Source organism: Taurulus bubalis (assembly GCF_910589615.1).
Source record: "Taurulus bubalis genome assembly, chromosome: 6".
NCBI lineage: Eukaryota > Metazoa > Chordata > Actinopteri > Perciformes > Cottidae > Taurulus > Taurulus bubalis.
The window spans coordinates 1,901,319-1,973,407 of NC_136594.1; the positions used below are offsets into that span (position 1 = coordinate 1,901,319).

General features: G+C 42.6%; 1 protein-coding gene across 1 annotated transcript; it reads left to right on the plus strand.

The window, feature by feature from the left end:
- Positions 1-9,655: 9,655 nt before the first annotated feature.
- On the plus strand, positions 9,656-59,174 carry LOC306738059 (uncharacterized protein; the record flags this gene model as incomplete). Its single annotated transcript, XM_079219888.1, has 17 exons — positions 9,656-11,357; positions 11,705-11,878; positions 12,485-12,658; positions 30,011-30,184; positions 30,801-30,974; positions 32,122-32,168; positions 32,259-32,802; positions 33,508-33,517; positions 40,517-40,712; positions 41,414-41,473; positions 42,078-43,935; positions 44,344-44,517; positions 45,297-45,470; positions 46,577-46,623; positions 46,714-47,247; positions 54,694-55,233; positions 58,855-59,174. The coding sequence occupies exons 1-17, from the start codon at positions 9,703-9,705 to the stop codon at positions 59,172-59,174; spliced, it is 6,855 nt and encodes a 2,284-aa protein (XP_079076014.1). The 5' UTR covers positions 9,656-9,702.
- Positions 59,175-72,089: the final 12,915 nt, after the last annotated feature.

The following is a 72,089-nucleotide window of genomic DNA, read 5'->3' on the forward strand; positions in this document are numbered from 1 at the left end:
CTCAGATAAGAGCCCAAAACAATCAATGGCTAAAGAAGCTAACAAAGCTAAAGGAGCTAACAAAGCAAAAGAAGCTAACAAAGCCAGCTTTGGCTCGGGGAAAGTTATTGTTGTCGTTACTGAGCTGAAACTAACCGCTGAGGCCTCGAGGAGACGAGGAGACGAGGAGACGAGGAGACGAGCTGGACGCTGCCACGCCTCCTCAGCTGAGGACAGATCTGTATCCTAATCTGTGTACATCAACAATAACTGCATCATAATCTGTGTACATCAACAATAACTGTATCATAATCTGTGTACATCAACAATAACTGCATCATAATCTGTTTACATCAACAATAACTGCATCATAATCTGTTTACATCAACAATAACTGCATCATAATCTATGTACATCAACAATAACTGCATCATAATCTGTGTACATCAACAATAACTGCATCATAATCTGTGTACATCAACAATAACTGTATCATAATCTGTGTACATCAACAATAACTGCATCATAATCTGTGTACATCAACAATAACTGTATCATAATCTATGTACATCAACAATAACTGCATCATAATCTGTTTACATCAACAATAACTGCATCATAATCTGTTTACATCAACAATAACTGCATCATAATCTGTGTACATCAACAATAACTGCATCATAATCTGTGTACATCAACAATAACTGTATCCTAATACGTTTGAGTTGCTCTGACGGCTTCGGTTCCCTCCCAGTTCCCCTAGGTGTGGTCGCTCCACCAGACCAGTGTGGACTGGGATCGATGGGGCTGGACCGAGGCATCGACTGGGGAAACGTCGCCGCGGAGATCAGTTACTCCGGCTGGTTAAAGCTTTGTCACCTGAGTGGAGGCCGAGCCGAGGCCGCGACAGAGGGAAGCAGGGGGTTAAAAGCAAGATGGATGGAAGTCAGGTGATCAAACAGCTCTGTTGAACCTGCTGGTTAGCTTCCTCTCAAGAGGAGCCTTCATCAGCATATGGTGTATATTCTCATATGCTGTATATTCTCATATGATGTATATTATCATATGATGCTGTGGTTTAGAGGAGAGGGTTAAAGCTGCATCTTTCTTTTTTGTTTTACTTGAAACTTTTAAATTTGTGCTGTGTGTCATCTTCATTTACTCTTAACCAGTAACCAGTGTTCCCTCTAAGCTGCGCGCGTGCGCGGCCGCGCAGGCCAGTCGAAGTGGCCGCGCAAACGTTTTTTTTTCAGGGGTTACAAATCTTTTTTGCGCCAGTGTTTCTGAGATAGGAGTGAGCCATCTTCACAATAATAAGATCTTTGATGTGACGTGTCGAGTCTTCTTGGCCAATCAGCGTCCCGTTTCTCGACATGCGCTCTCTGTACCTCTGCTAGCGCTCTGCCTCCGTTAGCACCCCCACCCCCGCTGTCCTCCTCCGGGCGCCAGGAGTGAAGCTCGCCCAGAGCGCCACATGAGCTCGGGCCGCCGCTGTTCAGGCTCCTCCTGGCGGGCCCTGCTCCAGCAGCTATAGGCCTCCATGGAGAAAAGAAAGGCAGAGCAGGCGCCCCAGAAAAAGGTCTGCCTAACGTTCAACATGAGTGGCTAGATGAAATAGTCCAAACTGACACAGGTAGGATGAAACTTTCAGACATATTTAAATATGAAGAATATGAAGTTATTAAATTGTTTGTATAGGCTACCTTTAGGAAAAATGACACCATGTCAATTTAATAGGCCTATAATTATTGTTAAGCACTGCATTAGCATTTTTATTTTTATTTTTTTATTTTTTATATATATATATATCATTATCAGTCATAACCAGTGAAGCAGTCATAACCTCCCCTTATTGAAGTTCAACAAAGATCCTTTAAGTTCAACTAAACTGACTGGTAAAACACCATCATTAAAATGTTCCCAAAGTCCAGCCATAAAGGATATTGAATAAATATCAACCTTGTATACATATTGATGCATTTGCTGTCATCTCTTTGAATCCCCTATGGCTAACGCAGGCTTGTGGTCATTTTCGGCAGGTCGCGTGGTTGAGAATTGCTCACAGTGCTGAAATGTGCACTCAGAAAAACAAAAATTTGCTCAGTGCTGAAAAAAGTTAGAGGGAACATTGCCAGTAACATATAAACTGATATTTACACATCTGGACACATCTCACAGGAATATCCTCCGATATGTATTTCCCCGTATGATGGTGGTGATGTGTCCCTGCTCTGAATGTTCACCACGTACCTGCACACGGTAAACTGTTGATACTCGCTGGGGAGCGGGCTCCAGATGGAGGATGCGTCTGGCGGCTCCCCGGCATCAAACCCCCGGCCTCCTGCCTTTGATTAATCCTCTGGAGCTGATCAAGTGACTTCCCCACGCGGGCGTGACATGAAACCACGCCACCCGCAGGACCAACGGCTGCAGGAGCCGCTACACGCCTGTGTTCACAGTGGGCGAGAAAATCATCACTTTCCAGTTTACGTTCCGCTTTTCTGTCTTTTTTTATTTTTAGAAGTTCATTTTCTCTTTACGTTTTTTAGTATTTGATATTTGCAATTTTTTTAAACCCGTGATTTTATTTAAAATATTTTGTAGTTAAAATATTTTGTAAATTTAAATATTGTTTTTTTATTAAAATATCTTTATTAAAACTATGTTTTAATAAAAATATTTTTAACTACAATATTTTTTATTAAAATATTTTTTTATTAAAATACATATTTATTAAAATAACGCCACAAGGTAGCGTACCATAACCTCTCTTTCTCTATGGTTATTATGTCACACATAGCCCGCACCAAAACACCTCTTTCACATAGAAACGTTGTTCCTCTCTCCTGATTGGCTGATCGACTGTCTCATTCATTATCAGTAAAACAGAGATAAAATAATATCATTCTTCCTTTATCAAATGTGCGATATCGCTGACAACACTTTTGATGCGAGGAGATGCCGTCTGCGTAGAAACACAGAAAACAGACTCGCATGGTGGAGGCAGCAGAGAATGAAGCGTGTATGAGACATTAAACTCATATTTAATACGGTATTCGCTTCTCGAACAAGTCGTGGTCCCTGAGGAAAACATGGCAGGAATGATGGATGACTCTCTCTCTCTCTCTCTCTCTCTCTCTCTCTCTCTCACTTCAAACAACATCATTATTTCTTCATAAACTGTGACACAGCTGGCAATAAGTTATGCTCTGAGATATAGTGTATTATATCATATAGTTATTTCATGAAGCTCTTGAAAGCTTTTTTTTAGCATGACGATTAGATATTAAAGCTCTAAATCAACGTTTATTAATGTTTTTGTTGTTGTTGTCTTTGTTTGCATGTGGCCCCATAATATACATGTCTGTTTGAACAGATATATTTCAAAAGGATATTAATTATTGCACGAGTAAAAACCTGAGGATAAACATAATTCCCTCCTCCCCCCCGTTATCATCTCTCAACCCCAGTTCATGACTCACAGTTTGGTAACCACACGGATCTAAACATAGATCAAGATAATTACACATATGTGCTTTTCTGTGTGCATATTCTTCTTCTTCTACACATCTGGCCTCCCGGTCTCAGATGGACCGTTTGATTGTGAGGAGGAACCTCCGAGGTGCTAATTAAAAAGCCCCGTGATGAAGACGAGTGCAGCGGCTCCTCTGGGAGATCTTCCTCATGAAGTTTAAGTCCTGGCACTTTTTAATCATCGGGAACGTTCTTTGCACTTTTCAAATAAAGTTGATTTATTAATTATTTTGTTTTCCTAATGACTGGCAGGCCTATTTTTGGAGTGGGGATGTATTCCCTCATAAAAAAAAAAGATTTAAATCTCCTCAATAATCACGTGAGGGAGCTTTATTTAATGAGTCTGAGTTGTTCCACTGTATCTAAACCGGCACTTTTAAAATAAACTCCCCCCCAAATATGAACTCTGAGCGGCGATAATCCCCCCGCCTTTTTGGCTCCAATCATCCAGATTCATAAAAAACAGCGAGACTAAGCAGTGCTCTGTTTATGTTTTGTGCTGCTTTAATTAATGCCATACGCGAAGCAGAACTCAACTTTACCTCAGAGAAAACCCGTTTAAATGCACCTGCAGCGGATGATGTGGTATTATAGATTTAACCTATCTAATGCATATTCTGCATATGCATTTTTATTCAATATCCTTATCCGATTATTGTATTTGAGCTGTAATTTGATATCATGAAACCTTGATATATATACGCTCACCTTCAGGAATTTCCTCACTCATGATATGGACTGTAATTACTGTGAATCACTTCCACTCATGTGGAAGAGATTAAAAGAGATTTGTGCATTGCTCTGCCCCCCTCTCTCTCTTCCTCATCGGCTTAAAATGTAATTATGAATCATATTTTTTGCTAATTGTGTTTTGTATATTACCTTCTGCAGCGTGATGCTCTGCAGAATTAGCCTTTTGATAATGCTAATGTCGTTACGGGTGACCCCGTTTGTACGAGAGCTCTGAGACTCTGAAGTGACTGTCGACTGTCTCCGCTCCTTTTTGCATACTCAGCAAAAACATATTACATTAGCCACGCAGCCCTCATCCCTCTCTTCCTCTCAGTTATGTCCAAGACGACAGAGGCCTTCGAGCTCCCGACATCACGAGCACGCGTCCCGGTAGCATGCTGCAAGAAATATGACAATTAATAAGAGATATTATTATGAAGGATTGTAATTGTATGCACATTTAGGTCACTGTTTTTATTACTGGATAATGATTAATGTGTGAATGGATGTTAAACAATGTTGCATGCTGGAGCCAGTGAACTGTCACTTTAAGGAAATGTGGGCGGTGGGGGGCGTAGGACATTGAAACACAGGAAGTTGAGACACCGGAAGTCGACCCTCTTGAAGAAAGAGAAGAAGAACCACATTTGTTTTGCCACCAGCCGCCATTGATATATAGAGTGAATGGAAATGCTCCCTATCTGGGATCTTTGTGTTCGTCACTCTGAAGATTCATGTTCATTACATTTCCTCCATCTTGTTCGACAGGTTTTACTCCTCTCGACCTTTGTGCCTGGTAGAAACCTGTCAGCTGACTTCCTGTAGTTTCTCTGGTTGATGTGGACATGTTCAGCAGGAAGAGATTCAACTCTCCGTCTGCAGCGTCAACAAGAAGAGAAGCTCCTGTTTCTGTGAGTGTTGAACACTTCTGTGTCTCTGGACGCTTTCTCTGCTTCTTTTACTGCAAAAGCTCTTTACTTTTATTATTGAGCTGTTTTCTTCTCTTTCAACTGCTTCCTCATTTCTCAATGTAGAAATGTAATTCAGAGCTGCGACTGTAACAGGTGAGTAGCCTCACAGGTATCTTTACCTCTGATGAAGGAGCTCTGCTGACATTTGTTACGTAATGAACGTGTAGATGAGAGCCGTGATCAATTCTTTCAGCACTGATATTTACTGTTTGTATCTGGATTCATTCTCTTATATTCTGTCATATGTAACTTTCTGCTCAAAGTCGTTTTAACCTTTGAGCAAATTCATGTTCAGTAGAGTCAGATTTTATTATCACCAGGAAACAACTTTCATTTAAATCTACACTGACTCACTGCTGAAATATGTGGACACGTCAGACTACTGTTTATTCTCTGACTGACACACCTTAACAACTACAGACGGATAATTATGATCTATTGGGTAATTATCTACTCAATAACAAGCATGAATATGTCCACTGTTAAAGTTGCATCAGCATAGCTGGCCAATCAGGAAGTGCAAACCTGAATGCAGACCACTACCCTTTGGTAGTATCAGCCTGTGCTTGTAAAACTAGGGTTACAATATCGTAACCTTTGTTCTGGCTCACAGAGCCCAATGAACGCAGGTCCAGAGGTTCGTCTCTGCAGACCACCTCCTTCTTTATATCCTAATCGGCCACAGCGGAAATCAATTTAACCCTTTGGGGGCGGGGCCCGCGTTGACGCGGCCGGGCAGGTGTTTAAGTTTTTAAGTTTTTTTAATAAAATGATATCATCACAATAATACGTCACAGAGATATGGTTTAAAATCTGGCGGATATGGTTTCCACTTCCGCGTCTGAGCATCTGTACATGGACGTGTCTTACGACGTGTGCAAAGCTTCAATGTGAGTCAGAAGATGCCAAGCAAAGAGTCCTGAGCAAATATATTGGAGGGGACTGACGGCGCAGCTCCAGTGCCTGAAGGATTCGCTAACAAGGAGCTAGCCGGAGCTAACGGGCCAGATAGCTGGCTACAGCGTTTCTGTGAGGCTGAACGGTGAGTAATCAATTGTTGCTCCTATCACCGTTAACTTTCTCACAGTGAACTTAGTACGACCAGTAGTGTTGGACCTCCATTATGTGTTTGTAAGACCGTAGCTAACGTGTGTTTGTTGACGATAGCTTAGCGTTAGCACGTCACTAGATAGCCCCGTTTTGGATGTCTCTTCCGTGTCTACGACTGAACGGTGCATACTCAACTGTTGTCTCTATCACCGTTAACTTTCTTACAGTGAACTTAGTACGACTAGTAGTGTTGGCTCTCCGTTAATCGTTACTACAGTAGTGTTTATGTCACGTTAGGTGCTGCTAACATGGCACAAGCTAACAAGAGCTAACGGAGATAGTTGACTACAGCTATGAACGGTGGGTAATCAACTGTTGTCTCTATCACCGTTAACTTTATTTCAGTGAACTCATACTGACTTGTATTAATGTATTTTACAGAGTGGATTCAGAGCTGCGAGGGTCCAGAGGACAACATGCAGCTGCAGCAGACTCCCGTACGTCTGCCTGCCAACACATCACCATAGCAGGCCTCAAAGCCAGCCACAGCTCATCACCCCCACCATATAATAATAAATTTGGTTTTGACATTTATCTACATGTGTCTACCATTTTGTTCATATATTCCACTGCGTTTGTGAACCTAAGACCTTTGGTAAACCAATTTCCATCACCAAAACCGCTATACCACATGAGTGAAGTTATGTTTTCACAACAAATATGAAACATTTCCAAAATCAAGATTACATTTTTCAGCTTTAGTCATATTTTCTCTTTACACTTGTGCCTTGGGACAATGGTGCCTCATTATATAGATAGCTGAGATTCTTCTGTAATTTTTGTATGTATGTATCATATGCAAGTGAGTTTAAAAATGACGTAAAATCAAGAAAATGACCCCAGACCCCAGAGTGTTAACATTAGATTCAGGGAACAAAAGAATGTTGTCAGGTTTAGGAATACATCATAGTTGGGCTTTAAAACAGTACATAGACTAAGTAAAATAAACAGGTCACTAAAATCCATGATGTAACTTCAATAACTTTGGGACATGAACACTGGTCTTGAATACCAGTCTCCTGGTTGAAAGTCCTGTGTTGGTTTGACCTGTCAGTGTGGCTTTTATTCACCTTAAAGAACGGCCTCTTCTTGTTGGTGCCAGAGTATTCTGCTCTGTCAGATAGGTTTGTATAAGTTAGAACAAGAGTTGAATGTTACAGTCACGTTATTTCGGTGAAACAAGGACATTACACTTCCATTCCAAATGGTGCTTTCACTCAAACATCTCTCTTGATGTGAATGAATTCAAAGAAGTCCAAGCAGTGTGCCACTTCAGCATTACATAAGTCCATACCATAGAGCAGCAGCAGGAGCTCTTGCTGGCCAAATTACACTGAGTTCATCTGAACTCCTTGTGTTTCAGTTTTTCCTTCAGGTGACAAAACAGCCAGGTTTGAGCCGGGAGCCACAATGACGTCAGTGGACCTTTTGAAGATACTGGATGATTTAAAAGAAGAAGAATTTCAGAGATTCAAATGGTATCTGCAGCAGCCTGGCTTCATGAAACCTGACCAAGCTCTCAAAGAGTCCTCTCTGGAGAAAGCAAATATTCTGGATACTGTGAAGCTGATGGTGGAAACCTTTAACCCTGATGGAGCTCTGAAGGTGACCAGGAAGGTTTTAAAGGAGATACCCAGGAATGATCTGGTGCAGAGTCTACAGGACACCATCTCAAGACCAGAAGGTCAGTCATTTGTATTCTCATGAAAATAGTGCAACACAATGCTTGTAATGGAACAGGGTCTCTGTACAGAGACAACTAAACTACATAGTTTATAATACTATCATGAAATACTTAGTTAGGTAGCAAACATTTCCACTTCTGCAACTACAGCAGGAACTCAGTCCCAACATGTGATGTACTCACGGACACACTTGTACTGGTTGAAGTGCTTTTGATCCTGAGGGTTCAAAAGCACTGTGGACACAGAGGAGGTAAATGTTGTTGGCTGTGATCTCCCAGAGCAGGACTATCTGTTGTTTGGATGTGGGTTCTTCGTTCAGCAAACACCATAACAATTCTCTAGATATTGATAACTGAGGCGCAATCTTCAGGCGGGAGGGCCCTTTGTGACTTATTTTGTAGTTTGAATGATAACATTTACAAACTATTTTAGAACCATGAGTAATAATTGAATGAAACAATAACTATACCTATAAATTTAGAATATTTTGTGGAGTTACAGCTGTGTTGATAATGTCCCACAGCGATTACAGCAACTAATCATGTATCCCAGACAAAATGATGTAACCTACAGTACATAACACAGAAACAGGTTTTAAACCTGAAAAATGTAAATAAAACTAATTATCAATCACCGATTACCTTGAAGATTAGAAATCGGTATTAAGTCATATTGATGAAATAAAACATTCTGCAACTTCTCTTACAGGCGATGCTGATGCTGGGGAGACTTCAGAGAACAGAGGAGCTTCCACCTGTCAGAGCAAAGGTAAAGCTGCTCTCTGGTGTGTATGGAAGCCCTGAGAGACAAAAGTGTGGTCAATGTTTTAATAAATACACTCTGTGTACTGGTTGAAGTGTTTTTGATGACACTGTAGATAGTTGAGAGGTGCATGTTTGATGGTGGTGGACACAGAGCAGGTAAACATGTTGGTTGTGATCTACCAGAGAAGCCCTAAGCTTCGTTGTATGGATGCAGTTCATCCGCTCAGATCTGGTTCTTGATTACTGAGGCTCAATGTTCAGGCGGCTCCATGACTTCCTGACAATTTGAAGCATTGTTTGTAAGCAGAGGTTTGAGTAAGCGAGTGATGCCGGCGTTCATTGGAACAGGTTGATTGGAAAACTCTAACTCTCTAACTACGCCTGATTTTTGTAATGCTTCAAATATTGGTTTTATTCCTTGCACTGCTTCTGGTTTAGTTGGGTATTGCTGTTGAAATGGTCTAAAATTACTTTTGGGTGTTATTCTTACTGGTTCTATTCCTTTCATTTTCTCTACCAATAACACCCATATTTCTCCATCTCATTCATGCAAAGTTGAATGAATGTCTTCTCTTCTAATCAGACCAGACAAAAGGCAAGGACGAGTTTTTCATTCATCTGAGGAAGACAGTCCTTCAGCAAAAGACCTTTTGTGTTCTGCTCCTGCAACTGTAGAGAAACAACCTGATAATGTGTTTTTTTTTTATATTTGTGTTCCATACAGACGTGACGGTTCTGGGAGTACCCATCTCATCTCACCAACAACAGCTTCAATCATACTTTCAGGATACGTTCTTGTGTGTACAAGAGGCGTGGCTGGGGAAGAAGGATGAGCAACGTCTGGATGCTATCTACACAGAGCTGTACATCACAGCAGGGGCTGACATACACATCAACACTCAGCATGAGGTCAGGCAGATTGAGGCGATGAGGGTGAAGCCAGCAGATGAAGATAAACCAATTCAACCCAGGGACATGTTCAAACCCCCGTCTGGAGAATACAGACCCATGAGAACGGTACTGACCAATGGAATCGCAGGAATTGGAAAAACATTTCTTGTGCGCAAGTTTGTGTGGGACTGGGCTGAAAAACAAACCAATCATGATGTGCATCTCATCTTCCCCTTCACCTTCCGCCAGCTGAATTTATGGAAAGGAGAAAAGTTGTGTTTGGCAGATCTCATTCATAAATGTATCAGGGAGACCAAAGACATCACGAGACAAGCTCTAAATGAAATCTTCACAACTCTACAGTCATCACCAAACACCAACTACGACAAGAGTGTCTTCAAACTTCTGTTTGTTTTGGATGGACTGGATGAGAGCCGCCTTCGTCTGGACTGCTCTACCAGTGAAAATCCGGCTGATACCTTTGATGTGACCAAGTCGATCCCAGTGGATGTGCTGCTGACGAACCTCATCAGAGGGAACCTGCTTCCCTCTGCTCGCCTCTGGATAACCACGAGACCTGCAGCAGCCAATCAGATCCATCTTGATTTTGTTGGCACGGTGACAGAGGTCAGGGGGTTCACTGACCCACAGAAGGAGGAGTACTTCAGGAAGAGGTTCAGAGATGAGAAGCAGGCCAGCAGGATCATCTCCCACATCAAGACCTCACGAAGCCTCCACATCATGTGCCACATCCCAGTCTTCTGCTGGATCACTGCTACAGTTCTGAAGGGTGTGTTGAAGACCAGAGAGGGAGGAGAGCTGCCCAAGACCCTGACTGAGATGTATGCAGAATTCCTGGTGTTTCAGATCCATCAGACAAAAGAGAAGAAGTATGACCAAAAGAAGTTCAGTCAGTACATTAAGTCATTAGCCAAACTGTCTTTTCACCAGCTTGAAGAGGGCAACCTGATCTTCTATGAGAAAGATCTCAAAGAGAGTGGCATTGACGTCAGCGAAGCCTCAGTGTGCTCAGGAGTGTTCACAGAGATCTTCAAAGAGGAACATGGGAAGAAGAATGAAGACAAGATGTTTAGCTTTGTCCATCTGAGTGTTCAGGAGTTTCTGGCAGCGTTCTACGTAAGAATGAAACTCGTTAACAGAAACAAGAATGTGATGTTGGAGTCAGGGCAAACCTTTGTCGACAATGTGCGAAGGGTTTTCAGAACAACATCTACAACAGAGGTCCACAGGTTTGCTATTGACGAGGCCTTGAAGAGTCCAAACGGACACCTGGACCTATTCCTCCGATTCCTCCTCGGCCTTTCACTGGAGACCAATCAGAATCATTTACAAGGCCTACTGAAGAAGAAAAGTAGCTCACAGACCAATCGGGAAACAGTCCAGTACATCAAGGAGAAGATCAGTGAGAATGTGTCTCCAGAGAAAAGCATCAATCTGTTCCACTGTCTGAATGAACTGAATGATGGTTCTCTAGTGGAGGAGATCCAACAGTTCCTGAGGCCAGGACTTCTCTCCACAGATAAACTGTCTCCTGCTCAGTGGTCAGCTCTGGGCTTCGTCTTACTGACATCAGGAAAAGATCTGGAGGTGTTTGACCTGAAGAAATACTCTGCTTCAGAGGAGGCTTTTCTGAGGCTGCTGCCAGTGATCAAAGCCTCCAACAAAGCCCTGTAAGTACCAGAGACCTACAGGTAATCACTTCATCACACGAGTAGAGTAGTTCTCAACTAATGAACGGCTTCTGTTGAGAGATTTAGTAAACTACTTGATTAGTTGAACAATTGAAAAACATACAAAATAAATAATAAAATAAACAAATGTCACTGTGTTGTTCATTTAAGACTAAAATTGTTGTTAGATTCCAGTAATAGACACAATAACAGGCAAAAAAATCCTCTCGGCACCTGAGACTCTAATCCTCGATTGTTCAATATATAAACTCAGAATTGTAGATTTTACATTGTAGAAGAAAACAACAGTAGTGTCTGTGTTGTCTTCATCACCGACTCTCCTTCAGGCTGAGTGGCTGTAACCTCTCAGTGAGAAGCTGTGAAGCTCTGTCCTCAGTCCTCAGCTCCCAGTCCTCTAGTCTGAGAGAGCTGGACCTGAGTAACAACGACCTGCAGGATTCAGGAGTGAAGCTGCTGTCTGCTGGACTGGAGAGTCCACACTGTCATCTGGAGATTCTCAGGTCAGGATTCATCTTCTGTTTCACTGATAACCATTTACATGCTGCTTGATATACAAGTGAATGTCTATTACAATAGAGACCATCACCTTCCAGCTCATTGTGTAGTTGTTAGACCCTCAGCTCTACTGATTCACTCTCACTGCTTTCATCAGCAGCAGCAGCTGTTTTTATCACACAAGCTGTGATGAACTCACGGTACACAACCTGCTCACAGCAAACAGCAGACAGACACATGTAGAGACTGTAGCTAGTGGAGAAAGTGGAAAGAGACAGACATGTTTCTCAAGAGTTTTGTGGAGACTGAGCTGTTTTTAACCTCAGCAGTCTCTACGACTCTGTGAAGTGTCACATAGAGTTCCTCGGGAAGCTGGTTGCTTCTTAAGATCTTTTGATGAATAGATCCTTTCTTGTGATTAAGTCGACTGTTTTATATAATGTACATCTCCAGACTCTGTAGCTCCAGTTTGTTCTTCTCCAGTGTTCTATCTCTGGTAGGACGCCACAGAAATAGAACACTGTTCGCTTAGACATTTGTAATATTGACCTATTAAGGTGTTAATATTTAATTGTTGTGTATCATTGAAGTATAATGGTGTTTGTCTCCAGGCTGTCAGGCTGTCTGGTCACAGAGGAAGGCTCTTCTTCTCTGGCTTCAGCTCTAAAATCCAACCCCTCCCATCTGAGAGAGCTGGACCTGAGCTACAATCATCCCGGAGTCTTAGGAGTGAAGCTGCTTTCTGCTGGACTGGATGACCCACTCTGGAGACTGGACACTCTCAGGTATGAAGAGTCTGTTGGTTCAGTCTGATTACAGTGAAGACAGTAGCTGATGTTCTGAGAGTCTGTGTTCCCACTGAGACGGACCTCCTCACTTATTCTGTCACAGTTCAGCTTCCCTTCTCTCCTGCCACTCGATCTCTCACTCCCCTCATCAGCTCCATCAGTCTCACTTGTCTCTCTGCTGCACCTTCTCCCTTCAGTATTTAAACCCAGTCTCACACTCACTGCCAGATGGTTCTCCGCATTATGCCAGACTTTCCAGCGTTTACCCTCCGACTGGTTTCCCGTTGCCGACTCTGCCTGTTTGGACTTCTCCGCCTTGCCTCTGCCCCGGTAAACCAACGTAGCCTTCTGTTTCCCTGTGTGTCTTCTGCCTGGAATGAAGCTTTGCTCAACGATCCTCAGTGTCGGTCCTACTGCTTCCTCACCCGTTACACAAGAGGAGGACTCCATCCAGGACCCCTCCTCCGCCCACCTGGAGTTCACTGACCACATGAAAGAGCTGGTCACTGCTGGAACCAGATTCACTCCCCGCCACACTCCCATTTCCCCTGCAAAAATCCCTCCAGCTAGACCTCTGCCACTGGCTCCAAGTCCTCAGCCAGTTTTGATACAATCGGCGAAGTTAAAGCGCTGTGCCCCTCTCCCGCCTCCACGACGGCGCCACCCTCATCCTCTAGCTCCCCTACCTGATAAAGGCATTCATTGATATCTTTTAGGTCCGGACTACAAGGCAAATGACACCACTGATTACCCCCAAGAACAGTCGGGTCCTTTATGAAGTTAGCCTTCTCACTAACTGTCCTGATTTATAGTAAAGGAAAAGTGAGGCTGTGAAGAAACATTAGTAAATCTGCACATTTATCAAATTTACATTCATTCCTCGTCAGCCTGTCCAAATAAATTGTTCAAATAGAGCTTTAAAGACATTAAACTCAGCTTTATTAAATGTCAGGTCTGTGTCCGTCGTTCTGCTTCAGGGTCCTAACCACACCGTTACATTCTGACTCTGCTTCTTCCTCCAGGGTTGAACATGGTGGAGATCAGTGGCTGAAAGCTGGTCTGAGGAAATGTGAGTGTTTACTTTGATTCATGGAATCTCAAATAAAGCCGTCAGCTGTGTTCCATGACAAACTGCTGTTGTTTCCTGTCTCGTTCTCTTAGATTCCTGTGAACTCACAATCGACACAAACACAGTGAACAAACAGCTGGAACTGTCTGACAACAACAGGAAGGTGACACGTGTGATGGAGAAGCAGACATATCCTAATCATCCAGACAGGTTTCAGGTCCTGTCTCAGCTGCTGTGTACAACTGGTCTGACTGGTCGCTGTTACTGGGAGGTCGAGTGGAGCGGAAACGTCAATATAACAGTGAGCTACAGAGGAATCAGGAGGAGAGGAAACGGTAGAGACTGTTGGTTTGGAAGGAACGATCAGTCCTGGAGTCTGTACTGCTCTGATATAGGTTACTCTGTCAATCACAATGACAGAAGAACACAACTCTCCTCCTTCTCCTCCTCCTCCTCTGGTAGAGTAGCAGTGTATGTGGACTGTCCTGCTGGCTTTCTGTCCTTCTACAGAGTCTCCTCTGACACACTGATCCACCTCCACACCTTCAGCACCACATCCACTAAACCTCTGTATCCTGGGTTTGGGTTTGCGTTTATGTCCAGTCCTGATTCCTCAGTGTCTCTGTGTTCTCTGGAGGTTTAAAAGTCTACTCCTCTGTAAACGCTCACACTGCTGACAAACACATTCAGATTCATAAAACATCACTTGAAGATAAGAATCGTTGTGCTTCGTTCCTCTAGAATGAGCTCTATAAATCTACATAGAGTAATCAGCATGTTTCTACAGGAGCTCAGAGAGGACAAACCAAAGAACTGCACCTCTCTTTCTTTTTAATTCAGAGATATTGTGCATATTTTAAAGTACCTTCTTCAATTCTGTATTTGTGTTTCTTGATTTTTTTTAACTTTTATATATGTGGTGGAAATTTATCTTAAGTGCTTTATTCTTAAATATGTAGCATCTTGACCCAGCCTAATCAGCGCCATCCGTGTGAAGCAATAACAGGTGGATGTCGGTATTGTTTTTGTTCTTTTCGTTTTGTTTTCTTTCTTTCCTCTCACTCTTGCCTCTCAGGGCCGCAGCCAAACAACATCCTCCAGACGGCATGAGGCTTGTCTGGAGGGAAGGAGGACACTGCGAGGAGGAGCAGTGGGGGCAGGGGGGAAAGGGCAAACATTTCAATAATAATTGTTGATGTATAAAACTCATGTTGAACTATTTTTCTGGGTCAGACCGCCGAACCATCTGTGGGGACAAGCTCTGCCTATTCAATTGAACTATTCCAAGTTTCTGTTTAATAAATGCTGAAAGACATTTAAGTGTTTCACATCGCATTTGTTTTCTCTAAAGGAAATTGAGGAGGTTAATTCATTTCCATTACAATTGGCGACGAGGATGGGATTGGATGTGTAATTTTGGACTCCGTTGGACTCCGTTGAACAGAAGCGCACTAGTAGATAGTTGATTCCTCCCGGAAGGTGAGAGGCTGTCCTCGGACGGAGTTTGAGATTGCCGCTCCGATCCGAGTTGGGAAAAATAATTCCACCCGTAGAGAGAGTCCTTTGTGATGTGACAGACACTTGGAAAGGCCGCAAATCAGGCTTGCACAAATAGGATGCTGGACAGGCATGTCCTGGTATGCTTGTAGTCTTATAGGTTTGATCTTGGTGTGTTGCACCGGATTGTGATAGCTTGGTGTGTTGCACTGGGTTGTGGTCACTTGGTGTGTTGCACTGGGTTGTGGTCACTTGGTGTGTTGCACTGGGTTGTGGTCACTTGGTGTGTTGCACCGGATCATTCAGGTAATTCCGTAAACAAGTAATCAGAGGGAACCTGGGAAAATCTCGCACAAATAGGGTGCTGGACAGATGTGTCCCGGTGTGCTTGTAGTTTTATAAGTTTGATCTTGTGTGTTGCACCGGATTGTGATAGCTTGGTGTGTTGCACTGGGTTGTGATCACTTGGCGTGTTGCACCAGATCGTTCGGATAATTCCGTAAGCCGTGACTGGAGAGAGGTTGGTTGGCAGGACCGGTGTGCTTGTGGTCTTTTTAGTTCGATCTTGTGTGTCATTTCCTGATTGCACGGGATCGTTCTGAGAACTCGGTAGACAAGTAACTATAGTGTTTTTTTTTTGGTTTGTTGGTTTTTGTTGAAGACATGGGTAGAAATCAGAGCAAAGCGAAGCCTGTAAAGCCTGTTTACAAAGTATTATCTCCAGTGATACAACAATGTATGTGGGAGAAGGATAAACAAACTGTGGACCAGTTGGAAGAATGGGTAAAATTGGGTTTTCCGGAGAAGGGGAGTTTCAGTTTACAACAATTGGAGCAGCTGAGAGCTTGTTTGGATCAGAGAGAGAGAGATGAAGTGGTAGAACATGAGAGGGAGTCTCAGAAAGAAAGAAAAAACTGTACCTCGTTTAAAGTGGACTGGAAGGGGTATGGTATGTGGAGAGAGGAAGCAGAGAGAAAGGAAAGGAAAAGATTGAGGAATGAGTGTGATAAAAAAAATAAAGCGAGGGGAAAGGATGAAGGAACTGAATGCACTGCTAAATTGTATCCTTCTTTGCCCGAGGTAAATGGTTGTGTGGACGCTGATCTGGATTCCCTCCCGCCGTCCTACGCTCCTCGGAAAGAAAAGCCGTCCGACCACCAGCCAGGCAGAAAAGAGGAACTGAACAAGCCCCTCACGCGGAATGCAAAGCAGGAATTGGAAGCAAGTCAGGCCCTACCCGCTGCTGACTTGGCCCTCCCGGATCCCCAAGTCAAGACCAAAGTGTAGATAATGCCCATGGTGGAAGTAGCAGGACTTGAGGTTCCCATGCTGGTTTTCCGCCCGTGGGGAGAAAAAGAGATTGAAGAAGCAATGATTCACGTGACAAGCCCAAAGATAAATCTGGCCCAATTCGAAAAAAGTCTTCTCGCTTTTGTTGGACAATACAGGCCAACCATGACGGAGATAAGCTGAGCAAAATACTCGAACTGGACTATCACAAAATTGCAGGGGTGTTTACAACCGATATTTTGACCCATCGGAGTGTCAACCAGGATCATGACCACAAGGACAATAGGCCGTACAAGTGTGCTGTCGCGCTGCTCCTTGAAGAATGCAGGAAGGTTTTTCCTCCGGTCATGAGCTTGGCGAACATTGCAAAACTGAGGCAGAAACCGGGGGAGGCATGCACCGCCTTCCTGGCAAGACTCACAATAGCCTTTGACCAGCACAGTGGACTAACAAAAGACAGAATGGGAGCTAAGCCTCTGGAGCCGTATGAGGTGCATCTAAAAGAACATTTCCTGTGTAAAATGAACCTGGAAGTGGCAGCAAAGATCAGAGAAAATTGTGTCACATGGATGACTGCAGACCTGAACACCATACTGTCATATGCTGAACATGCTGAAGAGCTGATGCAGAGCAAGGAAGAGGAAAAGATCAAGTCTCGTCAGCGCAGGCTCGAGGACGCCCAGCTGACGCTGTATGGCGGCATGGCATCAGATGGGGAACATCAAGTGTTTCACATCACATTTGTTTTCTCTAAAGGAGATTGAGGAGGTTAATTCATTTCCATTACAATGTACATAAGATTTTTTTCCTATGTTTACGTTACGCACCAACACAACAAAGTAAATTCCTGACCTGTATTTTCATTGATGTGTCTGTTTGTAACGCTCTCCAGGTTTAACCCTTCAGGGTCTTAGGCCTTTTTCTCGATTTGACATCATTTCTTAAATTCACCTTTTATAGACACTTGCAAATGAGATACATCCCCATGTGTTACATCAGAATTTGCAGAACAATCTCAGCTCTCTATATAATGAGGCACAATTGTCCTCAGGCACAGGTGTAAAGTGATAATATGGACCGAAAGCTAAATACTGTAAGCTTGATTTTTTTTAAATCTTCATATCTCTTGTGAAAACATAACTTTACTCATGTGGACAAACTGTTTTGGTGATGGAAATTGGTTTACCAAAAGTCTTAGGTTCACAAAAGCAGTGGAATGTATGAATAACAAGGTAGATACATGTGAATAAATGTCTAATACCAAATTCTGTATTATGTTTCTTTGAGTAGAAGTGTTGTCTGTCACTACTTTCGTCAAAATGAGAGGGACTGAGATAAAATGGGATGAGGAATGACTTCATACTACAGACCAAGCTTCATGGGGGGTGCAAATGAAACATTAATATTACAACGGTTTTTGTTTTCAAACTAGTTATTTACTATATATTTGAGTCAAAATATGTACTATAAAAACAAACTATTTACTATGTTAACACAATGTGCATGTTTCAGTTTCTTTTTTTCAAGAACAGTTTTCAGAACAAGAACAACATACGTACTCTGTATATATATGTATGCACTATGTACTCTGTATGTATGTTTGCAGAGCTGCCAACTTTTCAAAAAACCTTGGAGTGAGATTGTGTCGGGGGTGACCACATTTTTGCCGCGCACGCAGCCACACACGTTGGTGGCTCAAATATCAGGAAATTTGAATTAATTTGGCGTTGTACCCATGTTGTACCCATGTTGTACCCTGCATCCTGGTGGCTTGTGGGGCCTAAAGTCATTGATAGGGGCGGCCTACTGGAGATGGACAACATTGGTTACATTCTGTGAAGCAAAGACATAGCTGATGGTCCACCCCCAGGACAATTTGGTTTAAGTAGATGTTATTTCATACATTCTAGTGGATTTTTGGGTGGTATGCTAAATATGTAGCCTGGTACCAGCCTAACTTAGCCCCGCCCACAACATTTGAGGTCTGGAAGTTCGGTCTGGCACTGCTCCGTTGGGGAGAAATGATCCAAAATCAAAAATTGTTCGGACCAATCAAATTGTCAGGGCGGGCTTTATAAGATGATGGACAGATGGCAGTAACGTAATCAACCACGTCACCAAAGAGCGCTTAGGTTGAATTAGGTTTCAACAAACATGGCTGCCGCTGGAGAGCTGAGATGTGTAGATAGAGACATGTCATTAAAACTTCTTAGCATTCCTGTAACATTTGAAGAAAAACGCCTATCCAGGTATACACAAAGTAAACTGCAAGCTGTACTTGAACTATGTGGAGTAAATGCATGGTCTTGGTCTCTTTAGAAAGGTAATACTCTGAAGCTTTTTTCCCTCAATAGTCAGAATCACTTTAAGTGCTGCTGACACTGAGTTATATAAGTTTGAACACACTAAAGTATAAGGTTTTTATTTCCGTCTGAACATTTCTTTGTAAATAGATGCCTGTAGATAACTATAAATGGGACTTATGAACTGGAAAACACAATGGGACCATAGCATGAAGCCTTTTCCAGTCTAAGTAAAAAGCAGATAACAATATCACAGAAAATAAATATTTTACACATGTTTTTCTCGTGAAATGTCTAGGCGTTTTTCCTTTTTGAGACTGAACATATTCATGATATATATATACTATATACATATTAAAAAGGATTATAGTCTACTATATAGGTACTATTTATATTTACTACCAGTATTGCTGACACAGAGAACATAAAGTATAAATGCATTTTCATGCTAATTCAATGACAAACTGAGGCTCTATCAGCAGCTGTCTCTTCTCATCAAACTGGTGGGATTACGCCCAATGAACGCAGGTCCAGAGGTTCGTCTCTGCAGACCACCTCCTTCTTTATATCCTAATCGGCCACAGCGGAAATCGATTTAACATTAGATTCAGGGAACAAAAGAATGTTGTAAGGTTTAGGAATACATCATAGTTGGGCTATGAACAGTACATGAACTAAGTAAAATATGTAAACAGGTCACTAAAAGGTGGTGGATAGTTGGTGGATATTTATGGATGTAATCACGGGTTTTGGACTAAATCTTTTATGGGATTTTTTTTATTGGACCTTTACGACATAACAACGCTGTTGGGGCAAATAGGATGTCTATGCAGCGAATAGGTTTACAGATGCGATCCTTAACGGCATCTATCGTCGGGGAGTTTGAAAAGGAACTGGTTGTGTGGCGTGAGTGCGTGTGAAAACATGCAAAAGCGTGTGTCACACGGCGAAACCGTGAGAGTTGGTAGCTCTGTGTATGTACTGTGTACTCTTGACCAGCGCATGGTCGTGTGCAGTGTTGGGGTAACGAGTTACAAAGTAACGGATTACAGTAACCTAATTACTTTTATAGGTAACGAAGTAAAGTAACGCATTACACTCAAAATATTGGTAACTACACTACTTTACTAGACCTCAGTAACGCGCGTTCCTACGTTACTCAAGAAGTGTGTAGAAAAGTTTTCTTTTAGTGGCGCGCGAGTCACACGACACTTCCTGATGAACAGTCTGTCACAGGTACGTCCCAAGTCTCTACATTGCATCCCCGTTTCCCTCAACCAAGCGCGGAGAGAAGACGCGAGGAAATATGTTTTAATAGACATGAGACGTCCTTTCCTCTGAAGCGTCACTGAAGCGACGTAGGTTTCTGATGACTGCGACCGACTGACAGCGGATCACATCTGATCACATCTGATCACATCTGATCAGCTGTTAGTCGCTTTAACAGCTGACGGAGTTTTGTCCGGAGAGTTTTTAGCGAACATTCCAATAAAAATGCACTTAAAATAGTTGATTTAATGGTGTTAAACTACTACTCACATTAATAAAGACACAGTTATCATGAGTGTCAGAGTGGAGATGTTTTCTCTGTCGTCTGCTACCGTTTAATAATCTGCATTGAGTATTTATATACTGTGATGTGTCCTGCTTATACGCGCAGGATCCATTTCTACTGGCGGAATGAGTCTGATTGTGACATCATTGTAAAATAACCCTTAATATAAATATAGTTTCTCTTCATTACGTGTTGTAAAAAGCGTTTCCTCTCTCCAGCTCTCTGATTTTAATGACATACATAATACGTTATTGAGGGAAACAACATATTCAATCTTAGAAGACAGTAGTTTGTGGTCCTTTTGTGGTTCAGACCTACAATGAACATATTTTAACCAGATGGTGAATAATTTAACAGATTTAATATATAACTTGAGTTTAATCTGTGATCCAATCACCAAAAGTACAATTTATTTTTCTATCTTTCTTAAACCACTACAATGATTCCTATAACAAGCTGGTTTTGTTCTTAAACATTTGGTTTAGTGGGGTCTCATGTTTCCAAAAGCCTGTTTTCAATGTGTTGTGCTGTTTGACCTGAATGTCCCCACCATACACAGCCTCTTGGATCCTGTTGTTTGTGGATTTTAAAGTGAGGCATATTTCTTTGGTCAGACAGTGTGAACAGGGTTAATGTTCCTTCAAGTTAATGGCTGAGTTTTATATGCCATTTTGTTTTACATGTTTACAATACACTATGTGGAAAGGCTAAGAGATGCCCTTTATTGGCCATTGAAAATAACGTGATGAAAGGGCCATGATGTTTGGCCATGTATCTTTACGGTTAATTTGTACATTTGCTTAAAAAAATGGAAAGTAAAGTAACTAGTAGTGTAGTTACTTTTCAAATGCAGTAACTAGTAAAGTAATCTAGTTACAATGTTTTAGAAGTAACTAGTAACTTGTAACTAGTTACTTTTTCTGAGTAACTACCCCAACACTGGTCGTGTGTCGCATCACGCAGGGTAAAACTGAACAGCTGAGTGGAGCAGAGCTGCCGTCTCTCAGTGAACACTGGTTTTTAGCTGTTTATTAGCTGGGCAGTGTGCTGTGTATCTAAGTGAAAGCCAGTATATTTTTACAGCAGAGGTTGGTGGGGAGGTCCTTAGGGATTTCTTAGGGAGTGTTCATTGGGTAGTTTCACACAAAATGTCAACGGACACCTGAATTGACAAATCACGGTGAAAGGCGGAGCTTGTCACAGACTCCAGAGAATGTGAGCTCCTGTGAGAGTCACGTAGGAGCTCACAGAGGAGGGGTGCGGAATCTACAGACTCTGGCACATCTAACAACACCTGAATCTTATTTCTGTGCCGTTTTTTCGCAGAGCTATTAATATTTAAAAAACAAAAACATTATCAAGCACTTCAAGACCCAGAAGGGTTAATAAACTGTATGCAGGAATCAGATGGACCATGACGTGGTCAGAGTGACCCAGTGCAGTCGACCAGTCGATCGCAAAAGCAGTGCGGGTAGATCGCATGCCATTCAAAAAGAATGAATGGCCAAGTGCAGGGAGGACGATGTTTTCCCCAACTTCCTTAATAATCACTGCATTATACAGGGTGGCTGTAGCTCATGGGGATGCGTGGTCGTCCTGCAACCACAAGATAGCTGGCTCGATCCCCAGTCTCCCCATAGTTCACATGTTGAAGTCTCCCTGGGAAAAACACTGCTCCCTGGGTGCTTATAGTAATGATACTAAGGATTGGTCAAAAATGCAGAGAGTACATTTCCCCACAGTGGGACTAATAAGTGATTATTCCTAATACAAGCATTATGCGCTGACATGCTAAACATTAAATAGATCATGGATGTGGGAACGAAGATCGCCTGTTCTATTCGAGCGAGAGCTCATCAAAGACATGCGCATCTGGAGAAGGCTGACATCGACCACTCTGACTTCTTGCTACACACTGATGTGAGATGGCTTCTAGGGGGAAATTCCTGCAGAGATTTCGAGAGCTCTCTCCGGAGATAATGGAGTTTCTCCATGTTGTTAAACACGCAGAATACACCCAACTCAATGACGATCAGTGGCTGCTAGACTTGGCATTTCTAACCGATCAGACCAACATGTTGAATGAACTTTATTTAGAGCTACAAGGAAAAGACAAAACCGTGGTTGATATGATCAGCTCAGTTAATGCGTTCAAATGAAAAATGCAACATCTGTCCTCAAAGCTGCAGCGCCATGATTTGGGGAACTTCCAAAACCTGGCGTCAGAGCTGGAGACGCAACAGAAGGCGTGTACGCAACTTGACAGAGCAGCTTGACAAGTGTCTGTCAGGGTTTGACAAACGCTTTCAAGACTTTGCTTTACTGGAGCCAGTCGCTACATTCATGTGCTACCCATTTCGGGAAGACATTGAGGTTGATTCACTCGCATCAAAAATGTCAACGCTGTTTCACCTGAACTCGTCTGGAGTGGAGGATGTTGACACTACAGGCTGACATTCAGCTGAAGTCCAGAGCTCATGGACAGTTTTGGAACTTACTCACAGAGGAAAAGTGCCCAAACATGAGGAAAGGTGCTACCTTCTTGACTGCATTATTTGGCTCTACTTATTTATGTGAGTAAGCCTTTTCCCACATGAAAAATATTAAGTCCAAACACCGTTCCACCATGACTGATGACCATGTGGAAGTCTGCCTGAGGCTGGCTACCAGCAGCTGCTGTCCGAACTATGCAACCCTGCTGATGTCAATCAGTGGAAGTCATCAGAGTAAAATGTAATCACCAAAACTGTACAAAATTGTGTATTGAGCAGCGCACCGTGTATTGGGTGGGTCGGTCTGACAGTAACTCCCGGGACACTTTTTTCCCCCAGTCCACCCTTGATGTGGACTATATGTCACTGAAGGCCTAGGTAGAAAATGCATTGCCTCCCAATGGAGCCGGGGAATTAGATGTAGAGAGACATAAAAAATAATCTGTTTCAACACAAAGCGAGATGTTAAACAAACAAAAAAGGAATTTGTCGTCTCCGTAGAAACTTTTATTGTCAGTGGAGATTGTAGCAAAGAACCTGAGACACGCCTGGTGGAAGGAGCTTATAATGAAGTAATATATTATGTATTATATTACACATGATGTATTAATAACAAGATGTGGAGGAATGATGGAGGCTCTCTCTCTTACATCCTTCACCTTTTACATGTCTCCTTTCACTGACCTGCTTCCTTTACTTTCTTTCTTTTTCTTATCAAATATTCTTTGCTGGCCATTGATATATTTTCCTCATTTGCACTCCTTCCTGTGTGTTGTTACTCCTCTTCATCTCTATACATCACCCTTTTTTTCACCCCTCATATATATATATATATATATATATATATATATATATATATATATATATATATATATAGAGAGAGAGAGAGAGAGAGAGAGAGAGAGAGAGAGAGAGAGAGAGGCAATGGAAATGCTCCCTATCTGGGATCTTGCCCCTCACTCTTTTGTGTCCGTGACTGAAGCTTTGTGTTGGTTACATTTCCTCCATCTTGTTCTAGAGGTTTGAGTCCTCTGGGCCTCCGTAGCCTGGTAGAAACCTGTCAGCTGACTTCCTGTAGTTTCTCTGGTTGATGTGGACTTGTTCAGCAGGAAGAGATTCAACTCTCCGTCTGCAGCGTCAACAAGAAGAGAAGCTCCTGTTTCTGTGAGTGTTGAACACTTCTGTGTCTCTGGACGCTTTCTCTGCTTCTTTTACTGCAAAAGCTCTTTACTTTTATTATTGAGCTGTTTTCTTCTCTTTCAACTGCTTCCTCATTTCTCAATGTAGAAATGTAATTCAAAGCTAATAATGTTCAGGATGTTATTTATATTACTTTTATCATTCATAACGTTCATACTTTCAGGAATATTAAACATTTTCCGGCAAAATGTATCCAATCAAATGAATGGAAGACATTTTTCATGCATTTTGAGCTCTTAACTACTCATTCAAACATTTACATAGAAACTCTATTCAAACTTTAAAATATTCAACTTATTTAATACATTCTGGGTATTATTTACTATTCAAAACCTATGCAACATATACACAAACATAACAATCATGAAAATCATAACTTAAGACATAAAGGAGGAAGAAGAAGTGTGAGTCTCAAAGGGAGAGGCGCTCTGGTGCACTTCCTCAATAACTGGTGCACTTCCTCAATAACTGCAGAATCAGACATGAGTACAGAAAGGAGGGGTGATAATATGTATATGTCTTTAAAGCGCTGCACATTAATGAGGCAGATGTTTGTGATGTTGTCATGAGGTGAAAATAAAGTACCTTACTGAGTTATTTCATCCAATTTATGAGGAACTAACTTGTTTTAATAAGCTTGCTTTTTCAACAGGGCTACACGACTGACAGACATGTTGTAACTGGTTGTAACTGGTTGTAACTGGCAGCACTACAGCGCTGAACGGGCTTCTGCTCTCATCATACTAACAAGTCTGGGTGTGTATTTGAAGGTGTGAGGACGTGATGGCTGCGTCTGTCAGTGTCTGCAGACGAAGGTAAAAAGTCTCTTGGACCTCCTCTGGATGTGACTGTAACAGGTGAGTAGCCTCACAGGTATCTTTACCTCTGATGAAGGAGCTCTGCTGACATTTGTTACGTAATGAACGTGTAGATGAGAGCCGTGATCAATTCTTTCAGCACTGATATTTACTGTTTGTATCTGGATTCATTCTCTTATATTCTGTCATATGTAACTTTCTGCTCAAAGTCTTTTCAGCCTTTGAGTCTTCTCATGTTTAGTAGAGTCAGATTTTATTATCACCAGCAAACAACTTTCATTTAAATCTGCACTGACTCACTGCTGAAATATGTGGAGGAGTCAGTCTACTGTTTATTCTCTGACTGACACACCTTAACAACTACAGACGGAATAAATATGATGTATTGGGTAATTATCTACTCCAATAACAAGCATGCATATGTCCACTGTTAAAGTTGCATCAGCATAGCAGGCCTATCAGGAAGTGCAAACCTGAATGCAGACCACTAGCCTTTGGTAGTATCAGCCTGTGCTTGTAGAACTAGGGTTACAATATCGTAACCTTTGTTCTGGCTCACAGAGCCCAATGAACGCAGGTCCAGAGGTTCGTCTCTGCAGACCACCTCCTTCTTCATATACTAATCGGCCGCAGCAGAAATCGATTTAATATTAGATTCAGGCAACAAAAGATTGCTGTCAGGTTTAGGAATAATCATAGTTGGGCTTTAAAACAGTACATACACTAAGTAAAATATGTAAACAGGTCACTAAAATCCATGATGCCTCCTCTTGTTTGTGCCAGAGTATTCTGCTCTGTCAGATAGGTTTGTATAAGTTAGAACAAGAGTCGAATGTTACAGCCACATTATTTCAGTGAAACAAGGACATTACACTTCCATTCCAAATGGTGCTTTCACTCAAACATCTCTCTTGATTTGAATGAATTGAAAGAAGTCCAAGCAGTGTGCCACTTCAACATTACATAAGTCCATCCCATAGAGCAGCAGCAGGAGCTCTTGCTTGCCAAATTACACTGATCAGCCAATCTGAGCTCCTTGTGTTTCAGTTTTTCCTTCAGGTGACAAAACAGCCAGGTTTGAGCCGGGAGCCACGATGACGTCAGTGGACCTTTTGAAGATACTGGATGATTTAAAAGAAGAAGAATTGCAGAGATTCAAATGGTATCTGCAGCAGCCTGGCTTCATGAAACCTGACCAAGCTCTCAAAGAGTCCTCTCTGGAGAAAGCAAATATTCTGGATACTGTGAAGCTGATGGTGGAAACCTTTAACCCTGATGGAGCTCTGAAGGTGACCAGGAAGGTTTTAAAGGAGATACCCAGGAATGATCTGGTGCAGAGTCTACAGGACACCATCTCAAGACCAGAAGGTCAGTCATTTGTATTCTCATGAAAATAGTGCAACACAATGCTTGTAATGGAACAGGGTCTCTGTACAGAGACAACTAAACTACATAGTTTATAATACTATCATGAAATACTTAGTTAGGTAGCAAACATTTCCACTTCTGCAACTACAGCAGGAACTCAGTCCCAACATGTGATGTACTCACGGACACACTTGTACTGGTTGAAGTGCTTTTGATCCTGAGGGTTCAAAAGCACTGTGGACACAGAGGAGGTAAATGTTGTTGGCTGTGATCTCCCAGAGCAGGACTATCTGTTGTTTGGATGTGGGTTCTTCGTTCAGCAAACACCTATTACAATTCTACAAGCTCTCGATATTGATAACTGAGGTGCAATCTTCAGACGGGAGGGCCCTTTGTGACTTATTTTGGAGTTTGAATGATAACATTTACACCCTATTTTAGAACCATGTGTAATAATTGAATGAAACAATAATTATACCTAGAAATTTAGAATATTTTGTGGAGTTACAGCTGTGTTGATAATGTCCCACAGCGATTACAGCAACTAATCATGTATCCCAGACAAAATGATGTAACCTACAGTACATAACACAGAAACAGGTTTTAAACCTGAAATTTAAATAAAACTAATTATCAATCACCGATTACCTTGAAGATTAGAAATCGGTATTAAGTCATATTGATGAAATAAAACATCCTGTAACTTCTCTTACAGGCGATGCTGAAGCTGGAGAGACTTCAGAGAACAGAGGAGCTTCCACCTGTCAGAGCAAAGGTAAAGCTGCTCTCTGGTGTGTATGGAAGCCCTGAGAGACAAAAGTGTGGTCAATGTTTTAATAAATACACTCTGTGTACTGGTTGAAGTGTTTTTGATGACACTGTAGACAGTTGAGAGGTGCATGTTTGATGGTGGTGGACACAGAGCAGGTAAACGTGTTGGTTGTGATCTACCAGAGAAGCCCTAAGCTTCGTTGTACGGATGCAGTTCATCCGCTCAGATCTGGTTCTTGATTACTGAGGCTCAATGTTCAGGCGGCTCCATGACTTCCTGACAATTTGAAGCATTGTTTGTAAGTAGAGGTTTGACTAAGCGAGTGATGCCGGAATTCATTGGAACAGGTTGATTGGAAAACTCTAACTCTCTAACTACGCCTGATTTTAGTAATGCTTCAAATATTGGTTTTATTCCTTGCACTGCTTCTGGTTTAGTAGGGTATTGCTGTTGAAATGGTCTAAAATTACTTTTGGGTGTTATTGTTACTGGTTCTATTCCTTTAATTTTACCTACCAATAATATCCAGATTTCTCCATCTCATTCATCTAAAGTTGAATGAATGTCTTCTCTTCCAATCAGACGAGACGAACGGCAAAGACAAGTTTTTCATTCATCTGAGGAAGACAGTCCTTCAGCAAAATACCTTTTGTGTTCTGCTCCTGCAACTGTAGACAAACATCCTGATAATGTTTGTTTTTTCATATTTGTGTTCCATACAGACGAGATGGTTCTGGGAGTGCCCATCTCATCTCACAAACAAAAGCTTCAATCATACTTTCAGGATACGTTCTTGTGTGTACAAGAGGCGTGGCTGGAGAAGAAGGATGAGCAACGTCTGGATGCTATCTACACAGAGCTGTACATCACAGCAGGGGCTGACATACACATCAACACTCAGCATGAGGTCAGGCAGGTTGAGGTGATGAGGGTGAAGCCAGCAGATGAAGATAAACCAATTCAACCCAAGGACATGTTCAAACCCCCGTCTGGAGAATACAGACCCATGAGAACAGTACTGACCAATGGAATCGCAGGAATTGGAAAAACATTTCTTGTGCGCAAGTTTGTGTGGGACTGGGCTGAAAAACAAACCAATCAAGATGTGCATCTCATTTTCCCCTTCACCTTCCGCCAGCTGAATTTATGGAAAGGAGAAAAGTTGTGTTTGGCAGATCTTATTCATAAATGTATCAGGGAGACCAAAGACATCACGAGACAAGCTCTAAATGAAATCTTCACAACTCTACAGTCATCACCAAACACCAACTACGACAAGAGTGTCTTCAAACTTCTGTTTGTTTTGGATGGACTGGATGAGAGCCGCCTTCGTCTGGACTGCTCTACCAGTGAACACCAGGCTGTTACCTTTGATGTGACCAAGTCGATCCCAGTGGATTTGCTGCTGACGAACCTCATCAGAGGGAACCTGCTTCCCTCTGCTCGCCTCTGGATAACCACACGACCTGCAGCAGCCAATCAGATCCATCTAGATTTTGTTGGCACGGTGACAGAGGTCAGAGGGTTCACTGACCCACAGAAGGAGGAGTACTTCAGGAAGAGGTTCAGAGATAAGAAGCAGGCCAGCAGGATCATCTCCCACATCAAGACCTCACAAAGCCTCCACATCATGTGCCACATCCCAGTCTTCTGCTGGATCACTGCTACAGTTCTGAAGGACGTGTTGAAGACCAGAGAGGGAGGAGAGCTGCCCAAGACCCTGACTGAGATGTATGCAGAATTCCTGGTGTTTCAGATCCATCAGACAAAAGAGAAGAAGTATGACCAAAAGAAGTTCAATCAGTACATTAAGTCATTAGCCAAACTGTCTTTTCACCAGCTGGAAGAGGGCAACCTGATCTTCTATGAGAAAGATCTCAAAGAGAGTGGCATTGACGTGAGCGAAGCCTCAGTGTGCTCAGGAGTGTTCACAGAGATCTTCAAAGAGGAACATGGGAAGAAGAATGAAGACAAGATGTTTAGCTTTGTCCATCTGAGTGTTCAGGAGTTTCTGGCAGCGTTCTACGTAAGAATGGAACTCGTTAACAGAAACAAGAATGTGATGTTGGAGTCAGGGCAAACCTTTGTCGACAATGTGCGAATGGTTTTCAGAACTACGTCTACGACAGAGGTCCACAGGTTTGCTATTGACGAGGCTTTGACGAGTCCAAACGGACACCTGGACCTGTTCCTCCGATTCCTCCTCGGCCTTTCACTGGAGACCAATCAGAATCATCTACAAGGCCTACTGAAAAAGAGAAGTAGCTCACAGACCAACCAGGAAACAGCCCAGTACATCAAGGAGAAGATCAGTGAGAATGTGTCTCCAGAGAAAAGCATCAATCTGTTCCACTGTCTGAATGAACTGAATGATGGTTCTCTAGTGGAGGAGATCCAACAGTCCCTGAGGTTAGGACTTCTCTCCACAGATAAACTGTCTCCTGCTCAGTGGTCAGCTCTGGGCTTCATCTTACTGACATCAGGAGAAGATCTGGATGTGTTTGACCTGAAGAAATATCCTGCTTCAGAAGAGGCTTTTCTGAGGCTGCTGCCAGTGGTTAAAGCCGCCAACAAAGCTCTGTAAGTACCAGAGACCTGCAGGTAATCACTTCATCACACAAGTAGAGTAGTGCTCAACTAATGAAAGTATTCTGTTGAGATATTTAGTAAACTAGTTGATTAGTTGAACAATTGAAAAACATAAAACATGTTTTTACAGTTTCACTGCAACTCCACACATAGATATGAACTAAACAAATGTCACTGTGTTGTTCATTTAAGACTAATTGACTAAATTGATTTTGGATTGAGATTCATTAATTGTTGTTAGATTCCAGTAATAGACACAATAATAGGCACAAATCCTCTCGGCACCTGAGACTCTAATCCTTGATTGTTCAATGTATGAACTCAGAAATGTAGATTTTACATTGTCGGAGAAAAAAACAGTAATGTCTTTGTTGTCTTCATCACTGACTCCTTCAGGCTGAGTGGCTGTAACCTCTCAGAGAGAAGCTGTGAAGCTCTGTCCTCAGTCCTCAGCTCCCAGTCCTCTAGTCTGAGAGTGCTGGACCTGAGTAACAACGACCTGCAGGATTCAGGAGTGAAGCTGCTGTCTGCTGGACTGGAGAGTCCACACTGTCATCTGGAGATTCTAGGGTCAGGATTCATCTTCTGTTTCACTGATAACCATTTACATGCTGCTTGATATACAAGTTAATGTCTATTACAAGAGAGACCCATCACCTTCCAGCTCATTGTGTAGTTGTTAGACCCTCAGCTCTACTGATTCAGTCTCACTGCTTTCATCAGCAGCAGCAGCTGTTTTTATCACACACGCTGTGATGAACTCACGGTACACGACCTGCTCACAGCAAACAGCAGACAGACACATGTAGAGACTCTAGCTGGTGGAGGAAGTGGAAAGAGACAGACATGTTTTTCAAGAGTTTTGTGGAGACTGAGCTCATGTTTAACCTCAGCAGTCTCTACGACTATGTGAAATGTCACATAGAGTTCCTCGTGAAGCTGGTTTCTTCTTATGCTCTCTCTTGATGACAAATATATTTTTTCTTGGGATTAAGTAAACTTTTTAATACAATGTACATCCCCAGAGTCTGCAGCTCCAGTTTGCTCTTCATATCCAATGTTCTATCTCTGGCAGGACGCCACAGAAATAGAACACTGTTTGCTAAGACATTTATAATATTTACTTAATGAGGTGTTAATATTTAATTGTTGTGTACTGTTGACGTATAATAGTGTTTGTCTCCAGGCTGTCAGGCTGTCTTGTCACAGAGGAAGGCTCTTCTTCTCTGGCTTCAGCTCTGAGATCCAACCCCTCCCATCTGAGAGAGCTGGACCTGAGCTACAATCATCCAGGAGTCTTAGGAGTGAAGCTGCTGTCTGCTAGACTGGAGGACCCACTCTGGAGACTGGACACTCTCAGGTATGAAGAGTCTGTTGGTTCAGTCTGATAATAGTGAAGACAGTAACTGATGTTCTGAGAGTCTGTGTCCCCACTGAGACGAACCTCCTCACTTATTCTGACACAGTTCAGCTTCCCTTCTCTCCTGCCACTCAATCTCTCACTCACCTCATTAGCTCCATCACACTCACCTGCCAGATGGTTCTCCGCATTATGCCAGACTTTCCACCGTTTACCCTCCGACTGGTTTCCCGTTGCCGACTCTGCCTGTTTGGACTTCTCCGCCTTGCCTCGGCCCCGGTAAACCAACATAGCCTTCTGTCCCCGACCACGGGAATCGCCTCTGCTTCCTGTGGTTTCTGTCTCTTCTCCCCTGACGGCTTGGCGTTCCACCAAGTGGATTTCTCCACAAGAGCAGGTTGGAGACTGTTTCCCTGTGTGTCTTCTGCCTGAAATGAAGCTTTGCTCAACGATTATCGGTGTCCGTCGTACTGCTTCCTCACCCGTTACACAAGAGGAGGAGTCTCCAACTTCATCATCAGGGACCGCCTCTGATCACACACTTTCCCCCCCGTCCGAGAAGAGGAGAGGAGTCTTTACTTCCCTCACCAGCACCTACTTCCACCCCCCAGACTCCACCAGGTCCCCTTCCTCAACCCACCTGGAGTTCACTGACCACATGAAAGAGCTGGTCACTGCTGGAACCAGCACTCCCATTTGAAATCCTGAAATCCTTGACGTCCACCTCCAGCTCGACCTCTGCCACTGGCTCCAAGTCTACAGCCAGTTGCCCCTCCCCCGCCTCCACGACGGGTCCACCACCATCCTCTATCTCCCCTACCTAATAAAGGCATTCATTGATATCTTTTGGGTCCAGACTACAAGGTTAATGACACCACTGATTACCTCCAGGAACAGTCAGGCCCTGTATGAAGCTAGCCTTCTCACTTCCTGATAGAAAAGGGAGGTGAGGCTGCGAATAAACACTAGTAAATTTGCAAACTTATCAAATTGAACATTCATTCCTCATCAGCCCGTCGTGAAGCATTGCTCAAATAGAGCTTTACAGGCATAAAACTCAGCTTTATTAAATGTCAGGTCTGTGTCCGTCGTTCTGCTTCAGGGTCCTAACCACACTGTTACATTCTGACTCTGCTTCTTCCTCCAGGGTTCAACCTGCTGGAGATCAGTGGCTGAAAGCTGGTCTGAGGAAATGTGAGTGTTCACTTTGATTCATGGAATCTCAAATAAAGCCGTCAGCTGTGTTCCATGACGAACTGCTGCTGTTTCCTCTCGTTCTCTCAGATTCCTGTGAACTCACAATCGACACAAACACAGTGAACCCAAGCCTGATACTGTCTGACAACAACAGGAAGGTGACGTGTGTGATGGAGAAGCAGACATATCCTGATCATCCAGACAGGTTTCAGGTCCTGGCTCAGCTGCTGTGTACAACTGGTCTGACTGGTCGCTGTTACTGGGAGGTCGAGTGGAGAGGAAACGTTGATATAGCAGTGAGCTACAGAGGAATCAGGAGGAAAGGAGACGGTCCAGAGTGTTGGTTTGGAAGGAACGATCAGTCCTGGAGTCTGAACTGCTCTGATAATGGTTACTCTGTCTTTCACAATGACAGAAGAACACGACTCTCTTCCTCCTCCTCCGCCTCCTCTTCCTCCTCTGGTAGAGTAGCAGTGTATGTGGACTGTCCTGCTGGCTCGCTGTCCTTCTACAGAGTCTCCTCTGACACACTGATCCACATCCACACTGTCAGCACCACATTCACTGAACCTCTGTATCCTGGGTTTGAGTTTTGGTCCAGTCCTGATTCCTCAGTGTCTCTGTGTTCTCTGTAGGAGGAAGTTCAGAAATTCAGAAATGAACACTTTCATACTTTTCCTTACATTTTGAATGCAGGACTTTAACTTGTGAGTATTTCTACACAAGCACATTTAAATTCGATGTGGGGGATGTTTTGGTGCCTTACAAAGGCATATTTAGTAACACATGCATGGCCACACAATTGACAACTGAACATTATAAGCTAACTAAATAAGCTAGACTAATGCCTTGTCTCCCTTGTTATTTTTTAGTTACCTATTACTCATAGTATTCAGTATTTAAATGTTAACTAAGTGTAACATAGTTGAATAGGTGCATGTTAAATCCAGCTAAAATGGGAAACCTATGCCACCTGCTGTTCCAAATGTGTACCTGCGCTTAATATAAGACGCAAAGGACTCTGGGAAATCCTCAGAGTAACGGAGGATCCTTTTAGAAGGTAACATGTCTATGAATGTCTGTGGAGAAAAGATAGTGTTAACTAATTGTAAAAGTATGTAAGACTTCAGCTGGCTTTATTTGTTTGGAAAGTTATTGTCTGAGAGTATAATTGCCTTGTTTTCATTAAGTTAACTATTCGTTTTTTATGTGTTTTAATGCCAGTAAGAATGTCAGCAGAGTAGCTAGCTAACGCTAACATGATGCCGTCTTTCTAGACAGAGTGCGCTGTCCACAAGAGATGACCGTTATATGTGTCCTTATGTCATAAATGCAGGTATGTCACAGTAAGTTGTTCTATTGTTGTGGTAATGTTTTAAACATGCAGAAGTATTTTCTATAGTCAACTGTTTTTACTCAGTTACACAATTGTTATTATAAAATGTAAAATATGTTAAAATAAGGCAACTGTCCAGGGTGTGAAATCTGTATATATATTTTGTATTTCTCCTCATGTCTTTTAAGAGAGAGGCATTTTCTGTTCCATTTCATTTATTTTATGCACATGTTAAATCCACTATACGATCACTGTTTCACTGTACTAGTTTATAAATGTGGGTAATTCTCAGAGTAACGGAAGATCCCTTTAGAAGAGGAGCTGACTGGTATATGTGTCCTTTTGTCATAAATGCAGAAACACAATAAACCTGCTGTTGCCACAAGCGTGCCCAGCTCCAGGAGATTAATTTGACCAGGAGACATCTCACAGAGGTTACATAAGCTAAGAACAGCTAACGGCTTAGCTAGCTAAAGTGCATGCCAACAACATGGAGAAACATGTGCTAAAGCTAACCTATATGTTAGCAAAGGTGTTTGAAAACGTATCTTAAGTTGAAACTGGATTACCTTGAGTAGTAATAAATCCACTTGACTTTCCCAAACTGGGGGTGGTGAAAATAAAAAATATATAGATCGTAACATTGTGAGGTGTTGTGTCTCCAGCACCTGCACTTAGGGAACGGTCTCCTGCTGCAAGCACGAACCGAGCAGCGGTGAAAATACAAATAGCTGCGGGTTTTAAATGTGTTATCTTAATCTGGTAAAACTAAAGTGATTTACGTATTAACATGGAAGACATTATAATTCGAATAGAAAATGACGAGATTGACAGAGGAATTGCAAAACTACGCTCTGGCTGCTCATAGTTTATGAGAACTTCAAAACAACAACATCTTATCAACATGATGAGCCTTGAGGCTCAGCAGGGACACCTGGGCCTCAACATCAGCCTGGTGGAGGTTTCCTGCTACACAAAATAAACAGACAATAGTACCGTATTTATGAGGAGAGACATGAAAGTAACCCTTACTTTGATGTTCCCGGTATATTTAAGGGGAAAGTGAGAAGATAAGCATTGTTTAGTCTGGAAGGTGTGGTTCAGTGGGGGGATGGGCACATGAAGCAGGACAGAGATGGTTCCATAACAAACACCTGTTTTTGGTTTGAAGTTTGAAATGTGTACAACTTTATATATGGGGCTGCGAACAGGTGTTCACGTGTGTGTGTGTGTGTGTGTGTGTGTGTGTGTGTGTGTGTGTGTGTGTGTGTGTGTGTGTGAGAGAGGGAGGGTGGGAAATGTGATCAGCGATTGTATATGTTTAAATGCCTAGTGTGGAGGATATCATAAGGTCTTGAGGCGATCCGATGTAAAACACAATATTTATGATTGATTAAAGTTGTAAATCGGTCAGATTAGACCCGAACACGACAGGAGGGTTTAGCTAGCAGCAACGTATCCAACATTCTACCAGCTGTTGCAGTCTGCCCTGCCATGTAGCATTAGCTCAGAAAACACACGCCTTGTTGTGCTGTGTAAAAGTCTCACATGTTGTGCTGTCTGACCTGTTGAGGCGTTCTGGTTCACTCACAACGTTCTGGTTCACCTCCAGTGGTCCTCGGTAATGTTACCCACGTCACGTGGTGCCGCACGGTAGCTAGTAAGAGAGAAAAGAGTCCAAACTTCTTCAAAAGGAGCTAGCCTTAGCTAACTAGAACACCACCACACACACACATATACGGTGACGGCGTCACACATGAACGATTCCAATTAATTTACAAGTTACACTAAACGCATGACATGTATCAACTATATGAAGCCAAATGATTTATATCACAACTTAAAGTGCAAATACTATATTTTGGTAATATTAGTAACACTAACGTTAGCTTACCAGTGCAGGAAAGTGTCTCCCTACTTCCCTCTTAAAGTCACGTAGCGTTACACGGTAACTTTACTTGAGAAGACTGTGCTGTCTGTAATTAATGTACAGTTACAAAATGCCTGTCAAAAAGGAAATATGAAGGAATAATAATGAGCTTCGTTACCTTGCTGTTGCTGAAGTTGAAGTGGACTCTGGTCAGGAATGTTGTAGCTCTTTATAGTCTACTGTCATGAGTAGTAACGCAACGGAGGTACAACAATATTGTTTTTCCCCTCTGTCTGCGTGACAGCTAAACCTAACATCTGTGTTTAAAATAATGTTAAAACTGATTATGTATATAAATTCCTGTATTGTGATTCACAGCAACATTCATTTACAGTAAGATTTACCCGGGAATGAATTTTGACCATGATGCATTGCAGATCTACAGCAACATGCTGCATAGGAGTTCTACAGTAAGAAGATGACCAGTATACGGTAATATTACTGTGAAAACTACAGAAACTTATTACAGTGTATGTGTGTACTATGTACTCTGTATGTACTATGTACTTTGTATGTATGATTGATGTGAATAGCTATTTTATGATTTAATTGTTTTTCACAAATACACTACATGTATTATAATTATGTTTCCCTATTAGCTTATTTTCTCATTGCACAGCTACTGTCTTCCTCTGTTGCTCTGCCTTCAGCCTGCAGCACTGCTTTCAGTGCAGCTGGTTTTAAGCAGAACTTTCATCCAATCAGATTTTCTCCTCCTGTGTCTCTATGGAAGCAAAGCAGTTTAAGCCTTTGCAGAATAAAATACACGGGGAGTGGACATTGTCATTGATTGTCATGGACTTCAACAAATCAGATCTTTAGTTTGAAAAGATGGGTGTATTCTTTGACGTGCAGCGCCTGTGAAATGGCGTGGCCGTGTGATTGGTCCGTGGCCCAGCGTGACCATTAACATGTGCTGTGATTGGTCAGTGTGCCAGCGTGACTTCTGTCTAACAGAAACTAGCTGGCTGAACTCAGTAAGAAGGAGTAAAAACATTTCAGATTGTTGAAACTAGGGCTGCAACAACGAATCGATAAAATCGCTAAAAATCGATTATCAAAAGTGTTGGCAACGAATTGAATTATCGATTCGTTGTGTCGCGCGATTATTACGGCAGTCAATAAGTCGCGGAGGAAAAAAAAAAGAGCGGAGCAGAGCAACTGGCCTGCCAGCGTGTCTGAGATTGGAGTGAGACACTGAGAAAAGTTTAGATAGTGATCTTCGCAAAAATAGAACATATTTTACGAGTCTTGGCCAATCAGAGTTAAGATGTCTCCAGCGTCTTCATCAAGCTAGTCAGCTTGCTATCACGTTAGCTAACGTGTTTGGGTAGTGTTGGCGTTAAAGTTCCGTTATGTTCCGTTACAGTTCAGTCTTGCTTGTAAAACAACGTAATGTGATGAAACATGCCGTCACCCCCCGGTCTGGTTCAGTTCACGCTGTCACTCGTTAACGTTAAACCGGCACACCGGCGGATCTGACTGCAGGTTTTTTATTTTTTTTACTCAAAGTAGAATAGCCAACAACGTGATGTCGTGGTCATAAGAGACCCAGATATTGATCAGATGATGTGAATGAAAGAGTTTAAGGCAGGTGGAGGTCCAAACAGACGTGAGAGGAGCAGTACAGCTTCCCACTGTTCCAGTGTTTCATACATATTGATAAAGCAGGGCATGCTAAATGCAGCCTCTGCTCCAAGGAGATCAATTACAGTAAAAATGGCTCACATTTGGCAGATGTAAAGCATACATGGGTATGTTTTTAGTGTTATTCCATTTTTATTTTATTTTCTTAATTAACAGGTCAGGGATGTTCAAGGAGCAACCTGTTTGTGCTTTCTGAAGATGTTTTGCACTGTCAGTTCTGTTTTTGAATAAAGGGTTGGAAATTAATGCTTTTTTGATTTTTTTTATCCGATTCATCGATTAATCGAAAAAATAATCAACCGATTAATCGATTATTAAAATAATCGTTAGTTGCAGCCCAAGTTGAAACATATGTCAGAGAAGTAATTTAATTTTGAGTGTTTTGCTGAGTGTAGTTTTTTTTGCTGTTTGTTAACAAAGAGAGGCGGATGGACTTTGTCTTTAGCTGAACAGCATCTGGTGAGTTAACTGCTTTTTAGTTTTTACATATGCAGTAGCGTTGTGTTAATGTGTCTATGGTGCTGTTTTTATCATGGATGGATAATATCGACAGGAATCCCGTCGGTATGCCGTCAGTCTGGACGCACAACATCTCCAAGGCCAGGTTGGAGGCACCGACAGAGAAGCGCTGCGTAATTGCGCATTGCTCATCGGGAGTGTCCGCTGTCTCCTTTGCCTTTTCTTTCAGTCAAAGTGGTTAAAATAGCTCCGCAGGTCGGTGATGATGCAGGCTCTCTCTCTTACATACTTCACCTTTTACAGGTCTCCCTTTCTCTGACCTGCTTCCTTTACTTTCTTTCTTTTTCTTATCAAATATTCTTTGCTGTAAAGATCACTTGCTTATTTCTATGCTTAACTACTTTTTACATAATGTTGTAAAAACTATTTATATCCTGATGTCTAAATGATATTTGAAGACAGGGCTACTTATATATACATATAAGTAGCATTTCCTTCATCTTGTTCTAGAGGTTTGAGTCCTCTGGGCCTCCGTAGCCTGGTAGAAACCTGTCAGCTGACTTCCTCTACATTTCTCTGCGGTTGATATTGACATGTTCAGCAGGAAGAGATTCAACTCTCAGTCTGCAGCGTCAACAAGAAGAGAAGCTCCTGTTTCTGTGAGTGTTGAACACTTCTGTGTCTCTGGACGCTTTCTCTGCTTCTTTTACTGCAAAAGCTCTTTACTTTTATTATTGAGCTGTTTCCTTCTCTTTCAACTGCTTCCTCAATTCTCAATGTAGAAATGTAATTCAAAGCTAATAATGTTCAGGATGTTATTTATATTACTTTTATCATTCATAACGTTCATACTTTCAGGAATTTTTTTTTTTTTACAAAAGATGTATCCAACCAAATGAATGGAAGACATTTTTCATGCATTTTGAGCTTATACATTCAACTTATTTAATACATTCTAGGTATTATTTCCTATTCAAACCTATGCAACATATACAAAAAACATAACAATTGTGAAAATCATAACTTAACATAAAGGAGGAAGAAGAAGTGTGAGTCTCAAAATGAGAGACGCTCTGATGCACTTCCTCAATATCTGGTGCACTTCCTCAATAACTGCAGAATCAGACATGAGTGCAGAAGGGAGGGGTGATAATATATATATATATATATATATATATATATATATATATATATAATTATATTTACTTATATAAATATATTTATATGGGTGCTGGAAAGGAGGCTCCGACCGCTTGTCGAACCTCGGATTCAAGACGAGCAGTGCGGATTCCGTCCCGGCCGTGGAACAGTGGACCAGCTCTTTACCCTCGCAAGACTACTGGAGGGGTCCTGGGAGTTTGCCCAACCAGTCTACATGTGCTTTGTAGACTTGGTGAAGGCTTTCGACCGGGTCCCTCGGGGGTTTTTGTGGGGGGTGCTGCGGGAGAATGGGGTGCCGTACCCGTTGGCACGGGCCATTCGGTCTCTGTGCTGCAGTAGTAGCTGTGTTCGTATCCTTGGTATTAAGTCAGACACGTTCCCGGTGGGTGTTGGCCTCCGCCAGGGCTGCCCTTTATCACCGGTCCTGTTCGTGACCTTCATGGACAGGATATCTAGGCGCAGCCAGGGGGCGGAGAGGATCCGGTTCGGGAGTCTCGGGATCGCCTCTCTGCTGTTCGCGGATGATGTGGTCCTGTTTGCCTCCTCGGACCGTGACCTCCAGCATTCACTGGGGCGTTTTGCAGCCGAGTGTGAAGCGGCAGGGATGAGAGTTAGCGCCTCCAAATCTGAGGCCATGGTGCTCTGCCGGAAACCGGTGGATTGCTCCCTCCAGGTGGGGACAAACTGCCTACCCCAAGCGAAGGAGTTCAAGTATCTCGGGGTCTTGTTCACGAGTGAGGGTAAGGTGGAGCGGGAGATCGACAGGCGGATCGGTGCGGCTGCAGCTGTAAAACAGGCGCTGTACCGGTCCGTCTTGGTGAAGAGGGAGCTGAGCCGGAAGGCAAAGCTTTCCATTTACTGGTCGGTCTACGTCCCAACCCTCACCTACGGTCACAAACTCTGGATCGTGACCGAAAGAACGAGGTCTCGGATACAAGCGGCCGAAATGAGCTTCCTCTGCAGGGTGGCCGGGCTCAGCCTTAGAGATAGGGTAAGGAGCTCGGACATCAGGAGGAGCTTGGAGTCGAGTTGCTGCTCCTTCGTGTCGAAAGGAGTCAGCTGAGGTGGTTCGGGCATCTAGTCAGGATGCCTCCTGGACGCCTCCATTAGAGGTTTTCCAGGCAGGTCCAACTGGTAGGAGACCCTGGGTCGGCCTGCTGCCACCGCGACCCGACACCGGATAAGCGGCTGAAAATGGATGGATGGATGGATATATATATATATATATATATATATATATATATATATATATATATATATATATATATATATTATAAAATACGTAAACAGGTCACTAAAGTCCACGATGCAACTTCAACAACGTTGGGACATGAACACTGGTCTTGAATACCAGTCTCCTGGTTGAAAGTCCTGTGTTAGTTTGACCTGTCAGTGTGGCTTTTATTCACCTTAAAGAACAGCCTCCTCTTGTTTGTGCCAGAGTATTCTGCTCTGTCAGATAGGTTTGTATAAAACAAGAGTCAAATTTTACAGTCACGTTATTTCAGTGAAACAAGAACATTAGATGGTGATTTCACTCTAACATCTCTCTTGATTTGAATGACATGAAAGAAGTCCAAGCAGTGTGCCACTTCAACATTACATAAGTCCATCCCATAGAGCAGCAGCAGGAGCTCTTGCTGGCCAAATTACTCTGATCGGCCAATCTGAGCTCCTTGTGTTTCAGTTTTTCCTTCAGGTGACACAACAGCCAGGTTTGAGCCGGGAGCCACAATGACGTCAGTGGACCTTTTGGAGATTCTAGATGATTTAAAAAAAAAAGAATTTAAGAGATTCAAATGGCATCTGCAGCAGCCTGGCTTCATGAAACCTGATCAAGCTCTCAAAGTGTCCGATCTGGAGGAAGCAAATAGGCAGGACACTGTGGATCTGATGGTGAAGACCTTTGAACCTGATGGAGCTCTGGAGGTGACCAGGAAGGTTTTAAAGGAGATACGCAGGAAACATATGGTGCAGAGTCTACAGGACACCATCTCAGGACTAGAAGGTCAGTCATTTGTATTCTCATGAAAATAGTGAAATACAATGCTTGCAATGGAACTCTGTACAGAAGCTCATTGTCTTCACCAAATAGAGGTCTGATCTCTTAATCATGAGAAAAGGCTCAGGTGATCATTGTTGTTGGTCAGAGGGTGCTGGGGCTACCTGATTTACTCATCTTTTATGTACTCCTTGGCTTGAGACACTGAGATTTTAATGTATTTTAAGTATTGTGATCAACATATCCTCATACAACGATACCATACAAAAAGGTTTTTCAAAATAAACTTCCTATTACAAAGAACGCCTATTACAATTCTACAAGCTCTAGATATTGATTACTGAGGCGCAATCTTCAGGCGGGAGGGCCCTTTGTGACTTATTTTGTGGTTTGAATGATAACATGCATGTACACCCTATTTTAGAACGTGAAAAAAAAGAAAATCTATTTTTTAATTTTATAGAGAAATCTAGAGATATATAACAGTTTGTGGAGTTACAGCTGTGTTGACAATGTCCCACAGCGATTACACTAACTAATCATGTATCCCAGACAAAATGATGTAACCTACAGTACATAACACAGAAACAGGTTTTAAACCTGAACATTTTAATAAAACTAATTACCAATCACTGGTTACCTTGAAGATTGGAAATAGGTATTAAGTCATGTTGATAAAATAAAACATCCTGTAACTTCTCTCACAGGCGATGCTGATGCTGGAGAGACTTCAGAGAACAGAGGAGCATCCATCTGTCAGAGCAAAGGTAAATCTGCTCTCTGGTGTGTATGGAAGCCCTGAGAGACAAACGTGTTGGTTGTGATCTACCAGAGAAGACCTAAGCTTCATTGTACGGATGCAGTTCATCCGCTCAGATCTGGTTCTTGATTACTGAGGCTCAATGTTCAGGCAGCTCCATGACTTCCTGACAATTTGAAGCATTGTTTGTAAGCAGAGGTTTGAGTAAGCGAGTGATGCCGGCATTCATTGGAACAGGTTGATTGGAAAACTCTAACTCTCTAACTACGCCTGATTTTAGTAATGCTTCAAATATTGGTTTTATTCATTGCACTGCTTCTGGTTTAGTAGGGTATTGCTGTTGAAATGGTCTAAAATTACTTTTGGGTGTTATTGTTACTGGTTCTATTCCTTTAATTTTACCTACCAATAATATCCAGATTTCTCCATCTCATTCATCTAAAGTTGAATGAATGTCTTCTCTTCTAATCAGACCAGACGAACGGCAAAGACAAGTTTTTCATTCATCTGAGGAAGACAGTCCTTCAGCAAAATACCTTTTGTGTTCTGCTCCTGCAACTGTAGACAAACATCCTGATAATGTTTTTTTTTCATATTTGTGTTCCATACAGACGAGATGGTTCTGGGAGTGCCCATCTCATCTCACCAACAACAGCTTCAATCATACTTTCAGGATACGTTCTTGTGTGTACAAGAGGCGTGGCTGGGGAAGAAGGATGAGCAACGTCTGGATGCTATCTACACAGAGCTGTACATCACAGCAGGGGCTGACATACACATCAACACTCAGCATGAGGTCAGGCAGATTGAGGCGATGAGGGTGAAGCCAGCAGATGAAGATAAACCAATTCAACCCAAGGACATGTTCAAACCCCCGTCTGGAGAATACAGACCCATAAGAACGGTACTGACCAATGGAATCGCAGGAATTGGAAAAACATTTCTTGTGCGCAAGTTTGTGTGGGACTGGGCTGAAAAACAAACCAATCAAGATATGCATCTCATTTTCCCCTTCACCTTCCGCCAACTGAATTTATGGAAAGGAGAAAAGTTGTGTTTGGCAGATCTTATTCATAAATGTATCAGGGAGACCAAAGACATCACGAGACAAGCTCTTAATGAAATCTTCACAACTCTACAGTCATCACCAAACACCAACTACGATAAGAGTGTCTTCAAACTTCTGTTTGTTTTGGATGGACTGGATGAGAGCCGCCTTCGTCTGGACTGCTCTACCAGTGAAAACCCGGCTGTTACCATTGATGTGACCAAGTCGATCCCAGTGGATGTGCTGCTGACAAACCTCATCAGAGGGAACCTGCTTCCCTCTGCTCGCCTCTGGATAACCACGCGACCTGCAGCAGCCAATCAGATCCATCTTGATTTTGTTAACATGGTGACAGAGGTCAGAGGGTTCACTGACCCACAGAAGGAGAAGTACTTCAGGAAGAGTTTCAGCGATGAGGAGCAGGCCAGCAGGATCATCTCCCACATCAAGACCTCACAAAGCCTCCACATCATGTGCTACATCCCAGTCTTCTGCTGGATCACTGCTACAGTTCTGAAGGGTGTGTTGAAGACCAGAGAGGGAGGACAGCTGCCCAAGACCCTGACTGAGATGTATGCAGAATTCCTGGTGTTTCAGATCCATCAGACAAAAGAGAAGAAGTATGACCAAAAGAAGTTCAATAGGTACATTAAGTCATTAGCCAAACTGTCTTTTCACCAGCTGGAAGAGGGCAACCTGATCTTCTATGAGAAAGATCTCAAAGAGAGTGGCATTGACGTCAGTAAAGCCTCAGTGTGCTCAGGAGTGTTCACAGAGATCTTCAAAGAGGAACATGGGAAGAAGAATGAAGACAAGATGTTTAGCTTTATCCATCTGAGTGTTCAGGAGTTTCTGGCAGCGTTCTACGTAAGAATGAAACTCGTTAACAGAAACAAGAATGTGATGTTGGAGTCAGGGCAAACCTTTGTCGACAATGTGCGAATGGTTTTCAAAACAGCATCTATGACAGAGGTCCACAGGTTTGCTATTGACGAGGCCTTGAAGAGTCCAAATGGACACCTGGACCTGTTCCTCCGATTCCTCCTGGGTCTTTCACTGGAGACCAATCAGAATCATCTACAAGGCCTACTGAAAAAGAGAAGTAGCTCACAGACCAATCAGGAAACAGTCCAGTACATCAAGGAGAAGATCAGTGAGGATGTGTCTCCAGAGAAAAGCATCAATCTGTTCCACTGTCTGAATGAACTGAATGATGGTTCTCTAGTGGAGGAGATCCAACAGTCCCTGAGTTCAGGACGTCTCTCCACAGATAAACTGTCTCCTGCTCAGTGGTCAGCTCTGGTCTTCATCTTACTGACATCAGGAGAAGATCTGGATGTGTTTGACCTGAAGGAATACTCTGCTTCAGAGGAGACTCTTCTGAGGCTGCTGCCAGTGGTCAAAGCCTCCAACAAAGCCCTGTAAGTACCAGAGACCTGCAGGTAATCACTTCATCACACGAGTAGAGTAGTTCTCAACTAATGAACGGCTTCTGTTGAGAGATTTAGTAAACTACTTGATTAGTTGAACAATTGAAAAACATAAAACATGTTTTTCCAGGTTCACTGCAACTCCACACATTAATATAGATCTGGAATAAACAAATGTCACTGTGTTGTTCATTTAAAACTAAAATTGATTTGTGATTGAGATCCATTAATTGTTGTTAGATTCCAGTAATAGACACAATAACAGGCAAACATCCTCTCGCCACCTGAGACTCTAATCCTTGATTGTTCAATGTATGAACTCAGAAATGTAGAGTTTACATTGTAGAAGGAAAAAAACAGTAATGTCTTTGTTTGTCTTCATCACTGACTCTCCTTCAGGTTGAGTGGCTGTAACCTCTCAGTGAGAAGCTGTGAAGCTCTGTCCTCAGTCCTCAGCTCCCAGTCCTCTAGTCTGAGAGAGCTGGACCTGAGTAACAACAACCTGCAGGATTCAGGAGTGAAGCTGCTGTCTGCTGGACTGGAGAGTCCACACTGTCATCTGGAGATTCTCAGGTCAGGATTCATCTTCTGTTTCACTGATAACCATTTACATGCTGCTTGATATACAAGTTAATGTAAATTACAAGAGAGACCCATCACCTTCCAGCACATTGTGTAGTTGTTAGACCCTCAGCTCGACTGATTCACTCTCACTGCTCTCATCAGCAGCAGCAGCTGTTTTTTCACACAAGCTGGGATGAACTCACGGTACATGACCTGCTCACAGCAAACAGCAGACAGACACATGTAGAGACTGTAGCTGGTGGAGAACGTGGGAAGAGACAGACATGTTTCTCAAGAGTTTTGTGGCGACTGAGCTGTTTTTTAACCTCAAGAAAGAAAGAAATTATCCTTTATTAATCCCCTTGGGGAAATTCTTCTCTGCATTTGACCCATCCTTGGTTAAGGAGCAGTGGGCTGCCCTATAAGGCGCCCGGGGAGCAGCTAGGGGTTAAGTGTCTTGCTCACTTATCCCCCTGAGGTACAGCCGCCCCACAACAGTCTCTACGACTATGTAAAGTGTCACATAGAGATCCTCGTGAAGCTGGTTGCTTCTTATGATCTCTCTTGATGACAAATAGATCTTTTCTTGGGGTTAAGTGAACTATTTTATATGATGTACATCACCAGACTCTGCAGCTCCAGTTTGCTCTTCTTCTCCAATGTTCTATCTTTGGCAGGACACAACAGAAATAGAACACTGTTTGCTAAGACATTCGTAATATTGACCTAACAAGGTGTTTATATTGCATTTTTGTGTATCGTTGAAGTATAATAGTGTTTGTCTCCAGGCTGTCAGGCTGTCTGGTCACAGAGGAAGGCTCTTCTTCTCTGGCTTCAGCTCTGAGATCCAACCCCTCCCATCTGAGAGAGCTGGACCTGAGCTACAATCATCCAGGAGTCTTAGGAGTGAAGCTGCTTTCTGCTGGACTGGAGGATCCACAATGGAAACTGAAGACTCTCAGGTATGAAGAGTCTGTTGGTTCAGTCTGATTACAGTGAAGACAGTAGCTGATGTTCTCAGAGTCTGTGTCCCAACTGAGACGGACCTCCTCACTTATTCTGTCACAGTTCAGCTTCCCTTCTCTCCTGCCTCTCGATCTCTCACTCCCCTCATCAGCTCCATCAGTCTCACCTGTCTCTCTGCTGCACCTTCTCCCTTCAGTATTTAAACCCAGTATCACACTCACTGCCAGATGGTTCTCCGCATTATGCCAGACTTTCCAGCGTTTACCCTCCGACTGGTTTCCCATTGCCGACCCTGCCTGTTTGGACTTCTCCGCCTTGCCTCTGCCCTGGTAAACCAATGTAGCCTTCTGTTTCCCTGTGTGTCTTCTGCCTGGAATGAAGCTTTGCTCAACGATCCTCAGTGTCGGTCCTACTGCTTCCTCACCCGTTACACAAGAGGAGGAGTCTCCAACCTCATCATCAGAGACGGCCTCTGATCACACACGTTCTCCCCCCTCCAAGAAGAGGAGTCTTTACTTCCCTCACCAGCACCTACTTCCACCCACCAGACTCCACCAGGTCCCCCTCCTCCCCACACCTGGAGTTCACTGACCACATGAAAGAGCTGGTCACTGCTGGAACCAGCACTCACATTTTCCATCCTGAAATCCCTCCTTGACGTCCACCTCCAGCTCGACCTCTGCCACTGGCTCCAAGTCTTCAGCCAGTTGCCCCTTCCCCGCCTCCACAACGGGTCCACCACCATCCTCTAGCTCCCCTACCTGATAAAGGCATTCATTGATATCTTCTGGGTCCAGACTACAAGGCTAAAGACACAACTGATTCTCTCCAGGAACAGTCGGGCCCTGTATGAAGCTAGCCTTCTCACTTCCTGTCCTCACTTATAGAAAAGGAAAGGGGGGGGGGGCTTTGAAGAAACTTTAGTAAATCTGCAAACTTATCAAATTTAACATTAATTCCTCGTCAGCCTGTCCAAATAAATTGGGCAAATAGAGCTTTAAAGACATTAAACTCATCTTTATTAAATGTCAGGTCTGTGTCCGTCATACTGCTTCAGGGTCCTAACCACACTGTTACATTCTGACTCTGCTTCTTCCTCCAGGGTTGAACATGGTGGAGAGCAGAGGCTGAAAGCTGGTCTGAGGAAATGTGAGTGTTCACTTTGATTCATGGAATCTCAAATAAAGCCGTCAGCTGTGTTCCATGACAAACTGCTGCTGTTTCCTCTCGTTCTCTCAGGGTCCTGTGAACTCACAATCGACACAAACACAGTGAACAAACACCTGAAACTGTCTGACAACAACAGGACGGTGTCAGTTGTGATGAAGAAGCAGACATATCCTGATCATCCAGACAGGTTTCAGGACGAGCCTCAGCTCCTGTGTACAACTGGTCTGACTGGTCGCTGTTACTGGGAGGTCGAGTGGAGAGGAGACGTTGATATAGCAGTGAGCTACAGAGGAATCAGGAGGAGAGGAGAAGGTCCACACTGTGTGTTTGGAAGGAACGATCAGTCCTGGAGTCTGAACTGCTCTGATAAAGGTTACTCTGTCTGGCACAATAACAGTCATACATTAAGCTCCTCCTCCTCCTCCTCCTTCTCCTCCTACTCCTTTAGTAGAGTAGCAGTGTATGTGGACTGTCCTGCTGGCTCTCTGTCCTTCTACAGAGTCTCCTCTGGCACACTGATCCACCTCCACACCTTCAACACCACATTCACTGAACCTCTGTATCCTGGGTTCTGGTTTGGGTTCAGATTTGGGCTCCGTTATGGTGCCTCAGCGTCTCTGTGTTCTCTGTAGGTTTAAGAGTCTCCTCCTCTGTAAACACTCACTGCTGACAAACACATTCAGATTCATAAAACAAAATATCATCATCAAATAAATCAGTTTCATATATTATTATTGACAAACATAAACCTTTATTGCTGCCTTGGTGAAATTCAGAAATGAAAAAAAAATGATACTTTTACTTACATTTTGAATGCAGGACTTTAACTTGTGAGTATTTCTACACTGGGTTTCACTACTTTAACTTAAAGATCTGTTGTAGGCTTTTCGATGGATGAATATAATATTAATAACTATGTTTTCATCATCACTTGAAGATAAGAATCGTTGTGCTTCGTTCCTCTAGAATGAGCTCTCTAAATCTACATAGAGTAATCAGCATGTTTCTACAGGAGCTCAGGGAGGAAAAACCAAAGAACTGCACCTCTCTTTCATTTTAATTCAGAGATATTGTGCATATTTTAAAGTTCTTTTCTTCTATTCTGTATTTGTGTTTCTTGATTTTTTTAACTTGTATATGCACAAGATGTTCTCTTATGTTTACGTTTCACACCAACACAACAAAGTAAATTCCTGACCTGTATTTTCATTGATGTGTCTGTTTGTAACGCGCTCCAGGTTTAACCCTTCAGGGTCTTAGGCCTTTTTCTCGATTTGACATCATTTCTTAAATTCACCTTTTAAAGGCACTTGCATTATGAGATATATACTCATGTGTTACATCAGAATTTGCAGAACAATCTCAGCTCTCTATATAATGAGGCATAATTGTCCTAAGGCACAAGTGTAACGTGATAATATGGCCTGAAAAATGTAATCTTGATTTTGAAATTCTTCATATCTCTTGTGAAAACATAACTTTACTCATGTGGACAAACTGTTTTGGTGATGGAATTGGTTTACCAAAGGTCTAGGGTTCACAAAAGCAGTGGAATGTATGAATAACAAGGTAGATACATGTGAATAAATGTCTAATACCAAATTCTGTATTATGTTTCTTTGAGTAGAAGTGTTGTCTGTCACTACTTTCATCAAAATGAGAGGGACTGAGATAAAATGGGATGAGGAATGACTTCATACTACAGACCAAGCTTCATGGGGGGTGCAAATGAAACATTAATATTACAACGGTTTTTGTTTTCAAGCAAATTATTTTCTATTTATTTGAGTCAAAATATGTTCTATAAAAACAAACTATTTACTATGTTAACACAATGTGCATGTTTCAGTTTCTTTTTTCAAGAACAGTTTTCATAACAAGAACAACATACGTACTCTGTATATATATGTACTATGTACTCTGTATATATATGTACTCTGTATGTATGTATGTACTATGTACTCTGTATGTATGTACTATGTACTCTGTATGTAATGATGTACTATGTACTCTGTATGTATGTATGTATGTACTATGTACTCTGTATGTAATAATGTACTATGTACTCTGTATGTATGTATGTATGTACTATGTACTCTGTATGTATGTATGTACTATGTACTCTGTATGTATGTATGTACTATGTACTCTGTATGTATGTATGTACTAACTACTCTGTATGTATGTATGTATGTATGTACTGTGTACTCTGTATGTATGTATGTATGTACTATGTACTCTGTATGTATGTATGTACTATGTACTCTGTATGTATGTACTATGTACTCTGTATGTATTTATGTATGTATACTCTGTATGTATGTATGTATGTACTATGTACTCTGTATGTATGTATGTACTGTGTACTCTGTATGTATGTATGTACTGTGTACTCTGTATGTATGTGTGTACTGTGTACTCTGTATGTATGTATGTATGTACTATGTACTCTGTATGTATGTACTATGTACTCTGTATGTGTGTATGTACTGTGTACTCTGTTTGTATGTGTGTATGTACTATGTACTCTGTATGAATGTGTGTACTGTGTACTCTGTATGTATGTATGTACTATGTACTCTGTATGTATGTACTATGTACTCTGTATGTGTGTATGTACTGTGTACTCTGTATGTATGTGTGTATGTACTATGTACTCTGTATGTATGTATGTACTATGTACTCTGTATGTATGTACTATGTACTCTGTATGTATTTATGTATGTATACTCTGTATGTATGTATGTACTATGTACTCTGTATGTATGTATGTACTGTGTACTCTGTATGTATGTATGTACTGTGTACTCTGTATGTATGTATGTACTGTGTACTCTGTATGTATGTGTGTACTGTGTACTCTGTATGTATGTATGTATGTACTATGTACTCTGTATGTATGTACTATGTACTCTATGTGTGTATGTACTGTGTACTCTGTATGTATGTATGTATGTACTATGTACTCTGTATGTATGTATGTACTGTGTACTCTGTATGTATGTATGTATGTATGTACTATGTACTCTGTATGTATGTATGTACTGTGTACTCTGTATGTATGTACTATGTACTCTGTATGTATGTATGTACTATGTACTCTGTATGTATGTGTGTACTGTGTACTCTGTATGTATGTATGTATGTACTATGTACTCTGTATGTATGTATGTACTGTGTACTCTGTATGTATGTGTGTACTGTGTACTCTGTATGTATGTATGTATGTACTATGTACTCTGTATGTATGTACTATGTACTCTGTATGTATGTACTATGTACTCTGTATGTGTGTACTATGTATGTATGTACTATGTACTCTGTATGTATGTACTATGTACTCTGTATGTATGTACTATGTACTCTGTATGTGTGTACTGTGTACTCTGTATGTATGTATGTATGTACTATGTACTCTGTATGTGTGTACTGTGTACTCTGTATGTATGTATGTATGTACTATGTACTCTGTATGTATTTATGTATGTATACTCTGTATGTATGTATGTACTATGTACTCTGTATGTATGTATGTACTGTGTACTCTGTATGTATGTGTGTACTGTGTACTCTGTATGTATGTATGTATGTACTGTGTACTCTGTATGTATGTATGTACTGTGTACTCTGTATGTATGTATGTACTGTGTACTCTGTATGTATGTGTGTACTGTGTACTCTGTATGTATGTACTATGTACTGTGTACTCTGTATGTATGTATGTACTGTGTACTCTGTATGTATTTATGTATGTGTACTCTGTATGTATGTATGTACTGTGTACTCTGTATGTATGTATGTACTATGTACTCTGTATGTATTTATGTATGTATACTCTGTATGTATGTATGTACTATGTACTCTGTATGTATGTATGTACTGTGTACTCTGTATGTATGTATGCACTGTGTACTCTGTATGTATGTATGTACTATGTACTCTGTATGTATGTATGTACTAACTACTCTGTATGTATGTATGTTTGTACTATTTACTGTGTACTCTGTATGTATGTATGTACTATGTTCTCTGTATGTATGTACTATGTACTATGTATGTATGTATGTACTAACTACTCTGTATGTGTGTATGTATGTATGTACTATGTACTCTGTATGTATGTATGTACTAACTACTCTGTATGTGTGTATGTATGTATGTACTATGTACTCTGTATGTATGTATGTACTAACTACTCTGTATGTATGTATGTTTGTACTATTTACTGTGTACTCTGTATGTATGTATGTACTATGTTCTCTGTATGTATGTACTATGTACTATGTATGTATGTATGTACTAACTACTCTGTATGTGTGTATGTATGTATGTACTATGTACTCTGTATGTATGTATGTACTAACTACTCTGTATGTGTGTATGTATGTATGTACTAACTACTCTGTATGTATGTATGTACTAACTACTCTGTATGTATGTATGTTTGTACTATTTACTGTGTACTCTGTATGTATGTATGTACTATGTTCTCTGTATGTATGTACTATGTACTATGTATGTATGTATGTACTAACTACTCTGTATGTATGTATGTTTGTATGTATGTACTGTGTACTCTGTATGTATGTACTATGTACTCTGTATGTATTTATGTATGTGTACTCTGTATGTATGTATGTACTGTGTACTCTGTATGTATGTATGTACTGTGTACTCTGTATGTATGTGTGTACTGTGTACTCTGTATGTATGTATGTATGTTCTATGTACTCTGTATGTATTTATGTATGTGTACTCTGTATGTATGTATGTACTGTGTACTCTGTATGTATGTGTGTACTGTGTACTCTGTATGTATGTATGTATGTTCTATGTACTCTGTATGTATTTATGTATGTGTACTCTGTATGTATGTGTGTACTGTGTACTCTGTATGTATGTATGTATTGTGTACTCTGTATGTATGTATGTACTGTGTACTCTGTATGTATGTGTGTACTGTGTACTCTGTATGTGTGTATGTATGTGTACTCTGTATGTGTGTATGTATGTATGTACTGTGTACTCTGTATGTATGTACTGTGTACTCTGTATGTGTGTATGTATGTACTATGTACTATGTACTCTGTGTGTATGCATGTACTATGTACTGTGTACTCTGTATGTATGTATGTATGTGTACTCTGTATGTATGTATGTATGTATGTATGTGTACTCTGTATGTATGTATGTATGTGTACTCTGTATGTATGTATGTATGTACTATGTACTATGTACTCTGTATGTTTGTGTACTCTTGACCAGCTCATGGTCGTGTTGTGCAGAGTAAAACTGAACAGCTGATCGGAGCAGAGCTGCCGTCTCTCAGTGTTCTCTTCCAGTACACTACAAAAAACGGTCCGTGTGGAGAGTTGAAGGAAATTACAATAAGGCAATTACATGAAGATGATTTGGCTTTTTTTTATTGGTTTATTAAAATTGGCCACAATCCGGTCATATATGTCGTCTCTCAACTCCGCTGCTCATCGGACCGCGAAGAGCCTGCTGGTGGGACTTTAGTCCGCACATGAGCGTAGAGTCCGACTGGAAGGTTCCCCTTCCTAGTATTAAAGGTAGGAGTTGAGCGCCAGACAGGACAATAGTTTAACTTCTATCCTGTCATCATAAGAGAATGCTATACCGAGTGAAAGAGCCACAGGTGTATTATTGGTCAATTAGAATTTCAGGAATGTTAATAATTTGATATTTTGAATTATGCTCATGGTGCAGGAACTATGATATGTACAATATATTGAAAGATATTTATGTTAATGATTGACGCTCCCTCTCCGTGATTTGATGACGGCATGACGGCAGCAGGTGCAAAGCAAAGAGCTGCATTAGTCATGGTAACTAACAGGTAGAGGATTAGCCCGGTTAGCTGCTAGCGCCGCTACAAAAGGCAAATGATTCACAAAATACACAAAACAAATACATTTTCATGCACCTTTTACTGCCGTGTATTTCCTAAATATAAATGGTCAAATAAAAAAAAAATCTATGGTGTACAACTCAATACGGTCTTGTGCATAATGTCCATTAAGAAAGATGAAGCTCCAGCTTGGACAGCTGGTGCAGAACGCTCTGTGTCGAAGACGACTTCCAGGGAATGAAACCTGATTGTTGCACAGAGCGGATCCTCCATCGTTGAATCAATCTCCCAATGGCGGGCCACGGAAACTGTTCTCATAAGCAGCCTACACCTCATCCCGGTGACCCGTCTTCATTTAAAATCCTTCCGTCAAAAGGCTTTTAACTAATCTTCCCCAGCGACATCTGTGGCTGATCCTCATTCCGTGCACCGACGCGGTTAGAGTCCACCTGCAGCGAGCGCATCATCATCATCATCATCATATCATCCATCACTCTCAGAACTCGAGACCCTGGATCTGTTGCCTCTGCGGTTTATTGACGGCGGTTCTTCTTTCATCTCCGCCCGTCTGAACAAAAGAGCCGTTAGAGGCTCGGCTTCCTCATTTGTTTGTTAGCCTTGATGTCGTTGACGAGAACGTCTGATGTGCTTTCCTTCACAGCGGTGCACTCACACAGGGAGCTGCCGACAGGAAGTCAGCTGCTCCGGCACTGAGCCGTCAGACTGAGCGACACCGCTTTGGATAAAAATGTATTAATTAATGAGACGGTAAGAGTTGCGTTTGTTCGGATTATATCTTCACAGAAACGTGCATTGCGTCCCGTCGGTGTTGATATGGGATAGCACACAATGCACAGGGCGACAAATACTAAATACTAAATACGGGCCTCGACTGCAGCAATACTGTTGTGTTACACGATCCGATATGAAGATGCTTCTTGTAAACAGAGGAGAAAAGAATGAACACAACAGGTATTCATTACAGAGCTGGCATCACTTCTGCTCCCCGGCGCGGGAACAAATGTTCTCCGTGTCTTCATCAGCCGCCGGAATCAGACTCCCGAGCTCGAGCCCGACAGGCCCGTGTGCAGCGAGCAGAACACACACACACACACACACACACACACACACACACACACACACACACACAGAGTGCAGCGAGCAGAACATATTAATTAACAACGGGAGTGACTAAAGATGGAGGCGCCTACGTGTGTGTGCTGCATATGTGTGTGTGTGTGTGTTTGTGTGTGTGTGTGTGTGTGTGTGTGTGTGGGTGTGTTGTTTCTGTGTGGATCTTTTATAAAAGACGGTTTTAAAAAGGTGCCTAAGAGCATCCGGCCTTTTAGAAACCGACTCGCCCGCGCACACACGCTCCGACACAACACACCTTCTTTGTATCGACTTTGCATCGCGATTGCTTTTTCTTTCCTTTCTCTCTTATTTACAGAGATGTGCTCTCCTTTTTTTAATTAAATAAAACAAATAACCCTTTGTGTTGCAGAGAGGGAGTCGAGCAGAACGCTAACTTCCCCGACAGCTCCCACGCTGACTGTGCACACACACACACACACACACACACACACACACACACACACACACACACACACACACACACACACACACACACACACACACACACACACACACATTACTGAGCCAGAGGGCTGGTGGGAGAGAAGACAGTATCATTAAAAAAAGACAACTAAATGATGGTAAATTATCACTGCAGCTAATTGTACCTTAACTCTAGCAGGAGGCTTCTTGTGCTGTTATGGTAAGAGGTGTCAGCTTGTGGACCTGGCATCCTTTTATATTTATTTAAAACACTCTTTGGATTGTATTCTGCAACTTCCAGCGTAAAAACAAACAACAAACTTAAGGTTGAGGATGTTTATTGTCATCGTAAAAAAGATACAACGGAATTTAGTTGGCGATTCAGTTCAGTTCAGCAGCGACGAGGTAAAGAGACATTACTGATTTAAAACAAGATATTAAATACATATATTAAAAAAGATAAAACACCAGGCATCAATGGCTTTAAAGTGACAAGAGGGGTTTGTTAAAGTGTCGCTTTATTTCTTATGTTGTATTTCTCTGTGAGCTGGTTGGGTGGTGGGGAGCTCCAGTACTTTGTGTTCCTCTGCCCGCTAGTCCGGGGTTTTTTTTCTCTACAGTGTGGGAGGGTACCTCCCATACTGTAGAGGTCAGGGAGGGTACCTCCCATACTGTAGAGGTCAGGGAGGATACCTCCCACACTTTAGAGGTCAGGGAGGATACCTCCCACACTGTAGAGGTCAGGGAGGGTACCTCCCACACTGTAGAGGTCAGGGAGGGTACCTCCCACACTGTAGAGGTCAGGGAGGGTACCTCCCACACTTTAGAGGTCATGGAGGGTACCTCCCACACTTTAGAGGTCATGGAGGGTACCTCCCACACTGTAGAGGTCAGGGAGGGTACCTCCCACACTGTAGAGGTCAGGGAGGGTACCTCCCACACTGTAGAGGTCAGGGAGGGTACCTCCCACACTGTAGAGGTCATGGAGGGCACCTCCCACACTTTAGAGGTCAGGGAGGGTACCTCCCACACTGTAGAGGTCAGGGAGGGTACCTCCCACACTTTAGAGGTCATGGAGGGCACCTCCCACACTTTAGAGGTCATGGAGGGTACCTCCCACACTTTAGAGGTCATGGAGGGTACCTCTGGAGGCCGCCCAGGTCAGCTGTACGCAGGGGCGTTTCTAGGATCCGATGACATGCGTGGTGGAGCACGGACCTTTTGGGGCTAACAACAGAGGTAGCTTGCTTGCTAATTCCTCGTTAGCGAGCAGGAGAGCTACCGTGAATATTGTGGCTCGAGCAAGCAAGTTGCAAACCACGGATGCACTTGGATGTGCCACCGGGCGAACAGGCTCGGGCGGCTGTACTTTATCACACCATGACCTTTCCTGCTTCATGTGCACACTTTGAACCAGACTGTCGTCGCCGTGTGCAATGCCGTCAGGATAAGTAGCCTAGCTAGTTTTTCAGTAGCCTAACAATGTAGTTTTGATACATAAGTCCACCTAAAAAAATGTCCTTTTGAAAAAAGAGCATGTATGCACGTAAGGAGTGGCCACTGTACGTGTGCTGTGGCTACTTTTAACCTTATAAGCCTGCAGCTCTTTTCTCCTGTCTCCCGAACATGAGAATTGGGTTTTTTCAAAACTAAAACTGTGCGATTTAATTCATTTAAATTCCTAAAGTACCGTAACCCTTGTGAGAAGAAAGTGTGGTTTTACTTCTTTTTCTCTAAGATCGTTAAGTTTGAATAATTCCGTGAACTCCTTTAAATGACTGAGCGGTTATAACGTTTCACTAAAACATTCATAAGTCCCCCTTGCAACGGCGGATTTCAGTCAAAGACACAAGGAAGGACAATTTGGTCTGGAATTCATATCAAGGTCATATGAGCTGTAGAACTCCAGGGCGGAACTGTTTTTTAAAGGACACTGTGCATGTGAGAGTGGACGCCTCCAGCGCCGGAGAGGGGAGCCTCCGGCGTCCAGAAGAGGAGGACTTGTGACCGAGCGGCGGCGTTTGATGAGCTGGGAGAGACACCAAGAAGTGAGGAAGCTCCCGCCGGCAGCCGGAGTTGGATCTGATGAGACATGTTGGGCAACGGCAGCAGAACTGCAGCTAGAATCTGTCGTCGGCTCTCAAAACAAGGACCCAAATCAAAAAGGAAATAAAGGACGCCCGCTGCCATCAGAGAGAAGCACTATTAATTATAATAACTCTGTAATGAACGACAAATCTGCAGAATTTGCAGAAATGATGTGAGAGGAGGGAGAAAGCTTGCATTTCAAAGCATTTCCTTGTGTTTCTCTCTCTCACACACACACACACACACACACACACACACACCTTAAGTAGTCCTCCAGCACATATTTCAGAGACTTTACCTTTAATGAGCGAGCTACTCGCCAGATTAAAAATAGCCTCAAAGACCGTCAGTTGTGAGCGATTTTAGCAGAAAGTAAATCGAGCCTCAAGATTATAACTGTACAGTTTGATTTTGCTCCATATTTAAAAACACACATACCGTTCTCTGTATCTATAACAGCCTTTCAATAGATAGTCTTATAAACACCCTTTTATAAGCAATATTATGTCCCTTTGCTGATCCTACAGCAGCCTGTAAACTGTGTCCTGTATCAGTCTATCACCACTAAAAGAAATACATTAAATTAGATTAAAAAAAGGCAAAAACAAAATCCCCTGAAAGTATATTGTTGCTTCTAAATCATTTGTCCGTCTGCAGTTTTAAATTTGTAAAACAACCATTGACGCAGCATTATTAAAGTGATGAAGATGAAGATGATGAAGGTGATTTGATTGTTACAGAAACAGCAAACCTTCCGGCAGCTTGCTGCATGCAAATGAGTTAATCACTGAAACTCATCAGCATCATTTTGACTTGTAAAGAAGATGAATGTTCATGTCAAACACAAGCGACTCCCTCAGAGTTTATAGAAACTAAATTCTGCTCCGCGAAGAAGTCAAGGAGCTTCTTTTACTGAAGGTCAACCCGATGGTTGACTGAGCTGGACGGAGGTTCTCAACTCACTTTATTATCCTTAAACCAAGAGGCACTGCTACATGCCACCTATTAACATGAATAAATACCTGGGCAAGAGGATGATGTATCCTTCACACACTATATTAGAACGTTCCTCATGGACTTCCATATGATCAGACTTCCTTTCGCCCCCTGCTGGTCACAGCCTTATTCTCCAATTCGTCACACGCTGGATCGGACCCATCAAACTATGACGACTCATGACAGTTGCAGTAAAAAGCACTCGCTTAGCTTCTCGGAAACAAAACCACAGAGTTAGTTTAGGACGAGGCGTGTGTGTGTGTGTGTGTGTGTGTGTGTGTGTGTGTCTTATCCATATGGTATATTATAGTGTACAATATAAAAAACAAAAACAACTCTCGAACCAAACAGCAAAGTGACGGCGTAACCGACAGCTGCTTTTAATTACGACCCTCTGGAAATACAGCACACGTCATGCTGCTGGAAACAACACATTTAGAGATGGGACAGAACATGTGTGTGTGTGTGTGTGTGTGTGTGTGTGTGTGTGTGTGTGTGTGTGTGTGTGTGTGTGTTTCAAAAGGGATGCCTCCCTCTGTTTTTCTTCTTTCTCGGGTGACGCTTAACTTTCCAGGACTAATGAGCCGGAGAACACAGAGCTTTACCTTTAATTGGAGCGCAGTAGCTGCTTTGGACCCTTTTAGGGAGACGGAGTGTTTTTAATCATCGTCCATCACGTCGGCATTTGCCGCAGATGAAGAAAAAGTTAAACATTTCATTTGAAAATCTACAGCAAGACGAGCAAAACAAATCTTGTCATGCAAAGTGGTTTCCTGGCACGAGGCTTGTTATCAGTTTAAAAATAGCAGCCGTCTCCCAACAAAATAATTGGCTGAGATCAAACCCCCTTTTGTTTTTGACGATGCAGCGTTTCAGATTTGTTTTGGTGACAGAAGTTTTCTATATTGATACATCACGTTTTATTTATTTCACTTGAAAACTCCTCCACCGTGTCGGGGGAAGCGGAGCGGTGCACATCAGCCATCTACATGAGGTTCATTTCCCACCTTATTGTCTGCACTAAATATATGGAACGAAGATTAAGTGGATCAAGAAATGCATTCATGAAAATGCATTAAAACATAATTGCTTTCAGTTTTGTTTCTTTTTTTGCCTGTAGCAAGTCAACCCATTAGCCTTTCTTTTCTTAGCTAGGTTGGACTCGTGTGAGACTCTAAATGACCATAATTTACTAAATGAACATCATGCTGTATTGAAGAAGACTTGAAACTAGAGATTGAGACATAAACTCATGTTTACAATGTTTACTGAGGGAATACATCAAGAGAAGTAGAGTCATTTATATAGACTTCTATACAACCAGAGGAGTCACCCCTGGTGGTCAGGAGAGAGAATGCAGCTTTAACACATGAAGCATAGACTTCTATACTTCTATACAACCAGAGGAGTCGCCCCCTGGTGGTCAGGAGAGAGAATGCAGCTTTACCACATGAAGCATAGACTTCTATACTTCTATACAACCAGAGGAGTCGCCCCCTGGTGGTCAGGAGAGAGAATGCGGCTTTAACACATGAAACATAGACTCCTATACAACCAGATGAATCGCTCTTGGTGATCAAGAGAGAGAATGCAGCTTTAACACATGAAGCATATACTTCTATACAAGCAGAGGTGTCGTCCTCTAGTGGTAAGTAGAGATATTGCAGTTTTAAGACCCTTCTGCATCGGCCTCACAGCAAGCTGTGACGACAACAGGAACAAAAACATAATTCACCTCCAGGGCCTCAAACAGCCGGCCCCTCCTTCATGCCTTCATCGCGCTAAAGACCTGGCCTGTAACGCAGCGTCTGGCAAAGAGGTCTTCTTGCGCATGCGGCACCCGTCGCTGGCGCCCACGCACATTGAGAAGTCGGGGCTGTTGGCCAACCGCCGGCAGCACTGCCCAATCTCCTCCAGCTCAGCAGCAGCAGGCCGTTTAATGACTGCGTGCCGGAGAGCGGCAATCTCCCCAACTCCCTCGTGGACCAGCCTGTGGACGGTGGATATCAGAACTTGAAAGGCCTCGAAACATGTGCTGTCCCCGGGCCAGTCCCCGACTTTTCCAAAACCTTTGGGATTTTATTTTTTTCAAGGACTTTTTCAGGCCTGGAAATAACAATTTTAAGATCCCATGACTTTTTCAGGTTTTCCATGACCGTAAGAACCCTGGGGCATTTGTAGAGTTCTGCTGGTATGTTCAGCCTACAGAGAGATGACAAGCTATGTTTTACCCTTCAGCGAGCAAACTTTACACAATGAAATGATTCGTCGAAAAACCCACTTTCTATCATTCATGACTATAATGGTGGATGCCTCATACCCGGACAACTGTATGTGTTGGCTGAGGTTGGCCATCTTTAATGCTAATTAATGAACCTTCCTCATATACTAGCTTTTGAAATAGGCAGTCATAAATATCTCATGCAGGAGCAGCATGTCATGACGCAACATGCTGTGGACGGTAGCTCCCATGAATTTCATTAGACTTGATTTTTAGTTTTTTTCTGAAGCATGGGGATTCAGAGCAGACTGAGAGACGATCACCGCTCAACGCATTACAAAACTCATGTATTCATTTCAAGATGCAGCAGTCTATATATGCTGATTCAGATGTTTAACTTCCTACAAAAGTCAAAACAGACATCTTGAAACTGAAACAACCTGCACTAAAAAGCAGGTCTAAACGGCCAGAATGACGATCGTGGCCACTCCACTAGTTATATAATTCTGGTAGTTCCTGTTGCCTCGACTCCTCTCTCCTTCTATCTCTGCCTGTAAAGGAAAATAATTGAGGAGGCGTAAAAATCGGGAATAAGTAAGACGCCTTGCATGCATCGAGTGTTTACTGACACCAGACGGGTCCCCAGAGCGTCATGGGTCTGAAGCTCAGGGCCACTGAGCGTCGGTATTTGACGATTGTGTTGTAGAATAGCTGGTGTCCGCTGTCTCTAGATGTAAAGTCATGGGATTAAACTCATTAGGATTCATTGTCTGGGTACCATGAGGTAAAAAATGGTGGTCGAGCCAACAGCGTCATCCCGAGGGCCGAGCCGGCCGGCCGGCATCTGTGATGTTCAGAGCTCCAGAACACAAGCTCAGGCCTGATGTGGGTTTACTGGGAGTACAGTCACAATTACCTGCCAATATGTCCCTCGGCTTCATGCCAGGAGGCTTTGCTCAACCAATATCTGTCACTTTAACCTAATTTCGTCCGAGAGCCTATAGTGCAGGAGGAGTTTCACCGCGTTTTCCCCGTGATCAAAGCTGTTCTTCTGGGCCCGGGTCTCCTCGGGGCCTTGTCATCATTCATAATGGGACCACTGAATGCAATTTGGGAGAGTGATTGGTTCGCCAAGCGAGAGAGAGAGGGAAGAAAGGGAGGAAGAACAAGTGGGCTTAATGTAATGTCACGTTGAAGAGATGGCCTCCGTGCTCATGCTGATCCATAATTTGATAGAAAGATGGAGCATCATCATTCCTGTTGGTTGTAGCCACCGCAGACAGTCGATGCCGTCTCTTTACTGAGCACAGCACACGTCCACATAACGGGCTGCCGTGGCATTCAGATAGAGCCGGAGGACACTCATGTGCATCCTCAGCATGATGACAAGATAAAAACAGGAAATGACTTGCCTACAACTTAGAGCCACAGAAAAGGCCCAGCGGTCCCGTGGCTCTGCAGCGTTTCAAAGCCACACCGTTTGTGAACATTTAAAAAAAAAAAAAATGCAAAACTTCCGTCAGGATACATCCCATTTTAGTGAAAGAGGAACTTCATTATTACACAGTTTTAAGAAGCCACCTGTCCGGAAAACCTAAATATAGGTGATTAAAAGTATTTGAATGAACAATTAATAATGTATTTTAGTTTTTTAAAGGGCAGAACATCTGATTGACAGGTCGCACCACCGACCTGTCAATCAGATTCATCAATCACATTGAACTTCATGTTCACCTTGTAGCCATTCTCTCTCCTCACCACCAAGGGGGGACTCTTCTGGTTGTATAGAAGTCTATGCTTCATGTGTTAAAGTGCATTCTCTCTCTTGACCACCAGGGGGTGACTCCTCTGGTTGTATAGAAGTCTATGCTTCATGTGTTAAAGTGCATTCTCTCTCCTGACCACCAGGGGGCGACTCCTCTGGTTGTATAGAAGTATATGCTTCATGTGTTAAAGCTGAATGAATGAATATATACTTTATTAATCCCCAAGGGGAAATTTTTTTGTCGTCATCAGTAGCGCCTTACAATTGAAGATACAAACACACAAGATAAAAGATCAAATATATAAAGAAGCAACAGGGATGAAAGATATATACAAATTAAAATAAAGTCATATATATATTTAAATATACACAATAAAATAGAATACAATACAACTATCTGGAGAATATATTTATATTTACAGCCGCAGAGTGTATTCATTAATTAAGTAAATTAGATAAACAGTAGAAAGTGCAAAAAGCAAAGTATGTATGGTACAGTGATGAACGAATCCACAGAGGAACTAGCAAGCGGTGACTTGTTGTAAAGCCGCATTGCTGTCGGCAGGAATGTTTTCCTGTAGCGGTCCTTATTGCAGCGGAGCGTGAGGAACCTCTTGGAGAAAGTGCTCCTCTGGCCCTGCAGCAGGTGGTAGAGAGCTGCATTCTCTCTCCTGACCACCAGGGGCGACTCCTCTGGTTGTATAGAAGTCAATGCTTTATGTGTTAAAACAAAATCTCACATGTGTACCTTTTATTATCACACCAACATTATTCAAAAAGCCCTAGTGGTTGCAGAGATACACCCTTTTTAATTTGGGGATGACATTTTTGAGGAAAGGGCCTAAAAATAGGGTGGTTTCCAAAAGATTTTAAAGTCAGCAATGCATTATTTAATGAGAGTTATTTTGCCGGTGTGTGTGTCGTAACACTAGCCAGCCATCGCCGTGGCGGCGGGAATCAAGTTGACTCGGCATCGCTTTGTACGCCTGGCGACACACATCCAAACTACTCTGGGAGTGGATTTAGAGACGTCCTGTCAAAAAAGGGTGCAGAGGTGGTTGACACACACACACACACACACACACACACACACACACACACACACGCGTACACACAGGTATGCGTGTGTCTACAGCTCACCTGCTTAAAATGAAAATGTAAGCAACAAGAGCTCCTCCAGTATTCATACCCCTGCTGCAGTATCACTCTGTAATCCCCAGGCGACAGACGAGGAAGCAGAGAGCTGAAACAACAACAAAGAGGGGAAGATGGATCCACACAAATTGAATCCCACAAGAAATCTGGTGAATCTCTTCCCAACCGAAAGTGCAATACATATATGTTAAATGTTAAATGTTATGCACCTCCCGCCAAGACAAATTCCTTGTATGTGAAAACATACATGGCGATAAATGGTTCTGATTCTGATTCTGATGGGATGTGTATTTTTTATTTTCAGTGACACAATATCACCTCAAACTTCAAGAAAAGAGGAGTTCCCATTGAAAGATTGTCCACTTGGCAAAGAAATAAAATAAAAGAGCCGCAACAGAGCGGCTAATTTTTTCAGTCGTTCTGAAAATGTAACACAGGAAGTAGTTTTGTATGAACATATTCTTCTGGGGCAACATGTATGCTGACAAAGTGAAGGGGAGGAACACTTTTTTATCTTTGCGTTTTTTTTGCTGCGGACAAAAGTACATCACTCAAACGGAAAAGCAAAGAGATCAAAGAAATCAGAGGCAGAAGCACTCACAACGGATATCCTTTCTTCCTTTCTGACCTTTTTATTCAGCTGCATATGAAAACTGCTTTTATGCAATCATTGTCACCTTGAGTGCTGATGCATTTCTCTTTTTTCTTGTAACCTGACTGTTCTTTATCCTCACAAATGATAAAAGCACCTAAAAGCATATTGTTGCCATCAATTTTGTTGTGCTTCTTCCAATTCCTGAAAAGTAAAGTTTCACGGTTAGATGGTGCGTTACGCCTGTACGCACATCGCCATAATGGGAATTTGTCTTTCTTGCCATTTTTCAACAATGTATTAACTTGCCACCTGAAAGCCTGCTTAAAACCCCTGGGTAATGATGAGAGATGTATAAAGGAGCTGTATACTTCTATTCACACTGGTTAGTGGACGACCTGTTAGAAGCCTCCATGTGGCATTTAGGCTGTTGCCATCTCGGTTTATTTTCTTCAACTCTTTTCTGTCTACCAGAATGTTATTATGATTCATGCATCCCAAAAGTGAGCACATCTGAAGCATTTTCAATGAACGCCTTATGGCAATCCGTCAGTTTAAGACAACAGAAAATAAGAACGGGGAAACTTTCAGAACGCTGTTAAATGAACGTCATTATTAATTCAGTTTTCTGACAACAAAAAAATTCAACTTTACAAATGAAGGCAGATCCAGAGAAGCTGCCCTCATATAGTATAAATATATAATACACCAGCTGTCCCTGCCAAAAGCACATGTCAGCAACGCTTCCCCCCCGGGGGGCTGCATTCCAAATAGTGTTAGAAAATGTGACACCTGCTCTTAAAATGATGCAGTTTAGTTAGTAGATGTGTCAATCACTGATTATTCTAAAAGTGTAACGTAACACGTTAAAAAAGATACTGAGCACAGCGCTCAACATTTTGACCTGGAATCTGTTTTCTCATTTCCCCGTTGATACTGACAGATCCTCATCACAATGTATTGATGTATTTTAAGTCTACTTACATTTAGTATTGATGAGTGTTTCTCAAGTTCTTTACGTTTCCCAGTTTGAGATTATGTGTCGCACTGGTTCCAGGCAACTTTCCCGTCTGTTTCCAGGCCCATCAGCCCCAACGCAACGCAACGCCAGCCTCCGAGGCTGCACTCACACAACAGGACGCCGTGTTTTGCGAGCACATCAACCCGCCGAGTTCCGACACAGTCGTGTTTCCTTTCTGGGCAGAAAGAAGCTTTACATCAGAGGAAATGTGAATTCAGTCGGAGATTAAAGGAGCGATTCAGATCTATAGTACTCAGATCAGAGAGGACGAGAGACGGAGCGAAGGGAGACTCTAATCAATTACAGCGGTTGCTTGGCTGGGTGTGTGTGTGTGTGTGTGTGTGTGTGTCTGCAAAGTGAAGTGCATCGCTGCCTTGAAACACAGCTCGGGTCCTCAGTGGCAGGAAACAGTGCGTCTGCAGGGAGGAACTTCTCCGAGTGTTAGTGCGTCTGTAAACGTGTGTTTCCACTTTGAAGCATTACCAGGTCCTCAGTGACAGGATACACTCCGTACTGTGTGTGTGTGTGTGTGTGTGTGTGTGTGTGTGTGTGTGTGTGTGTGTGTGTGTGTGTGTGTGTGTTGTCATTTCACTTCCCACTCTGTGTGGATGGCAGCTCACCAGCATGGACTTGGAAAGGTAAGCAGACAATCTGTGCTCGTCTCTCTTCCTTTTCCATCAGCAACTCTTACCAGGCCACAGACCAGAGATTGACAAGATTGATGTTGCATAGCTCATTATTCAACTGTTTTATCAACCCGTCTTTTGCGAGCCACATCCTGGCATCTGTTGAGGCCCAGCAACGGACTTCTGAACCGGAGCGTCTGCAGATTCATTCCATCCCAGATGTGCAACGATTGATTGAAATTAGTCCGTGTTTTAGTCTCTGCGGCCATCTTGACTGTAAGGGAGGAGCCAGGTGTGATGATCCGAAATGTGTTCAGCTCTTAAATTAAATAAAAGGACTGAGCGATATGGATTCTCAAAAGAAAATGATTACATTTCTGAAAGATTGCCAAAAAAAGGCGCCATGCAAGGTGTGACTGTGAATGTCAGACTTACACATTCTATTCATGTCGTCCAATTAAAATGGCAATTGAACATAAATTTGGAAGCAGCTCGGACTCCAGAATAAATGTTTCTTCTGTGTTTTTAGATAATTTATTCATAATCCAGGGTAGTTTAACAGATTAATGGGATTGCTACAAACACTGGCACAATATATATATATATATATATATATATATATATATATATATATATATATATATATATATATATATTCACTCTCTCAAGTCAATGTGTAAATGTGTGTTTCTGTTTGCTTTCTACAATCAATCGCTGTGTGTGTGTGTGCATGTGAAAGTGTGTGTGTGTGTGTGTGTGTGTACCTTGTGATTGACTTTGTGTGTCTGCACCAGCAAATAAAACAGCTTCTGTTCCTCAGTGAGATTGGACTGCATTTAGAAAATCACTTGCCCTGGAGAGGAAGAGGAGGAGAGAGAGGAAAAGAAAGTGTCTATGTGTTTGTTAGTTCCTCACTTATGGCGAACAACCAGCGTGGAGTTGGAAAGGTAGAAGTACAAACTGTGCTTTCTTGTCAGCAACTCGCACTTCCTTGTGCAATCCCAGTAACACGGTGCACCTCTCCCGTCTCTCTGGTTTTCTAATTGGCGAGCAGCATCCGCCCACCAGCTGTCAGCACAGGGCCCCATCGCGGAGCTCCAAGGCAGCCAATTACTGCCGGGGCTAGGCTTACGCCACGAGGACACAGCCAGACATCCAGAACCTCCCGGAGGGCTCTGCCGAGGCCTCCCGGTGACGGGAGAGGTCAAAGCGGGTCAAACGCCTTTCGCCCGTGTCTTCATCTTAATGGACCTGACAAACTGGGAACAGCTCGGGGAAATGTGAGGTGGGGAGATGCTGCGAGGGGGAGGGCTGAGAGTGAGAGAGAGGGACAAACAACACAGGAAATAAAGAGAGTGCAGAGTGTGAGCGGGCGGTAATGTAGCTGATTAAACATCAAGCATGTCCACGTCGAGTGAACCTGAGGAACAGAGCAGAGATCGGAAGGTGCTCTATTAAAGAAAACAGTGAAATGAGACGGTTTGAAGTGTGAAACTGGAATAAGAGCCGGACTGAGGAAGAGGACGGTCAGCAAGATGACGTGTTTTCTTGCAGGCTGTCGACACCAGTTGGGTTTCAATGGGTTTTTGTTTTTGTTGTTCATCAAATAAAACTCTTCTGTGTATACTGGCCACATTTTCCAGCTGCTTGTCTAGTTGATGTGCAAAGTAAAAGTTGAAAAGGCTTTTTCATGTTATGCGGGAGTCAATTCCACTTGACGTATTGACTTGTGGTCAGCAAAGCCTTTCAGCCACAGATGTATTGGCATTTGGAAACCCACAGGATCTTATCTCAAGTGTTCTCTTTCAAGAAAACCCTCCATACGTCCATCTGTTATCTTTTTCCGCTTATCCCGGACCGGGGCGTTCTTAGCGGGGTGTACCAGAAGTCCAGCGCCTAAACCCAAACCCCCGAGGCGATCCCGGGCCAGACAAGATATATAATCCCTCCAGCGTGTTCTGGGTCAACCTTGGTGCCTTAGCTTACCAGTTGGATGTGCTTGGAAAGCCTCTAAAGGCAGGAGGGGTCCGGATCAGATGCCCAAACCACCTCACCTGGCCCCTTTCGACACAAAGGAAAGGCATCATTCCCTCTGAATGTCTAAGCTCCCAAACCGGCATCACTGCTGACGCTGCACCACTTTACCTCCAAGTCTGAGACCAATCGAGGGAGTTTCAAGTATCTCAGGGTCTTGTTCACGAGTGAGGGTACCGTCGCTCAAATTGACCGATTCAGATCACGGTCTGATGTAGGGTAACAGAACCACATCATCTGCAAAGAGAAGGTCCCAAAAAACCCCTGAAATGCCCCTTGAGGTCCGGGTTCAAGGAACAATGTTGGAGGAGGCCAACTCTCTTTGGTGTACTGACACAGCGCTCACTTTGGTTTTACAAGGACCGGATGCCTCGTAGCAAAGACCTTGGTACCCCTTATTCCAACGATAGTCCCAACAGGACTCCCTGGAGGAATCCAGTCTGGAAAATGTATCCTCTCAGGAATTAAAGTTACGAGAGGAATTCTTCACCAACAACCTGGTATGACATGATGCCCACAGAAGCAGTCAACTAGCTTCTTTGTCTGTTCAGTCACTAAAACTTTTTGTGCCACTAAAGTTTAGTTTCTTTTTGATCTTAAAAGATCTTAATAAATGTGTTTTGATACTCTTTCAACATTTTATAAAAGGAAAAGCATAGCGCTGGTACCTTCCTGACACAGAAGAAAGCAGAGAGAGAGAAAGTGACTGCCACTTCCCGATCATATCTCTAGGAATTAAAAGCTAAGCAGCACAAGGAAATCAGCGGCACACAGCAGAGTTGAGGGGAAGTAGCTTCAAATTGACTTTAATGAGACGTAATAACTGCAAAGTCATGAACATTTAGTGAGCACACTCTCAAATGGCCTCTCAGTCAGGGAGAAAGAGGGGAAATGACTGAGGAACAGATAGCAGAGACCTGCTCAGGCTTTACACTTTTCACGTTTGAAACCGCACAAACACAAACAATATAACATGGCCACTTGTTTGTTTTTGTAAAACCCAATACCTCATAGGGTTGACCAACAGATTTATGAAAAATAAAAATGATTAAAAACATGGAGATACAGGGTTCATACCTGACAGCAAAAATGTGTTGGCTTTCTTTTGGATAATTGCTGAATTCTAAATCCAGCTATACACAGAGAGAGAGAGAGAGAGAGAGAGAGAGAGAGAGAGAGAGAGAGAGAGAGAGAGAGAGAGAGAGAGAGTAAAGTAGGCATATAAAACACAACGCCAAAGTTCATGGTAGCCCGGGGAATATTGCGGGTGTCATTTCTAAAAGTTTTGTAAGAACCTTGAATATTTCCAAGGCCAGATTCTGCCAGTTTGACTTTGAAGGAAGTGCGGTTCTGATTGGAGGACGATCAACGGCACCCTGCTGCTGCCTAATGTGGTTAACGCCACACCAGCACCCACAGACTTGAGCTGACTGTGTGTGTGTGTGTGTGTGTGTGTGTGTGGAGAGGCTATTAAAACAGCACTGACCTCCCAAAATTCACTAAGTGTTTCCGCGGAGAGCCGCCAGGGACGGCCACAGTCAAAGGAGACGCGGCGAGAGGACCAAAGGGAAATTTAAATGGAAATCACTGGGCTGCATAATGTCTCGGCACTAACACACACTAACACACACACACACACAAACACACACATGCCGCTGCTGCTTCACCGAATCTTGGCGTTTTCATCCCATTTGTGTTACTGTGCGACAAAGTGCCTGTTGTGTCACCGAGCTGTCGCTCACTCCGTAATGGGTTTATTTGCGTGGAGCGTGTCCCTCATGATGAGTGATTACAACATCTGCAACGAAACCGACTGAAGTAAAAAAAGCTGCAGCGACGGATTCTCTGGTTTAACTGAATTGAACAACAAGCATCTGATTCAACCCTGGAAATTATGCTCATCTAATAATAATGTGCAGCAAAATATGTTTACTGTTAGTGACAACATATTCCATGCATAATAACTCTTCCATGATGAGCCTATGTTTTGTCACTTGAACAAGTCAACACTATATTCAGACAGAGCCACTTTCTTTCAATCAGAGCGTTTCAGTAGAATAAACTCAGCTACACATGGGATCCAGGAGTCAAAGGTCCTGCACCTTGTTTGCCACATCGCTCTCTAGAAACCACTGGAATAATAGTTCTGTGTGTATTACTGTGTTTACATCACGATCACCACGTTGAGTCATCAAAAAGCTCCGAATCTCGAAGCCTCTTTAAAAGGTGTGATGTGTAATATACATGCTCCAAACAAATCGTTGGACGGACAGGACGCTACAGTGACTCACTATCGCCTCCCGAGGCAGGGGTGGTATTACAAGCCGGCGCTAGCTGGTTAGCACGCTCATTGTAATCGATAGCAATAGATAGACGTCTTTAACATAAGGTCAACGCGCTAATCGCTTCACATTCTGTTGATATTAATGAATTCTTTAAACGATTTAAACAAAGATTCTCGCCAAATCTTTCACATTTCAACTCCGTCATTTTCAAGGTCAGTATGGTGCAGCAGCCACAGTTAGCTTATATCAGCAGTTTGCAGTAGTTATGACTTGATTAGCGATACATTATTAAAAGGTGTTAATAATAAATTTACAGCTTCTTTCAATGACATTGTTGCTCCAAAGTTTACGCCAGCTTTCAGCAGCTGAGCACATTCGGCCGTCGCCGTATGGGATCTCATCTCTGCACCACCACTTGCAGGATGTTGGCCGTCAGACAGTTGGCCATCAGACAGCAGCAAAGAGGCGGCTCAGCTGCTGCTGGTGCGAGTTTCCAACTGAGAGCTGACAGTTTAGCACAGTGTTTATGTCTTCGTCTTCGTCTTCCAGCTCCGGGGATGGGAACATCAAAAGTTCTGCTTTTTTATTGACACACTTTACAAGTTGTCGACATGCTTTATCAAGGTTTGTTTGCCTTTGGTGGGATTCTGTTTTCAACGGTTTGGGGATGGAAAAGTCCTTAGAAGTTGCCAGGACAAGTGGATTAAACTAAGTGCCGAAACTTACTTGGCAAGTATCAGCAATCATTATTAGCATGCATTCAGTATTTATACAGTAAATAAAATATACTAGGATACATTGAGTGTGGTGCTCTATCTTCCCAACCCTCATGGGTTTATAATACAAAAATACAGCGGCGGGGACACACATTTCATCAGGGTTTACTTCTCCGCTCGTTCGGAAACCGAATGTTCTGTCTTCTCCCCGAGGCCCCGACAAATGACATCGGCTTTTTCCATAGTCATCCAGCCAATAGTAACACAAATGGAAGGTTAAAGGATGAGAGTAGATGTTGGGTTTTATTTGTGTCCGTCACAATGAGATGAATTGCTCTACGGAAACATAACTGACGTGTCAATCACGGGTTGGTTTTTCCTCCGGGTATCGAGCAACTTCCTCCCAAAGAAATCTCCGTTTCCATCGCATTATTTTTTGTGCTTTCCCGAATAACAGGGATTTGGGTAAATCCCTCGAGCGCACGCATGCTTACCATCCCAGCTTTTTACTTGTACTTTTTTTTCTCTGGAGAAAATAGAGTATATCTTGCTGAGAGTCCCTGATAAATACCAGCGTTTGCTCGCATGTGCACGCAGATGTGTTGACATGAAAAGCATGCACTCACAGCTGCACTCACAGCAGAACACCGGCGCTGCATTCAAACCCTCGCCGTGCACTGAACCCCACATGTGCAATGGGTTGCGAAGCCGGTGCCAGCTTCACACCTGGTGCCCTCCTCCTCCCACAGCATCCCAGGCATTCATCAGCAAAGCATTCCACCTCATGGCTCAGCAACAACCGGCGCCGCGTTGGCCACGCGTTTGCGTGTGCCGCAACGAGGGGGCCGTGATTAGCGCTATTGTAAATCGATCACCGACGCCGAGGCTGGCGGGGAAACTGAAAGAGAACACCACGAGCGAATGAATGAATGCCGCTCATTCTCTTGCTCCTTTAAAAAAACACGGCCCAGGAAAATATGGCGGAGGACGCCCTGTGACGAGGGAAGCTGAGCCTTTTTTTTTGTGTCCGCTTCGATAAAAAAACACCTGTTTTTCAGAAAACGTGTTCATTGTCGGCTGTTAATAATATCCGATAATTGCTCTTTTTTTTTAGGGGGGGGCGGGGAGTATGACTGTTGGCAAGTGGCACTCCGCATCGCTCGCAATCAAGGCCCGATTATCTTCTTGGGGCGGGAAAACATTGCAGGGAAATTGCTCGAAGGAACGTCTGACTGTGGGCGATAATCTGAGAAGCTGCATGGCCGACTGGTTTCACTACAAGACACGAAACCAATCAACAAACACTCATGAAAGATATTAAGTCTTTTACTCCTAGGGAGGGCCAGACTGAGTGATTGTTATATAAAACTGTAAATCATAGCTTGTTTTATGAAGAAAAAGCCCAACACTGCTGTATTTGGAGGTATTGAACATAAGTAATATACAAGTGAAATATATGGTTTGGTACAAGAGAAAATGTAAATGTGCCCCAATGCAAATTATGGAGTCCTCGCCTGAATGTTCTCTGTTCTAAACCCTCAATAACTTTGTTCTGCTTCACTTTATCAAAGTCAACCTTTGCAGAGAGAATGTTCACATATTGTGCTATGATTTGGGTTAGAGAATGTTCACATATTGAGCTATGATTTGGGTTAGAGAATGTTCACATATTGTGCTATGATTTGGGTTAGAGAATGTTCACATATTGTGTTATGATTTGGGTTAGAGAATGTTCACATATTGTGCTATGATTTGGGTTAGAGAATGTTCACATATTGTGTTATGATTTGGGTTAGAGAATGTTCACATATTGAGCTATGATTTGGGTTAGAGAATGTTCACATATTGAGCTATGATTTGGGTTAGAGTTGGACCTTACAGCTGCATCATTTCAAAGAAATAATCATCCTGAAAGTGTTTTTTTTTATAGGCGGACCTGAAACTCTTAACCAGTAACATATAGACTGATATTTACACATCTGAACAACATATCTCACACACAACATCTCACATGTGTACCTTTTATTATAACACCAATTATTCAAATAGCCCTAGTGGTTGCAGAGATACACCCTTTTTAGTTTGGGGATGACATTTTCGAGGAAAGGGCCTAAAAATAGGTTGGTGTTCTATTGGTTAACTATAAGGACCAATGACAGCGGTGACCAATTCTGACTTCACCTTGTATCAAGATGCTTTTTCACCACTTCATCGACCGACATGATTTTCAGGAAGTGGGAGATGAACATCAACCCGTGAATGGACCCCCCCCCCCCCCCCCAACAGAGTGCACACAACCCAACACACTTTACACAAAGAGAGAGCAAACAGCATTAGGAGTTTCCAAGGGTGCCGCCATCTGGAGGAGCATCTCCCGAACTCTCAGTTTGTCTCTGTATCCTTTGGCATATTGATTGAACAATTTATTACATTTATTATAACAATTTATTAATTTCCTTTTCCTTATTCCTCATCCAGTGAGAGGTTCCAAGGAGAGCGGCTGCTGCATGCTGTATA